Genomic DNA, 72,089 nt, shown 5'->3' with positions numbered 1-72,089 from the left:
TAACATAGTGTTATTCATTTTAGTCGCGTTCGGAATTTATATTTTTCACAGTTTTCATGTGTAATTCGACTATAGAAAAACTGTAAAAACCTTATTTCAAACCGTAAAAACTATAATGCAAACATAGATTACATGAATAATATATTTTTAAGCGAATTCAATATTTAATGAGACCAAGAATAAATTATTAGAGACTTAATGTATCCAAATAAAAGGGAAAAAACTTAATAAACAAAAACAAAAGACATATTAGAAACCTCATGATACTTTTGCCCAAATAATTATTAAGGGTCCGTCTGTTTTACCTACTATTTGTTGTTACGGTTTTCTATTGGAAAAAACTATTTTTCCAAAAAGTAGAAAGTCATGCTTTTGTAAAAGCTACTTTTCAGGTGTAAAATGCAAACAAAATGTCATTAACCAAACAACTAAAACTCTCAAGTTAAAAAGCAAACATGAACATGAAAATGAACAACCAAACACCCCTAAATATATATAAAACATGTGAAGTTTTATAGTTACAAATAATTTATAAAAAAAATATGGTAAACATTGATAATAATAATGTTTTAAAAACTGGATCAGATTGACTGATTCAACTGTGAATTAGCCATGTAACCGGTCTGATTATACGCTTTTGGGTCAAGCAAATTTAACCTGGTCAGAATTGTGGTCATTCGGTGAAGCAATAGAAACTCAATTGACCAAGTCAACCGGTGAAGCAGTAGAAACCCGGCGAACTGCCTTGACCCTAGTTAATTGAAAAAGAAATTTAAAAGATTGAAAAAAATACGTAGAAAGGTGATGAGAATCGGATCCATGCTAAGAATGAGATTATTTTTACGAATTTTAGTCCTTTATTCGATAATCCTATGAAGCGTGCGAAGTTCAAAATGAAATAATTTAATCCATTTCGAGTTACACGAATATCAAATTGAAAATGAATCAATTAGAGTTAATTCATTTTGAATTTGAATTTTGAGGGAATTGAATTTGGATTTTAAGGAGATCTAATTAAGTTGGATAATAAGTTTTGGATGGTGGGAAATTATTTGCAATTTAAAGAATTGCACAATTTTTCTTTGGTATGGGACTACATGATGAATTATGAGGAAAACTTTTACTTTGACTTTCTAGATAATAATTTTGACTAGGTTAGTTACTTTTTTACCCTTATATTTATTATGTTTATTTTAGTTATGTAAGGGCAAAATATGTCCAACATGATTTAATTTTAGTCTTTAAATATTTTCAATTTTCTAAGTTTGTAACAAGTTTCATCTTAATAAAAATATTACTCTTAAAGAGTTGTGAGTGGTTTCTCTTGTGTTCTTTGGGCACTACTTTGAACAGTTCGGGATTAAATCATTAATTGTTGGAGACTGAGATTGGGTCTTTACAACCTAGTTTTGTAAGGGTTCTTTTCTGTCCGACCCTGATTCGTTAGCTTTCCTAGGGATCAAATCTAGTTGTCGGATTTTCGAGGCACTGTTCCTCGTGGGTTCGCATCAAAAGGAGGAGATAAAAAGAAGGTAAGGTTCCATTGATGATCTTCGATTGATCACATATCTTGTGTTGTTATACTTTTTTTTCTTCTCTTCTTCTCCGCATCTCTCTATAGATGCTTCTTCACATCTAGGTTGAGATTATCAGAATTCTTCAAATACGGTTGAGGTGACTAGGTGTGATTAGGACATTTTATGCATACTCTTTGAAATTACACGTGTCAAAAATTGAATGGGAGACAGAAAAGTGGACAGGGAATTCGGGACAGAAGATTTTTTTCCGCTTTAGAGTATCTCCAAGGAATTTTAGGGACAATAAAGGTTTTTTTTTTTTTTTTGTGATTAATGGGTCAAATGACTAAATAGGCATGCCAAGATAGAAAGCCCATCGAATTAGGGGGCCCAACTTGATTTATAGAAAAATGATTTTTTTGGGTCTTTTTACATAAAGATCAGAAATGATAAAAATATTTATATTTTAATCAAATTAATAATTTTATTAGTATTATATTAGATATATCATTTTTTATTTTAAAACTGTTAAATATTTTTAAATTTCTATCATCTTTTAACATTCTCTAACCATTTCTAACCAATCATTTATTGATAACTTCCTAATTGACAAAATGCAAAATATGATTTGCTATAACTGTAAATTACTTTTAATAAAGGCTTTTCTGTATAATTTTCCCCTTTTTTTTCAATTCTTATTATATTTTTACATTTTTATTTTAAAATAAATTGTATTTTTTGTAATAGAAATGCTAAATATCCCTAAAATATATATATATAACATCGTCCAGTTCTCCGAATCATGAACCAATTGACCCTTGATCCAATTATTGTTATTTCGGTTCAACTTCCAGTCTGATTTTTAAACATTAGATATTAATGCTAATTACTAGCTATGTAGTTAGCTACTTGCTTATTAACAATTAATATATGATTAAACTATAATTAATTATTGTTGTTTAAAGATAAAATAACTCATAAATATATAAATAAATTAAACAATAAAAATATAATATCAATTTTAAGAAAACCTATTAAAATACATATATTATTTAAAAAAATGCCCAGAAAAAAATAATATATATTATTGATAATATGAACTAATATTTCTTTTTCTAGTTACAACTTTAATTAAAATAATATAATTACAGTAAAGCAGAAATATTTTTTGAACCAATCCTAGAAATATTTCCCAAATATTTTCCTCATATTACAAAACCATAGTATAATTTCTGTCTACTAACATACACAAAGTCACATTAAAAAAAAAAAACAAAAAATAATATGTATCTTTGTCCACACAAGCACCACAAGGTCCAAAATATACTCAGTTTTAATGCCATTCCATCAAAAAAGGGAAAGGACTAAGACACATGTATGAACAAACAAAACAGAGTTTAAACTTGTCAAACCTAAACATGGACGAAACAAACTATCATCCTACTAACTAATCACCTTCTTGTGCATCATGACAAATGCACACACACTCACACTCATGTTAATATAATATCTACAAAATGTACGCCGGCCAACCGGACGGACTTACCGGCTGGTCAGCTCGTCGAGTTGACGATCGATGATTGATGAGATGGATTCGAGGAATGCTTCCTCGCTACTTCCAGGAAGCATGGCATCTTGAGCTTCTTGAACAATTCGCTCGATAGTTGATTCTTTTTTCAGCGTCTCCCTGCACATCATGCTTCCGATTTGAAAGGGCGTAAGCGCTCTTTCGACTCCTTTTTTCAGTAGCATGGTGGAAATGCGGAAAGTGCGGGCGGACTTGAGGGGCATGTCCCATCCACAGAGTTTGAGAAGAGTAATGTCCTCTTCAGCATCTAGTTTTTTAACATAGTCAATAATGTCTTGGGAATAAGGTTGCTTAGCTTGAGGCCAGTAAAGCCAGTCAAAAGTGCAATCTTCAAACTGCAGGAAAGGGAGGAACAAATGAAAAAGATTAGAAAACATATCTATCTCCGTGTCAAATGAGTCACGATGTTTCTAAACGAGAAGATTGGAGCTGCGAATTTTCAAATGCGAAAGTGGACAAGTAACACAAAGTAAGAACATTACTGTTGAGCGTCATTACCTGGTTCATTTTCTATAATTAAAACAAATAAAAGCTCAAGGTTGCATAATAACCAATCCGTGACATATAGTTCAAGTAAACGGGGATAAAATACGAGACCAAATAAAGACATTTAGAATGCTTTCCATATTATGCACGTGTCTGTGTGTGTATAAAGCAAAAACATTCATCATTATAGTACCATTATACAGTTCATTTTCCATAGGAACAAAGAAATCAAGTTCAAGTATATAGCACAGACAAAATACCACACCAAATAAGAACAATTCATTCATAGCATATTTTCTTTGATCCTTTTCTAAAGAACACAAAAGTAGTTGACTTTTTGCTAATTTTTAGATGCCCTCTGATATAAAAGAAAAAAAAGTCTTTCCTATGCAATGCAAATGAGAAGCATGTCTTCTTATCTTATTAGAGAATGTTACCATATGAAATTCAACAGATCTGTTTTTTCCGCCTCTTCTTGTGAGATAACTGAAATAATCTTATGCTTCTGCGTGTTTCATGTACCATTTCACATGCCATTGTTCTTCAAGTTCATATAATTTATGTTTCAGGTATCTATCTATTCAGGAATACACTTCACTAGATAAGCTTAGCCCAGAAGTATTGATTGATAATGAAACAACAAGAACATAAGTTAGGCCCATAAGGCCATACCTTATGGCATCCTAAGCATCGGACAAAACAATAACATACATATGAATATAGTTAACTTAAAAGGACAAAACTTACGCTTTCAGGCAGGCAGTATCCATGATCTATTGGGATAAGAACGATCTTCCCTTCATCATCTTTTCTGATCAAAATGTTACCAGCATGTCTGTCTGCATTTGCCAACCTCATATCTAAGACAGAGATTTTGTGTACCTCGTGAACAGGGAAAGCACCAGGACCCATATCCTCACAACTTCCATTGTTTTCTATGAACCTCTGCAGTGAACCAATCTTTACATTCTTTGATGAGTGTTCATAACCCTTTGGATGATTGAAGCCTTTATGCAAGCACTTGATCATTAATGTGGGTGGAACTCCAGCAAAACCTCTATGGTTATCCCAAAATAAGCGTGGTCCACTCTTAGGGTGATCCAATAAGAATGCTGCAACTTCTCGCAATGCTCCACCTCCTACACATGTGCCTTTCTTTAATCCTTCACCATTCACTGACAAGGGTAATCCCTGAGGGTTATTCAAAGCCATTGGCTCTTCATCAATGGGCTTAAAGACGGCAACATATTTACCAGATGAATCTTGCATGAAATAAGCTCCTCCAGATCCCTCAGAAGATCGAATAGGCTCATTGCCCCTCTCTAGTCCAAGGACTGTAGAGTTTACTAACTCTTTGATCACCAACGGAAGTTCTATTTTGGAATTAACAATTACAGGCTCCAAAACAAAGTCTCTCAGTAATGGTTTCTCCTCTACAAATTCATTACCCAGAGAAAATGCCCCCTTCTGATATGCTCCTGAAACATCATCTCTCCCGTCACGCAACTCTAGTGCCTCAATTGACAATTCTAAGTCTTTCTCAATGGGTTTAGCTCTAACTTTGGCAGATTTCCGAATAAGCAAATGAATCACTGCATATTTTTCCTTGCAGATATCATTAATAAGCCTTTGGTCTTCAAGTTCCTCACCATCACAAACCAGTTCTTGGTCAATGATATCAAACTCTTTCCCCTTCTTAGCAATCTGTTGTTTCACATAGCCTACATTTCTACCCCTCCCCACATGAAACTTAAACTCTTGCCCAGACACAGTCCTAACAGTTATAACTTGGAGATCTGAAAGCCTTATAACCAAATGCAACACCTTTCCCTCAGCAACACCATAGTCCCTAGCACAAGAATTGTTCCTAGACATTTCTCTCCCTTCAAAAATCAATTTTTGCTTCTTCACAAAGAAACCTCTGTAAGCCTGAATCCTCAGCTTCACAGAAGCAATAGAATCCGACTCCATAATACGCATAGGGACCAAAGACCCCGCAACAGACAGAAAGATCAAGATCGAGTCATCCGAACATGGATTATACTTCCAGGTGAAACTGTGATTAACCTTTAGAGGCTCCTCACGCACAGAACTAAGAGCAACTTGAGCCATTGGATTCGAATCTACGCCTTTAGCGAACTCTGCACCTTCTAAAACCTAAATCCTTCCCCAAATCATCGTCCAAAACACATGGGATGCAAAATAGACCGCGTAATCCCAAGTTATCCCAACCTTGAGAAAACCGCGAGGAAGAAGCAAATTTACTGAATGCAACTAATTAGAAACTCACGCCCTGAAATACACACAAGAAAAACAAAACAATCTCAATCACATGAAATGAAACCGCATTTGATAGAAACAAGAAAACCTAAATCTGATCGGACACAATAAATTATCATTTCATTTTCAAATCAATAAATCCTACACACCAAAAACCTAATCCTTAGGCTAATTACATCAAAAGAAAACTCAATCAAACAAAACCACAACCGATTTACTCGATTCTGAAAAAGAAAATGTTACTGAGTTCCAGTTGTTCAAAGCTACATGAGAATCCCATTCCTAACGCGTTTCTTAAAGAAAAAACTAAAAATGAAAAGAACTAGGAGCAAGATCCAATGTAGATTCATAAAATCCTAAAATTACAAGTTACAATCCCAATTTCATCAAAGTAGAAGCTAAAAGAGACATTTACCTGGAGCAGAAAGAAGCGAAGGCTCCGATTTCAGATGAAATGGAAATGGTTATAGTGCTAGTTCAAACTCATTTTTTCTTTGTGATCAAGGAAATGGTTATATTGTGAGAGAGAGAGAGAGTAAAAATGGACATGAATAGTATTTGAATATGTATAGCCTAAGGATATTTTATTTATAGACTTTTAAGTTATGACTTTCGCCGGGAATTTTGGGAGTAGAGTTTGACGGAGTTATCTTTTAAACGGAGTTAAGTAGATTTCTGTTCTGATATTTCTAGAATATTATCTTCTTTCTTTGTCCTATTATAAGGAAAATAATACAATATGTACGACATGAACGCTCCTTCCTCCTACACTTGCTTAGGAAAATAAATATTTTAACTATTATTTTATTTATTTTTGTCATAATATCCATTTGCCTCCCGGAACTAAGTAAAGTCAATTAGGATTTTAAACTATCAAAATCATCAATCAAGTTCTTAAACTAATCAAAAATCATCAATTGAGTTCTCATTCTAAACAAAAATCATCAATTAAGTCTTTATCGAAAATCATTTGGTTGAAAGTTTCAGACTTTTTTCTTCAAACTCATTTTGAACCAACACACAAATTATTACAGTCTATATCAAATAGTCATAATTTCTGATTTTAAGATATGATGAGGACTCAATTGATGATTTTTGCATAGTTCAGGGATCTGATTGATGATTTTGATAGTTTAGGGTTCTAATTGATTTTGAAGGTTTAGTTTGGGGATCTAAATGGGTGTAATGTCTTTTTTTTGTGGGTATTGGGGTAGAGTAAAGAAAAAAAAAATTATGTCTGTTTTGTCGGTTTGTCAAGAAGATGACTGAGGTTTTTAGTTTTACTAGAACCAAGGATTTTAAAATTAAAATGAGCATTGACGATCACAAAATTGAAAAATTCAAAGACTTGATGATAAATTAAGCAACTTTAATTCTTCAACTTTTTAATTTTGAGGTCATTAAGGTGTTGTTTGGTGAGGAAAGAGAAGACTTCGAAAATGAAGATTTTGAAAAATAAAAAATTTGGTTTCATCGTAAATATGGTACTAAATAACTTTAATTCTTGGAATTTTCCATTTTGATATCGTTAATTGTCATTTTTATAATGTAAAAGTAAAAGATTCTCGTTTTTAGTAAAACGAAAAACTCAATTACTGTAATAAAAAAAATTCCAGGTAATAGTTGACAATACGTGAAAGCACATGAATTTTTTTTTTTTTTACTTTATCCATTTTATTATAGATAAAGTTATCTTTGTTGAGCTGCTTCCAAATTGAATCTTATATGAGATACTATATTATTAAGATGGCATTTTAAGGATTTTAGGGCTGAAATTAGAGAAATTGTAATAATACAAAGTTGTTCCTAATTATCTTAATTGTATACTTGTATAAGTTATATATATTGTGTTTATTTTGAGTTATTTGAAGTTTATTATGTTTGGCAGAGCTAAGTAGTCTGTAAGGAAACATAATAGAATCCTTTTGCATATCATATATTATATGGAGATGATATAAATATCAATTTTAGATATGTTATACCCTCATTTGTCTTGTTTACTTAGGAACAAGAATCAAACCATTTGGATTAGTATGAAGAGAGTTAAGGTAGAAAATGTACAGCTAGGTCATAGAAGGGTCTAAGACGAAATAATTAGATTAAGTGAAGAATATGAAGTTAGAGTCTTTTAAGTCTCACTAAACACGAATGAGCTTACATTTTCATTGAGTTTGTTTGGATCTAATTGTACAAATGTTTCTTATGCTAGGGAGGGCAAGGATCAAGTGAAAGCATTCGACTGTGTAGAATAAATCAAGTCGCATGTAATAGTAAGCATATATTACTTATATATGTGTGTGTATATGTATCGTGGTTTGTGAATTGTTAGAGCATGGGTGTGATTGAATCTGATGTGACATATATTGGGAATACTTGTGATATATTGTGATAATAAGAAAGTTATGAGATGAACTAAGTTGCAACATTATGAGTTGAAATGTGGTTTGTTGAACCTTTGCACGTGCTTGAACTGAATAATAGTTGGATAAGAAACGAAAATTTCTCAAGTGATCGTTGCTATTTGATATCAAATTCAGCACGAGGTATGACATTGCCACCCTCTTCTAGTGTTCGAACATTTCTTAATCTCTAAGTGAACTGATAAGTCCAAATGAGCAATAACTCTGACTTCCTCATTCGAATGTGGCCACACCCTTCTCAACTTCACTAATTAAGTGACCAATGATACCTTCTCTTTCATTAACAATCCTCGCACTTCACTCGTGACTCTTAAGTATGATTTTTGAGATACACAACTAAACTCATGCTTGACATCCAGTCACGAGCCTTTTAAGTGAATGATTTAAGGGCAACATGAAGTCGTTTAAGGTAAAGATCTCGAGTTCAAGTTCAAGTCCTATTGTATGTAGAAAATTTTAATTGAGAGAGGATCCACCGAAAAAGTGTTTTATAAGTTTCGAACAGAGTAATCAGATAAATAATAAAAATAGATAAGCCTCAAATTATGTTATGTAAAAATATAATACTTAATTAAAAAATCCAGTCTCAAATTATGTTAACAAAGAAAATAATACTTAATTAAAAAATAGGGTAAAGTAAAAAAAAAGTCTTGTGCTTTCACGTATTGTTAAACTTGTATCTGAAAAAACTTTTGTCCAAATGATGATTGAGCTTTTTCGCTTTGCTAAAGGAAATGATCGAGGTTTTTCGTTTTACTAAAAACAAGAATATTAAAATTAAGGGTAAAGTACGAAAAAAATGCTCGTGGTTTGCCTTGTTTGCAAATAGAGGTACATGGTTCAAAAGTTTGCAAATATAGGTATGCGGTATACTTTTTTTACAAAACAAAGTATTTAAAATTAAACTTTTAAGTAATTGATAACAATAAGAGCATTTTTTTATTTTCTTTCAATTACATTTATATATTGACAAAATACAGATCACAAAATCAAATTGCAACCGTGTAAAATGAACTTAAATATCAATTTAGTTCATAAACTGTCAGATTAGTAAAAAAACGTAAAATTTCACCATATTATTTATTGTTTCGATTTTGAAAGTTGTTTTTTTTCAGGGATTGTGTTTTGCTGATATGTAAGAATAATTTTTTTTAGATAAAAACGTCTTTGGTTGTAATAAGAACTTAAATGTGTAATTGTAATACTTTGTTTTGTAAATAAAATATACTACAGACCTTTATTTGTAAACTTTTAAACCACATGCCTCTGTTTGCAAATTGGGCAAACCACAAACATCCCTAAAATTAAAATGAGCATTTATGAACTCAAAATTGAAAAATCCAAAGATTTGATGATATTTTAAATAATTTTAATTCTTTAACTTTTTAATTTTGATGTCATTTAAGTGTTGTTTGGTGATGAGAGAGAAAATGAATGTTTTAAAGTGAAAAAGCTCTGAAAATAATGATTTTGAAAAATAAAAAATTTAATTCCATAGTAAATATGGTACTAAACAATTTGGAATTTTCCATTTTGAGGTCGTTAACAATAATTTTTATAGTGTTAAACTAAAAGATCACTGTTTTTAGCAAAATGAAAAAGTTCAATCACTGTTCGAACAATTTGTTGAAGTATTATTACATTACACGTGTCAAGTGTTTGTGGCATGTGTTATAGGCGGGAAAAGTTGTTATTAAGATGTGGAGGAGAGCTATCCATGTCATCTTTTGTATCCTTTGTATTCAGCTATATATAGCTGCTTGTACTGTTGTTTTTCATTAATAAGAATTGCAGAGTTTCAGTTCTTTTTTGCTTCTCATAAAATCAATATGGTATCAGAGCAATATGGAGAGATCCATTAACAAACACACAAAGATGCTTCGAAAACTCAAATGAGAAGAGGATCGAAGTCATATGCGCAAGCAGTTAGCAATCAAGAAGAGGATCGAGAAGAAGACAGAAATTCAGAAGAAGATCGAGAAGAAGATAGAAATTCAGATTCAGAGGAGAACTCGAATCAAGGATCGAGCAATAGAAATCAAGAATCGGGGAGTAGAAATCAAAATCAAAATCAGAATCAAAGTTTTGAAATCGAAGGAGATAATTTCAGCGAAGAAGGAGGTATGGATTCTAACCCTAATAATACTCAAAACAATCATGGTGATAATCCTGGATTAGTTTTGGTCAGTTCTGTGTTAAATGGAAGTAATTACATATCTTGGAAAAGATCTATGATGCTTGCTTTGAATGCGAAGAAAAAAACTAACTATATCTTGAAAGATGAAGAACCTAATGACAGAGAATCAGCGGCATATATAAAATGGAAGCAAATCGATGATTTCTTTTTTTCCTGGATATTGAATGATTATCTAGAGATCTTGCTGAGGTTTTTCTTCATGCTACATCTTCAAGGAAATTATGGAATGAAGTTTCCTTGAGATATGAAAAAAAGCAATGGTCCTTTGATCTTTAGATTGAGAAGAGATATTGCTGGCATATCACAGGGAAGTATGAGTTTAGTGGAGTTTTTCAACAAAATTAAGAAGATGTGGGATGAGTATGATGTTGTTAAGCCCACTAAAACTTGTAAATGTGAAGGGTCCAGAAAATTGGTTCAAGAACAGAAAGAAGAAGAGCAGTTAATGCAATTTCTATCTGGATTAAATTCTGAATATAATCATGTAAGGAATCAGATCCTCATAACTGATCCATTACCTACAGTTAGTAAGACATTCTCAATGCTTTTAACTATTGAAGACCAGCGCAATAATGATAGTGAAGTAACAACTGATTTTGTAAATATGTCTGTTGAAGGTGGAAATAACAGGAATTTTAGCAACAAGCATGCTAACAATTCTAACAATTCTAAGAAGTAAGTGAGTGCAGGAAACTCAGGTAGCAGCAACAATAGAAACAATTATGGTTCAGGTAAGAGCAAAGAGGAGAAATGATGTTCTCACTGCAAGAAAGGAGGTCATGAGAAAGCTGAATGTTTCCGAATCAAAGGATATCCAGATTGGTTCAAAGGAAAAAGGTTTGAAGGACCTGATAAGCAGCAAGCTAATATGATGAATGAGCAGAAAACACCGTTGGGGGAAAATTTAGATTCAGAAGATGAAAGTTCCAAACAAGACTCAATGAAGATACTTATACAGAAGGAAGTTCAAAGAATTATGCGTGGCAAAAAAGTGCAGGACAACAATTCACACCAAGAATTCTCTACATTTGCAGGAGCTTGTTCAGGTAACAATTCTACAACTTTATATTCAATCAATAATGCCTGGATAATAGACTCTGGTGCTACAACGCACATGACATACAATCTGAATTTGATGAAGAATATGACTAAATTAAAGACTCCTAAAAGAGTTTTTCTACCTAATGGAGAAGCTCAATTGGTTGCTTATCAGGGATACCTGGTTTCAAATACCACTTATTATCAGTGAGTAAATTGCTTCAAGATCAGAACATTTCAGTTTGCTTTTGGCCTAAGCACTGCATTTTGCAGGACTTGGAATGCTTTAAGACATTGGCAGTGGGGAGAATGCATAGGGGATTGTACTATCTTACTGGAGATTCATTCAACAAAGCTGTAATAGGACAATTTGAAATAAAAGATATTGCATGTTCTACAAGTGTAAAAGATAGTGTTACTACTGAATTGTGGCATAAGAGGTTAGGTCATATTTCGAAGGAGAAATTCAAGCATATGTTTAATAAGAAGTGTGTGAATGATGATGTTTTTAGTGAGTGCGATGTATGCATTCGTGCTAAACACAGCAGAAAGCCTTTTTGTAGTAGTGAAATAAGAACTAAGAAGCCTTTTGAATTGATACACATGGATTGTTGGGGGCTTTATAAGCAATGTTCTTTAACACGAGATCGTTATATGCTTACAATTGTTGATGATTATACTCGTGTGATATGGATAATGCTTTTTAAGCATAAACATCAAGTCACTCAATTAATTACAGATTTTGTTCAACTTATTCAGAATCAGTTTCAATCTAGTATAAAGGCCATTAGAACTGATAATGGCACAGAGTTTGTAAGTCAAAACACACAACTTGTCCTGAAAAAATTTGGAATTATGCACCAAAAATCTTGTACTTACACACCCCAACAGAATGGGGTTGTAGAGCGAAGGCATAGAAGTTTGATAACTGTTGCAAGGGCTATTCTAAAACAAGGACGTCTTCCTGTAAAATTTTGGGGAGAGGCCATGCTACATGCCACAATGTTATTGAACATATATCCTACAAAGGTTCTTAAGTGGAAATCTCCTTATGAATTGTTATACAATCAGAAATTCAACTATGACCAATTGAAGGTATTTGGCTGTCAAGGGTATGCTCTTAATAATGATTCTAAGAAAGGAAAGTTTGAAGATAGAGCAATTAAAAGTGTTTACTTAGGGGGATCTCCTGGTCAAAAAGGATGGAAAATGTACAGGCTTGATACACATCAGATCTATGTTTCCAGAGATGTACAATTTCAGGAACATATTTTTCCATTTTCTGACAACAGTAACACTAACATATTTAATGCAGACAATCATTCATCTGGAGTTATTCCACTTTTAGACAATTTTGCAGAAGCAGATCTTGAAGTACCATATGCATTTTCCACCCGTTGAATCCACAGGGTGTTCATCTCAGCAAGCTATGCCTTTACCAACTGCTGGTGCAGTTGAAAATCCTCTCATATCCTCAAGTCGATCTGCTCATGATAGTGCTGATTCCACTATAATTTTACGATCTCCAGCAATCATCAATGATGTGCCCACAACAAGAAGAACAACCAGGAATGTAAAGCAACCTGGATGGATGGCTGATTTTGTTATAAATCAAGCTTCAACAAGTGAAGTTGTTTTACTACACTCCTCAACATTCTGCATTTTTGGCAGCACTTGCAATTCATAAAGAACCAATAAGTTACAAAGAAGCAAAAGGAATTCCAGAGTGGGAAGAAGCTATGCATCAGGAAATCACAGCCTTGGAGAAAAACAGACTTGGGAATTAGTGTCTCTACCCATAGGCAAAAGAACAATCACTTCAAAAAGGTTGTTCAAGATTAAGCGAGCACCTGATGGAAGTGTCGCTAGGTTTAAAGCCAGACTGGTTGCTCGTGGTTATGATCAAGAATATGGCATTGACTACCATGATAGCTTCTCACCTGTTACAAAGGTAACCACTGTTAGAGTTTTCTTGGCTGTTGCCATTACCAATCAATGGCCGATACAACAAATAGATATTAATAATGCTTATTTGCATGACACCATTGAGGAGGAATTGTATATGGATCCCCCAGCAGGGTACTCTAAACCAAAGGATGGTCTGGTATGTAGGCTTAAGAAATCATTATATGGTCTTAAGCAAGCGGGCAGGCAGTGGAATAAGGCATTTACTGAGCAATTACTGAAGTTAGGCTTCAAGAAGTCTATTCATGATTATTGTCTATTCACAAAAAAGATAATTCAGGGTGATTTTATTGCTTTAATAGTTTATGTAGATGATGTCCTCATCACAGAACATCTATGAAGTTGATAGAAGAAGTCAAACAAGCTCTTGATGCAAGCTTTACAATCAAGAACCTAGGAGAAGCAAAATATTTTCTAGGCATTGAATTAGCCAGATCAGAAAGAGGATTGATGATTACTCAGTCTAAATATATCAGAGACCTGATTAGTGATGTAGGTTTGGACAATGCTCATTCAACCACTAGTCCTTTTGCTGCTGGAACCAAGTTGGATATGGAATCAGTAGAGTATGAAAAACCAGAAAGTTTCCGAAAATTGGTTGGCAAATTGCTGTATTTAGGTTTTACTCGGCCAGATATTGCTTTTGTAACTCAACAATTAAGTCAATATATGAGTAAGCCAACTCAATTGCAAATGGAGGCAGCAAAATATGTAGTGAGATATTTGAAAGGCACTAGTTCAATGGGGTTATTTTACAGCTCTCAATCTGAATTAAATTCCATGGAGGGGTTTTGTGATTCAGACTAGGGGAGGTGCAACATCATAAGAAAATCAGTAACATGGTATTGTGTCTCCATAGGGGAATGTTTAGTTTCTTGGAAATCAAAGAAGCAAGGGACAGTGAGCAAGAGCTCAGCTGAAGCTGAGTATAGAGTTATGGCTACTGCATCATGTAAGTTAAAGTGGTTGTCATTCTTGTTGAAAGAGTTTGATATTAACCCCATTTTACCAATTCCTTTAAGATGTGATAACCAGGCAGCCATTCACATTGCTGCAAACCCAGTGTTTCATGAAAAAATGAAACATGTTGAGATCGATTGCCACATTGTGCGTGAGCATTTAGAAACTGGTTTCATCAGTACTCCATATATAGCTTCATCACATCAAGTTGCAGATTTGCTTACAAAAGCATTAACCGGTTCACAAATGTCTGGGTTCTTAGACAAGATGAAAGTTGTAAATTGCTCTTCATCTTGCGGGGAGACTGTTAAGGATAGAAGAGTATGAGTTTTAGGGGAGGCTGTTGAAGTATTATTACATTACACGTGTCAAGTGTTTGTGGCATGTGTTATAGGCGGGAAAAGTTGTTATTAGGATGTGGAGGAGAGCTATCCAAGCCATCTTTTGTATCCTTTGTATTCAGCTATATATAGCTGCTTGTACTGTTGTTTTTCATTAACAAAAATTGCAGAGTTTCAGTTCTTTTTTTGCTTCTCATAAAATCAATACAATTTCTTTTTTTAGGTGCCGGTTTTACGATATGTGAAAACATAAAAGTATTTTCTTTTACCCAAAAATAATAAACAGATTATGATGGTTGTAAAGTTCTTTTTATCGATTGCACCAAATCAAATAATATTTTCCTCCAATTTATTATGTTCCTCCAATTAACAAAGTTGGCATTCTCTTGTTCTTAAAAAATTAAAGCTTTTTTCTGTTTTTATAGCAGACTATTTAAAGTTAAATATACCTTATTATTCTATAGAATTAAAGGAGAATAGGGAATTAAACAGTGAAATTGCAATCAATTATTAATTTATTAAATTACCTTTTAGAATACTCCCTGTCACGTCATTGTATTACTCCGTTAAGACGAATCCCTCACTTTGCTTCGGGTATTTACAAAATGTAATTAGAGAATAAAGATATCCACATAGAGTTTAAACGTAGTGTTTAACAAAATGTGTCGTAAATTAATTAGTTGCTTATTTTAATCCAAAATACTTTTAATCATACATGGAACAAGATCTTTCTAATCCATATGGTATGGTATGGTAGTTAAAAAAATGGATAAGTACCAAAGTATCAATTTAGCACCAATATAAGTTTACGTTTAAAAAATGTATCAATTTAATCATCTATAACAGATTGGACATGTCATTCTATTACTCTGTTAAGTTCTGATTTCTTCCTCCACGTACAATTGATAGAACTTAACGGAGTAATACAATGACGTGTCCAATCTGTTATCGATGCTTAAATTGATACATTTTTTAAACGTAAACTTATATTGATGCTAAATTGATACTTTGGTACTTATCCCTTTTTTTTTAAACTACCATACCATACCATATGGGTTAGAAAGATCTTGTTCCATGTATGATTAAAAGTATTTTGGATTAAAATAAGCAACTACACATTTTGTTAAACACTACGTTCAAACTCTATACGGATATCTTTATTCTCTAATTATATTTTGTAAATACCCGAAGCAAAGTGAGAGGTTCCTCTTAGTTTTATATTAAAAATAAATTGCAAATTTAATTATTTACAGAAAGAAGAATACACTTATATATAAGGTAAATTACACCCATGGCCACTGGACTTTACCTATTTTAACATTGTAGCCACTTATATATAACTACTGAATTTTATACATTTTAACACCGGTGGTCATTCAACTCCTCAAACACAATCGTTGACGGTATCAAAATAAAAAATTTGAAGAGTAATGATATTTGAAGAAACTTTAATTCTTGAAAATTTTCATTTTGAAGTGGATTTTTTGTTAAAAGAGATAGTGGATTTTTAGAGAGAAAATGCTCCAAAAATGTGCTTTTGAAAAAAAAAATATAATTTCATGATAAATGTCGTTTTGAACAATCTTAATTCTTGAATATTTTCAGTTTGAGGTTGTTGATGGTCATTTTGAAGGGTTAGTTAAAGTTAAGTGGCTTAAAAGGTGTAAAGTTCAATGATCATATAGTTGTTAAGAATTAATGTTTAGTTGCCATAAATGTAAAATGGGTAAAGTGCAATGGCTATGGGTGTAATTTACCCAATATATATATATAGCCAAATGTAAAGGGCGGGAATGATCCAGTGTACTTTTTGCTTTACCAAATCCATCTTCATCTTCACCATCTTTTTCCTCTCCTTTTCCCAGCTGTGGTTTGGGATTTTTGGATTATTCTGCTAGGATGCTCCAGCTCTCAGCTCATTATTGCTGTTGGATAGAGAATTATTTGGGAGGTGAAGGCAGGGAGATGCTTAAATCTGATTAGAGCTCACTCTATGCCGGTTACATCACTGCATTTTCCTTGATTTTTTCTACAATTTCGCCAATGGCTCGTTGCTAGATCTGGATAGCACTCGTGTAAGTTATCTTCTTCTTTTATTTGTTTGTTCTTTTTGATTCAGTTTGAATTGTTTGTGGATCATAACTACTACTCCTAAATCAATTTCAATTTCCTAAGAGTGAATATATGTCATATTGAATTTCGGCACCATAACCAGGAAATGTAGAGTCACGAAGAGGCGAAGCCGCAACACAAATGCGGGCAATGTTGTTTTTAGCCATGTTTGGAGTTCTAAAATTAGTAGTGAAGATAGAACGGACTGCAATTTGAAGGACTCTGTGAGGTTTTCTTCAAGTAGATGAGGAAGCTTTGGCGTTACTTACTCTTGAAGATCTCAAAGAGATAGGTGTGTTTGCTGTCACTTGCTAAAGTTTCTAAACTACAATCAGCAACTTGATTTTGCAGCTAAGGCTTAGTTTATCTAAACTGAACTGAAACCATATTCCCAAATCTTCATAAAGATTTTGACAAACATAGCATGTTCTCTAAGTGAAACTTAAAATTACAGAAGCGATGGTGATCAAATTGAAAAAAAATGAAAGTAGAATGATTGTGATTGAATTGAACAATTAAAAGTTCATCAAATAGTTGATGTTATTAAACCAAGCATTCAGTGAGGAGGCAAGTTACGAATTCAATATCTGCAACCTGATATATGCTTTCTTGCCCACAAGTGAAGTGATTACTGCTTTTTCTGGTTATTGAACTTAGCTTTGTAGATGCAACATTCCTTTGCTTTAGTATAATTCAACCAAATTTGGTTTCATAGGTAGTAGGATGAGAAGGAATGCTCAATTTCCTTTTTCCCTCTTTTCTACTCCCTATCAATTAGGACCTTGTTCAGTCATTTAGATCACCTGTTTGTTTCTCATGGTTTATTGACTTATGGAAGTGGAATTTGTAAATAAGACCTTCACAGTGGCTTCAGAAATGGTATGATTGGGTAAAAGTTTATCTATATAACGATTATGAGAAGAACATAATGTCCATATCCTTAATTCAAATTATCAAAGACTTCTTATTTGTGGATTAATGTCAAAACAGTTTTTTTTGGTTCCTTTACTTGGTGTCATGGAACCGATTGAACTAAAAGCTCGAGCTCGTAGTTAAGGCCCAATCATATATCTTATATTAATCTCCGACATACCCCCACACGCAAATGCCAATTGGGCTTGCAGCGTGCACAACACAGGCCCATCCCGCCATGTGTTTAAATATTGAGAATGGAAGCAATATATTTATTTATCCTTTGAGGTACCTTTTGGGGTGAGTTAGGCCTTTGTTCACATGGTATCAGAGCCATGGTTCAATGTTGAGGCTCCCGCTAATATTAGCGTCACGCACCAAATGAATTGGGCGTGAGGGGGGCGTGTTAAACATCCCACATTGCTAAATGAGGAAGCTATATGGCTCCTTATATATGTGAGACAATCCTCACCCTTTGAGGTACCTTTTAGGGTGAGTTAGACATTTGTTTACACTTGGGAGAATTTTGAATTATCCTAAACTTTGATTTGATGAGATTTAGCTCATACCTATAATTACTTGTGCATATTTGGACAAAGAATTAACATCTATTCTATTGTTAAGTATAGAATAGATGTTAATTCTTTGATTTCAATCACCAATCGTTGTTAATATTTATATTTCAATAAAATTTATAAAATTGAGGGAGTTTCTTTGTGGAATGGAATTGATTGGTCTGTGTTAAATACATATGATTTTCTGTTTGTGGTTCTACCGAAACTCTGTTTGAATTTCAGGTTAGCACTGGTTGAAACATTCAAAATTTCCAGCCTCTTGTTATGCAGTCACTGGTCCAAGCTCTTCAATTTCTGCGTACTGCAGTTGATGCTTAAGGTATCTTTTCAGCACTTGTTATTTTGTTTTCCTGCAATTAATGGAAGTTCAAACTTTTCTTAATCAGTTTGTGTACTTGCCTAATTCTCTTAGAGTCAGTTTTGTGTACTTGCCTAATTGGTTGCAATCCAATTGATTCTATCATGTGAGAGCCAGCTAATTGCTTATTGGATAACCATGTCTTAATCATCCCATCTATCTTTGGTTTAGGCATAAATCTTTTATTTTTTTTCATATCTGGATCCAAGTTTCAATTTAAGAAGAGACCATGTATAGGAGCTACGATCAGGACCTATGCCACTCATTCCATATCTTAAAGACATTATCAAACTGTGACATAGTTTATTAAGACCTTATGCATAAAATAGTGAAAATTTAGGGAATGAATATGCTAAAAACAATTGATCAATAGCATCATAGATAAAACAATAAAAATTCAGAGACAAATAATTCATGAGAAGCCTTATACATGATAGTAGAAGTTCAACAGGGTCTTATTAAGATTTAAATTAGAGTGCTGAAATACAAATTAAAAGATGCAGTAATATCAAAATTAGATTTAAAAATGATAAACAAACTTCTAATATTAAGATTTAGGAACCTTTAAAATCTGCAAACATGCTAAAAAATGTTTTCCTTTTTCCGAAATTACAGTAAAATTGAAGAGAACAAAAGCCCACAGAAAATAAAATCTAGAAATCTAAAACAAAACAGACCAGAGTAAAGAAAAACAACACAAGCAGGATAACTAATGTAGAACTAACACTATAATAAGGGTACTGCCGATCTCTTCTCATTTTCCTCATCGACTTCTTATTGGAAAACTCATTCTTCAAACCACAGAGCTCGAAATCCGATCTAAACGGAAAAACTGCTTCATGCATAGAGAGGTTATCCAATCTCACTTTTTGAACACCATTTCCGTTGTTAAACTTGAACCACAAGAAGCTATAATATTCTGGATAACAAGTCTGCTCCTGCCCTTCTTGGACACTAACTCTCACCCTTTTCCTCCATTCTTTTTCTTATAAATATCCATTACCCACACCTCCATGAAATTACCATCTTTGCCTATTACACCAAGCTTCCCCTCATATTCTGTCAGCTGAACATGTTTATAATCGTTACTGAAAGGAAGTGAAAACAGATCGTACTTTTCATCATCAATGTCAAATGTGAAAACTTTATTTGCAGATGTTAGGCAGTAAAATTTCCCGCAGACAGAAATAACTGGAATCCAATTATAAAAGTGCTCGTCACGTGGCAATTTTACTTGCTCAATCTGCCTCCATTTACCGACCATTGAATCAAAAATCTCACATTGAAGACAGTTGTATTTTCCGAAGATATGTTGCCTTGGTTGCGATAATCTCACTATCTTGTAGTGCAAAGGCTTTGATTTTAAAACCTTAATTGCTATGGACTCAGTGAAATATTTAGTCTTGGGTTTTGGAATACATTGCCATTCTTTAGTGGTAGGCTTACAGACATAGTATCGAGGATTCCTCTTATCCTCAATACAAACCAAAATCCCTTGTACACACGAAGCGTTGATCGTTACAGAAGAAGAAGAGGGTAAAAAATCGAGAGAGATGTTATGATTTGGATTTCCATCAGAGAAAAAAGAAGCAAAAGTTTGATTACATGTCATGGTTTGTAAGAAAAAACCGGATAAATCGTTGGTTCTTCGAGAATGGAGATTTAAGAACGAAGAATCATGAGTAAGACGATTGCAGTCTTTAGAAAGGAGTCTGCAAGTTGCTAGAGTGTCGAATGTTGAACGAGATAAAATCTCCAACAACATATCAGAAGTAACTTGAACTTGGGTAGGAGTAGAATCCATTGAACAGGGTAGAAAACAGTTGATTGAGTAGTGGTTTTCGGAATAGGGTCGTAGTTGTAGTATATATAGTATTTTGAAACTTGGGAACAAAGAATCCTAAAACAACTACACTAGAGTTAGGATCGGAGTTAGGTTTGTCATGTCCGACTTCTATTAGGCTTAACTGTACAAACTTGGGGATAAAGATTTCTTAAAGAACTTGGATTTCTATTGCTGTAAAATTTGCGTTTTTAAATAAAATTAACATTGCTGAAAACACTACACTAGAGTTAGGTTTGTCATGTCCGACTTCTATTAGGATTATTTTTTTTTAAAGGACTTCTATTAGGATTCGAAAATGTTTACTTATATTACTTTTATTTTAGCCTATTAAGTAACTAGGCTGTAATTAAATTTGTTCGTGGGTCGGGTTGGACCGTTTTTATTAGGCTGGGTAAGTTCGTACTATTTTTACAATATCCAAGTCTGCCCTAGATATATACGGGCTTTTGGGGGTCCGTTTCTACTCGGTCTATTAGACGCTTGCCTAGACGGGCCGGATGGGTATCCGGACCCGTGAATAAGTCTCACTGCAAACCGGAATAAACAAACAAATTATCATAGAGAAATTATACTATGCGACTCCGTACATCATGTTATCCATGCAATAGACCAATAATTTATATCATATCATATATTTTAGAATTTGGTATTTATTAAATTAGGTTTTAGAGTTTATATTTTAGGGTTAAATTTTTAGATAAATAATTAACTAAAAATATATAAATTAATTAATTAGTTACACAATGTTAATATGGTGTAACATGACATTAAATTATTCATTTGGCACACGAATGACTTGATGCGCCAAGCAAATAGTAAAATCTTTTATTATCAAAATGTTTTATTGTAGGGCATCAGTGGGATAAGATCAATTTTACCTTTAAAGTTATTGAGAAAGTTCAATTTTATCCCTATCATAAAAAATAGTTCAGTTTTATTCTCATGGTAGCTATCCTAACTCAATTTTACAAAAGAGAAATATGTTCCTAATTTTCGCTATAAAGTTTATAACATAGAGCACGTAAAACTGGACTATTTTGTATAATACCGATAAAATTATTGAACTTTACCAATAATTTCAAGGGTAAATGCCTCTTATCTTTTTTTTTTTAGATAGATATATTGTTTTGTTTTCAAATTAATAAAGAATGATTTTTTGATAAAACTATAGGATTAATTTAGTATTATATTATATTATCTTGTATTAATTTGATATAATAATATTGGATTTCTATAATTGCAGTGTCAATACTTATACGTTTTACGCAAATAATTAATTACAGTAAAACCTCTATATAGGAATACACTTGGGACCGGACTATTTGTATAACAATTGGGAGGTTATTCCTATATAGAGGTTGGTATAACAAAGACTCTCAGCACTTGGGACCAAACTTTTGTATAACAATTGGGAGGTTATTCTAATATAGAGTATTCTTGTATAGATGTTCTACTGTACTAAACTTGGGTAGAAAGAATCCTTTAACTATAATTAGATTTGTTAATCAATCGGATTAAACTGTGTTTTTATATGATTCAGCAGGCGTTTGCGAAAGTTGCTTCGCCCAGACATAGTCTAGCACAATTATTTTAGACGGAATGTATTCGAGCTTAAAAATCAAATCACAAGCGAATCCAAAATAAGTTTATTTAAAAAAGGATACCGTGCAAAAATATTTCTAACGTTTACAGTTTGGAGCAATTTTATCATGATTCAATTTTATTCCTAATATTTTGCAGTCAAAGAGTAATTTTGCCTCTAACGTTGGCAAAATAGGTCAATTTTAGGCATCATTATAACACATTTTGTTCCTTATTTTGCATCAATTGTATATCCGTTGCTTCTAAAAAAAGATTTCATATTTTTTGCAATTTAATAATAGAATTGTAGATTAATATTTTTAAATTTGACGAAAATATTTGAATATTTTTTGTCCAATTCCTACAAAATAAAGTATATTTTAAATTTTTTTTCCGCAACTAGTCATGCGTTTGTGATCTGTTACTAATGAGTGATAAAATAACGTACATGTGAAGATGACAAGATTCATGACCGAGAAGACAGTTTAATCGATTATATCTCAAATTAACCTAACTTGTTGATGTCAGGAGTAAAATTGTTATTGGCTGCCAACTTCTTTTGGGTTAAAATTTTAGGGTAAAATTGCACCATTTTAGACATTAGGGTAAAATTGCTTCTGGTTGTAAACGTTAGGGGTATTTTTGCACATCATCTCATCTAAATCAACCCTGTACTAGATATAGGCGGGCTTCATCGGGCACGAGTTAGGTGGTTTTGAAGTAACAATGCAAGCGGGGGCGGGATTCCCCGTCCCCATTGGTGACCCGCCCTGATGTGGATGGGGAATCACCGATAAGAATTTCCATGGGACGGGGATGTAGATAATTTTATCCCCCGCGACGGGGATGGAGCGGGGATGAGGAATGGTATCCCCGTCCAATGGAGAGTCCCTGACGGATCCTCAAGTATTCCCCATTACAATTAAAATTATTTTCAAATAAAAGCTTAAATGGGATAAATAAAATATTAGCGAATGACTAAATGAATATTTTTTCTAACCTAAACTAAACTAAAAGCATAACATCTCTGTCATTAATTCGAACAAAACCTAAAATTAGAAACAAGAAGAGAAAGAATATATACTGATTTTTAAAAAATATAAATAGTGATTCCCCGAGGGGACGGGGATGTGGAATAGGGAAAAAGTGTTTTTAAACGGGCGTGGGGGACAGATCTGTCCCCGTCTAACTCGTATGGATGGGGACGGGCAATCCCCAACTAGTCGGGGATGGAGATGGGAAATGCATTCCCCGCTCTGCCCCATTTGCATCCTTATCCTGAAGTCATTTTCATTGTCCAAGCTCGGCACAGTGGATGCGGGTCTAGACGGGCCAGATAGATACCCAGACCCTTGAACATATCATATTGTAACCGAAATAAAAATATATCATGGAGAAATTATATCGCAACTTAGTGCACCACGTCATTTGTGCATCGGGCCAATATTTAATATCATGTCATTTTTTTTTTAGAATTTGGTGTTTATAAATTAGATTTTAGAGTTTATCTTTTAGTGTTTAGAGTTTATATTTTAGGCTTTAAATTTTTAGATAAATAATTAATTAAAAATATATAAATTAATTAATTACACAATGTTAGTATTTTTTATTGAGGTGTAACATGATATTAAATTGATTTTCCTTGAAAATATTAGAGTTAAATAACAGTCAAACCAGTCTTTTCAAATTTTCAATAGTGTAGGGTTAAAATTGATTTTCCTTAACATTAGAGTTAAATTTGCACAATTTCATAGGGCTAAATTTACTTTGCTTGAAAAGTCAGAGGTTAAATTTGGTCATTGTCCCATTTTGTTTTATTAAGAGTCCATTTTCTCTTATTTCGTCTAAGACTCATAAAAGGCCAGGACCGATCCTGATCGTGTTTAGTAGGGCTCAACGGGTTTTTGTAAAAATTTCTTAGCTCAGGCCTAGTCCAACAACTATTATTTTAGACGGGTTAGGTTCGAGCTTAAAAATTAAATCACAAGTCAATCTAAATGAACCCATCTATATTTAATAAATAATATTTAATTTATACTTAAAAATAAATAAGAAATATAAAAAATTTAAATTTAATAATTAATATTAATAGAACGGGCTAGGCTGGGTCAGCGCGTACTATTTTTATGTAGCCTATTATCATAAAAGAACAATAAAAATTTAGAAACTAAAATAATTTATTAGAAGCTTTATCTAAACCAGAGAAAATTCAAGTAGCCTTAAAATGTGTTTTTGTTACAACTTAATCTCCAATTATCTATTACATATTTTATTAAAACCTTATGCATAAAATACTGAAAATTTAGGGACTGGATATGCTAAAAATAATTGGTCAAGAGTATCATAGATAAAACAATAAAAATATAAATTAAAAGATTCAGTAAACTAATTTTTGGTGTAATATCAAAAATAGAATTGAAGATGATAAACATACCACCAATTCTAATTAGCATCACTAGAATAACTGTGAACATCATTCATATACTCATCTCTTCAGTCTCCGCCTTGCTTCTGCTTAGTCATTCTTTAAATCACAGAGTTCGAAATCTGATTGAAACGAAAAAACTTTTTGATACCTAGAAAGGTTGTCCAATCTCACTTTCTGAACACTGTTTCCATTGTTAAACTTTAACCAAAAGAAGCTATAATATTTCGGAACCAAATCAACATTAGCATTACAAAAACTAACTGGATAATAAGTCTGCTTCTGGCATTCTTCGACACTAACTCTCATCATTTTTCCCCATTCCTTTTTCTTATAAATCTCCATTATCCACACCTCCATAAAATTACCTTCTCTGCCTATTGCACCAAGTTTCTCCTCATATTTTGTCAACTGAACATGTTTATAATCGTCACTGAAAGGAAGTGAAAACACATCGTACTTTTCATCATCAACGTCAAATGCCAAAACCTTTTTTGCGGATGTCAGCCAGTGAAATCTGCCACACACAGAAATAGCTGAAATCCAACTAAAAAAGTGCTCATCACATGGCAATTTTACCTGCTTAATCTGCCTCCATTTACCCACCATTGAATCAAAAATCTCACATCGAAGACAGTTGTATTTTCCGAAGTAACGTTGCGTTGGTTGCGATAATCTCACTATCTTGTAGTGTAAAGGCTTTGATTTTAAAACCTTAGTGGCTATGGACTTAGTGAAATATTTAGTCTTGGGGTTTGGAATACATTGCCATTCTTTAGTGAGAGGCTTGCAGACATAGTATCGAGGAATCCTCTCGTTCTCAATACAAACCAAAATCCCTTGTAAGGATGAAGCTATAATCTCTACAGAAGGAGAGGGTAAAAAATCGAGAGAGATGTTACGATTTGAATTTCCATCAGAGAAAAAAGAAACATAAGTTTGATCATATCTTATGGTCTGTAAGAAAAAACCGGATAAATTGTTGGTTCTTTGAGAATGGAGGTTTAAGAATAAGGACTCATAAGCGAGACGATTACAGTCTTTAGAAAGGAGTCTACAAGTTGCTAGAGTTTTGAATGAAGAACGAGATAAAATCTCGAACAAGATATCAGAAGTTACATGAAACTGGATAGGAGTAGAGTCCATTGAGTTGGATAGAAAAGAGTGAGAATCGGAGTTGTTGTATATATAGTATTTTGCAACTTGGGAATAGAGAATCCTTAAACAGCTAGGCTTAGGCACTGTTCTTTTTGACTGAAATTAAATTAAATTAAATTAAATTAACTTAACTTAACTTAACTTAACTTAACTGAACTGAATACTACTGAACTTAATTTAACTTAACTTAACTTAACTACACCAAATAATTAATTGAACTGAACTGAACTGAACTGAATGTTGTTGAACTGAACTTAACTGAACTTAACTTAACTGAACTGAACTGAACTTACTTATGCTGAAATTAAGTCAAAAAGAACAGGGCCTTAGGCTTCTATTAGTATTTATTTGGAATTCTAAACATGTTGCTGTAGAAATTAAATTATACACTTCTATTAGGATTTGAATTGGACTGCAATTAAATTCTAAACGTGTAGCTGTAGTAATATCTTCTATTAGGATTTGTAAGTAACTGAACTGTAATTAAATATAGTTTTAATAAATAATATTTAATTCTCACCAAAAATAATTTAATGTGTTACTTAAAAATAAATATTTAACATAAAAATATATGACTTTAATAATTAATAGGGAAGGTTAGACTAGGTCAGCTCGTCCTACTTTTATAAAACTTAAGCCTCCTATATATATACGAGCTTTACCCGGCCTGAGTTGGGCCGATCCTAAAGTCCTTTTTCCTTGTCCAAACTTGGCCGTGGACTTAGACGGCCGGACGTGTACCCAGACCCATGAATAGTTTTGCAGCGGTTCATGTTCTAATTTGAAAATTCATTTTTTCCTTTTTTTTTCCTATATTATTTTTTATGACAAGCTATAATATTTTGGAGTATTAATACGTCAAAATATTAGTCTGGGATAAAATTGCCATTCCACTAGTTTAAAAATATTTATCATTTCTTTATTAAATAACTTTCTTTTTTACATTTATCTAAATAACTTTATCTTTTTCCCACTAATATTCGTTTTCTTTTCTTGAAAGAAAAGAAGCAAATTCATTAAAAGGTCAAACGTTTATTAAATGGGATAATTACAAAATTAGTCCTATTATATAATCCATTTACATTTTTAGCCTAGTGCTTCAATCTTTTACAAATCTAGGCAGTTTTAGTGTATTTGTACAAATTTGCCCGTATCTTTCCCATTCTCTGTTATACGCCCTAAACATATCGAACGATGGAGGAGGAGGGGGAGCGAACCATAAGCGAGCGGCGAGAAGAACAGGGATAGGAAGCGAACGGCGGCGAAGCGGCGGTGATAGGAAGAGAAGGAAGAAGTCGAACGATCGAGGAGGAGGGGGAGCGAACCATAAGCGAACGGCGAGGAGAACAGGGATAGGAAGCGAACGGCGGCGAAGCTAACAGGAGGAGAAGCGGCGGTGATAGGAAGAGAAGGAAGAAGTCGAACGGTGAGAGGAAGAGGCGGAAGAAGGCAAACGGTGAGAGGCGGAGGAGGAAGAAGGCAAACCTCTTTCCGACAATCTCGTTCCACCATGGGTAAGGGTAAAAAGCAATCCCGTAGCAAACGAAAGGTAAACAATCTTAAATTTTTCATTTCTTTTCAACTTTTAAGATTCATGATAGGCACAATCTTAGGGTTGGATTTTGAATTGATGATTCTGCCCACCAATATCAAATTTGTCAGCCATCGGTCAATTTCTACAACATGGTGGAATGAGCAGCAAAGCCACCTCCGTCACGACAACAACCTTCATTCTGGGTGATGATATGCTTCGATTCCTCTCATTTCTTAAGCCCAGAAAGTACCATATCAGACAGGTTAGTTCTCTCTTTTCTCACTTCTCGATTAGGCCGCACTTCTTTTGCACTGCTTCTTCCAGTGATCCAATCAGTACCATAAACTGCATTGCTATTTCCCAATCTATTTTATCCAAATTCCCTAATTTCTTTGAAAGCCAAGGGCAGAAATTTGCTAAGGATACTTCTTTCAAGGAACTTCTTTTAGACATTTCTGATATAATACCTGATGTGGCGCGTAGATTTAGAAGGGTTTCCAGGTTGGAACCTGAAGATGTACTTGAAATACTGCTGGATTTTCAATCTGAATGTCAAAAAATTGAAATTAATGGTAAGAAGGTCGAGTCTTGTGGGGGGTTTTCAATTGGGCTAGTGCTCAGAATAAGGGTTTTAATCATCTTCTTCACTCATGTGAGGTTATGGCATCAGTGCTTATTCGGTATGGAATGCTTAGAGAGGTTCAGTTACTTCTTTTGGCAATGGAGAGACAAGGAATTTCGTTGGATAACAATGACATCTTTTCTAAGTGATATAGAAAGAGCTGTGCTAGTGTACGATCGAATTAGGGAGCAAGGTTTCATACCATCGTTGTCTTGTTATACTGTATTTATTGATCTGTTGGTGAGAATGAGAAGAACCCCACTGGCATCTAGAGCTTGTTTGGATATGGTACAAATTGGGATTGATTTGAAGCAGAAGGACATGGCAGGATATTGCAAAGCTAGACAATTTAATGAAGTGAAGAAGTCTCTTACAATTTTCTTGTGTATGGATTTTCAAAGAGTAAAGATGTGTCTCGTTGTGTACAATATCTCTCCACTATGATCTCAAAGGGATTTCAGCCAAGCTATCGCAGCTTACAAACAGTAGTAACCTGCCTCTGCGATATTGGAGAACTCAGTGAAGCCATGAAGATGATATAAATAGGCAGATTTAGAGCATATTTCAGTTGCATGACTATTTAAGCATATGTTGATTTATTACATAACAGTTTTGGATAAATTTTCATGTAAAATATTGGCATGAGTAATTTCTGATTGCAGTCTACTTAATAATGCATCATAACAAGTATATTTGGAATTCGTATATTACATTACTATGTCTGCATTTGGAATTCTTATCAATGATATTTGACATATGTTTGTCGATACTTTGTGGCTCTTTTTATACGGTCATATTTTAAAAAATACGACAGGCTATATAATCTGTCTCCTGTCGCATTTTAAAAAATACGACAAGTACGACAGACTATATAATCTGTCGCCTGTCGCATTTTTTTTAAAATACGACAGGTACGACAGCCTATAGATTATGTTATTTGACGTATATTTTCTATTATGTTCTCTGTATTTATCTGATTATTTGTCTTATTTGCAGCATGATCAAAGGGTATCACAACCGAACAAAAGGAGAAAAAAGGCATTACTTGGGATTCAATTTTTCACGTTCACTTCTTAATTCCTCACTATGACTTAAGCTTTGACAGTTATGTTGCATTGGATTTAATGAATCCGAGTTAGATGCAGGTGAATGCTATTGTATGCTTTCTTTTGTGTTACATACACTACTGTCATAGCCCTTTACCTCTGTGAATATACTGCATAATAGGAAAGAACAAGACGTTATAGTTGAGTGCAGAGGCTATGATGCTGCTCGCTTCTAGAACATTGAATATGTTCATGGGTAAGCATTTCTTACTTTTCGCCGATTCTCAAACTGTTTTCCTTGGTAATTCTTATGTTCAATTGCAGCTGTAATAATTCCTTTCAGATATGTATCAGCAGAAATATATTGATAGGATTTTGTTCTCAATAATTAGTTTGTATACTTTGTATTTGTTTCCTACTTCGGTTTTATTTTAATCTAACTTCAATTTCACATGAACGATTTCTTGTTAAGATGGAGATGCAGCTAAGACTTTCAGTCTGAGATAATTGTTACACTTGGTGATTATGTGCGAAAAATTTATCATGTGCCTACTAGCAATTGTAATCTAGAGCCCAGCTTTTTATTTTGGCCTTCGAGCTAGCAAAATTACCCATCTCATATTCTGTCTCTTGTCTTGTAGCTGGGAAATGGATGGTGTAGCAAGGGCAGAAAAAGATATCTGTTTCATTTGCATGTGAGATATTGAAATCTGATAAAGCTGCAAAAGAGCATATAAGGAAGTTCATGCCCAAATTATTTGGGCTAGATGCTGTTGGTAAGTGTCCATCCATCATTTTGTGAAGAAAAACCATGTTCGTAAACAGTTTCACTCCTTGCTGTCTTGGTTTCACTTCAAGTCATTCTCATTTACGTGATCCACCATGAAGAATTGTGATCCAATGCCTGTACTCATTTTCTTTTTTCATTTTCTATATTTATACTTTGAAGATCATCATTCAATTAACTTATGTATTTTATGTTGCAGGGACCAAATGGATGGAAGAAAACCTGCAAAGAATGGGCATAATAAGTCATGAGATTCAAGGTTTAGGTTTTTAGGCTTCTTATATAGTAAAATGTTAGCTTTGTAATGACAAACTTTTGGTTAGAATTGTGATCTTCACATATGTACAAGTTTATTGTTATATATAAAAGTTATTTGCACATTATTTATAAGAAACTTTGGTTATTTATAAAAGAGGTATAAAAAAAACAATGACAAAATTCTTATAAGAAAATGTGATACTATTTACGTTCCAACAACATGATTTAATACAAATTGTTGTACATTTGTTGTACAGATATGTAATATGTTATTTGGTACATTGATGTTAAAACTAGTATGTAGTTTAGTACATTGATGTTAAAACTAGTATGTAGTTTAGTACATTGATGTTTAAAATACGACAGGTGCGACATGGGTAGTAGATTTAGTACATGAAAATACGACAGGTACAACACAATATATAATCTGTTGCTTGTCGTATTTTAAAAAATACGACAGGTACGACACAATATATAATCTGTTGTTTGTCGTATTTTAAAAAATACGACAGGTACGACAGGCAAAGGGGGAATAAGGAAGACAAGGGTAGTTTTGTCCAAATACAATGAAACTGCCTAGATTTGTAAAAAGCTACAGAACTAGGTTAAAAACGTAAATGGGTTTTAAAATAGGGCTAATTTTGTAATTGTCCCTTTATTAAATTATCAAGTAATAGAGGTCATATAGAAGGACTCTCGTGCTAATAAAAAGGACTAGTATGTAAGTAAGTCTCTTAGATTTGAATTTTTCTATTAAGCATTCGGTCTTCCATATCATTCGGAGGACTCTTAATTCACAATTGGACACGTGTAGTGTGACCCCACATAATAATTAAAATAGTAGAACCTCTTATAATATATGTGGATCCGTGTTACACCGTTACACGTATCAAAATATGTATGGGAGGTCCTTTATTTGACATGGAGAATCGAGTGTTTCTAATAATTTACCATTGAATAGCTTGACGCAAAATATAAGATAATTGGAACCCCACCCCTTATTTAAAATAACCCTAAAACTATGCACCACCGAATCGATGTTTGAAACGAATCGATATTTGAAAAATCTGCACCACCGAATCCATGTTGTAACAATGAGTTTAGGGGTTGAATCATTTATTAGAAGATGACTGAGGTTTTTCGTTTTGTTGGTATTGGGGTAAAGTAAATAAAAAAAAATTATGTCGGTATCTGAAAAAAAAAACGGTGATTGAGCTTTTTCGTTTTGTCAAGAAGATGACAGAGGTTTTTCGTTTTACTAAAACCAGAGATTTTAAAATTAAAATGAGCATTGACGATCACAAAATTGAAAAATTTAAAAACTTGATGATAAATTAAGCAACTTTAATTCTTCAATTTTTTAATTTTGAGGTCATTTAGGTATTGTTTGGTGATGAGGCGGAAAATGGATGTTTTAGAGAGAGAATACTTTGAAAATGAAGATTTTGAAAAATAAAAAATTTTGTTCTATCGTTAATGTGGTACTAAACAATTTTAATTTTTGAAATTTTTCATTTTGAGATCGTTAACTGTCACTTTAATTTGGTTCCATTATTAATGTAGTACTAAACAACTTTAATTCTTGGAATTTTTCATTTTGAGGTCGTTAAGTGTCATTTTATAGTGCTAAATTAAAAGATCATCATTTTTAGCAAAACAAAAAAAGCTCGGTTGTCGTAATAAATTTTTTGTAGACACCAATTTGACAATACGTGAAAGCACATAATTCTTTTTTTTTACTTTATCCATTTTATTATATATAAAGTTATCTTTGTTGAAGAATGACGGGTTGGAAATTGAATCTTATGTGAGATATCTATATTGAGATGACATTTTAAGGATTTTAGGGTTGAAATTAGAGAAATCGTAATAATACAAAGTTGTTCCTAATTATCTTAATTTTATACTTGTATAAGCTATATATTGTGTTTATTTTAGTTATTTGAAGTTTATTATGTTTGGTAGAGCTAAGTAGTCTGTAAAGATATATAATAGAATCCTTTTGCGTACCATATATTACGTGGAGATGATATAAATGTCAATTTTAGATATGTTATACCCTCGTATGTCTTGTTTATGCAGGAACAAGAATCAAAGCATTTGGATTAGTATGGAAAGAGTTAAGGTAGAAGGTGTACAACTAGGTCATACAAGGGTCTAAGACGAAATAATTAGATTAAGTGAAGAATATGAAGTTAGAGTCTTTTAAGACTCACTAAACACGAATGAGCGTACATTTTCATTGAGTTTGTTTGGATCTAATTGTACAAATGTTTCTTATGTTAGGGAGGGCAAGGATCAAGTGAAAGAGCACCCGACTGTGTAAAATAAATCAAGTCGCGTGTAATAGTAAGCATATATTACTTATATATATGTGATGTATTGGTTTGTGAATTGTTAGAGTATGGAATGTGATTGAATTTGATGTGACAAATGTTGGAAATACTTGTGATATGTTGTGATAATATGAAAGTTATGAGATGAACTAAGTTGCAACATTATGAGTTGAAATGTGGTATGTTGCACGTGCTTGAAAATAATAGTTGGATAAGAAACGAATGTGAGTTTGTTTAGATGGATTTGTGGAATGGTCCTAGTTGAGAGTGATATCCAAATTAAGTGGCCGATGATACCTCCTCTTCCATAGGGAGTAATGTTGAGCGATTTCCGCAAGTGTACGGTTTCGCTTGTAGTAATAAAAAGATATCGATCCCACAAGGAACGTTTTTTTAACGAAAACTTATTTTAAATTTTACCCAAAATAAAATCACAAGCCAATCCAAATGAGTTTATCTAAAAAAGGATGCCGTGCAAAAATACATCTAACATTTACAGTTTAGAGTAATTTTATCATGATGCAATTTTATTTCTAATGTTTGCCGTCAAAAGCAATTTTACCCCTAACATTGGCAAAATATGTCAATTTCAGACATCATTATAAACATATATTTTGTTCCTTATTCTGCACCAATTGTATATCCCTTGTTTCTAAAAAGATTTCATATTTTTTTTGTGACTTAATAATAGAATTGGAGATTAATATTTTAAATTTGGCGAAAATATTTCAATATTTTTTTCCACCCCGTACAAAATAAAATATATTTTTAAATTTTTTTGGAACAATGATATGACAAGCACGTTGGAAATGATTGATTTTTATGTATGACATGATAGTCAGATAAAAAAAAGAATAAAAATTATATTTATTATGTACTTAAATTAACTCTTTGAAATTGTCACGTGACATACACATGGTTGTTTCGGGACTGTTATGTTATAGGTAGCCGAGTTCTTTCCAACGTATTTGCCATGTCACTATTCTACTTATTGTTTTTATCAAAACAAAATAAAAGTTTAATTATTGAAATTCAACGACCTTTTTGAAACTGATTTGAAAGTTCAGCGACTATTGGTGCAATTTATCCCTCATTTGCTCAATAAATCCATGTGTCAAAAATAAAGAAAGATTTGAGAAAACTAAAACATATATCATTTTTAAGTAAGTTCAAAAGATCATTAAATCATTTTAAGTAAGTATAAGAATCTAAGTATATTAAGTACATAATGATCCTATGGAAACAGCTTCTTTTTTAAAAGTAGGAATTAGCAAAAAAAAAAAAAAAAAAAAAAATCTAACCAAACACTTAAAACTCTCATTTTGATCGTGAAAAGGCAAATATGAAGAGAGAAGGGAGTAACCAAACACTCCCTTAAAGTGAAAAACAATGCAATAACTTTTCACATAACCTAATACATCGGTAGTCATTTAAAACTTGTCCAAAAAAGTCTAATGACTCTCTAATTTTGAAAACGATTGATTAGCATCTTGAAATTACTTAAAGTGACATTATTAACCTTCTAAATCTTACCAAGGAGAGGTTTGGACAATTTAAAACACGATATTCCTTAAACATTAAGAGTTCAATAGATCACTTTAAGCAAATTTAAAGAGTTAGTCAGTTGTTTGAGGAGCAATCGACTTTTATGACCAATTTGAAAGTGTTGTGTATACATTAAGTCTTTTAGATATAGCGTAATTTTATGCTTCATTTTCCGTTATTAAGGTCTCATATTGTATTGTATCAACAACGTTGGCTTTAAGGATGTAAATGGAGTGGGGATTTCCCGTTTCTGTTGGTGACCCACCCTGAAGGGGACAGAGAATCTCCGATACATAGGACGGGGATGAGGATAATTTTGTTCCGCATGGTGGGGATGGGGATAATTTTGTTCCTCGTGGTGGGGATGGGGATCCTTAGCGGATTCTCAATTATTCCCGTTATAATTGTTTTTTTTTTATGATTTAAGTATATTTTAAAAAAGTGATTGGTTGTTTGCAATTTTTAGTTTTTTTTATGGTTTTGAAAATTCGGTTTGATTCTCCTCAGAGAATGGGGCTAAAGTTTTTGGAACATCTGTAAATTGAAAATGGGGATCCCCGTGGGAACGGAGATTCCCCACGGGATGGGGTAGGGACAAATCTATCCCAGTCTAACTTACGGGATGGGTACGGGGAATGGGGAACAGGGATGGGAAATGCATTCCCACCCTACCCGTCCTGTTTGCATCCCTAATTGCTTTAATGTTCCACTGTTTTTCACGTTAGGAACTCGATCTCCCCCGGTAACCTGAAATTCATTTTTAGCCCTTAATCTTTTATTATATAATCAAACTAACAAACATTAACTTATTTATTAAAATGTGACATTGATTTATTTATTTAATTTATTCAGTTGCAACTATTGGGTTGTCTAGCTGGAGTGGAGATGATACTAAGGGATGTGGGTTACCCAGTTAAGCTTGGAAGTGGAGTAGCGGCTGCAAGTACTTTCCTCCAAAACGCCACTCCTCTTATTCCTTCTAGGATTTAATAATTCATATATCAACTCAACTCTTGTAAAATATGCAATATTTCCTTATTTTCCCTGTCTACTCTTTCATGTCTTCAAACTCTATTGATTTGTACATCTTTGCTTCTTAATTACTTATCTTTCTACTTCCAATTAGGGCTGAGCACAAATCTTAAAAATACTTTTAACTAGACCGTATGCAAAGATCTTAAATTAAAGGATAAGGTATCAAAATAGGTTTATAGTTTTTGGAAAAGTATCAATTTAGGCTCCACGTACAAAATAATACATATATAGACTTAAAGTTTAAAAAAGGTACCAATTTAGACCTCGATAACGGCACGTGACACGTCATTTATATTACTCCGTTAAGTTTTATCACTTGTACGTGGAGAGGGGGTTAAATGCACCATTGGTGACTGAACTTATATGGTTATCTCAAAATGGTCACCCAACTTAAATTTGTCTCAATAAAATCACTCAACTTTGAGTTTTGTCTCAAGTAGGTCACTATGACGAATTCAGTGATTAAAAAGCATCAAAATGATGACATAAGTGATACTTCAATATGAGATAACTCATGTTTCTAACCGAAATAACACATGACATCCAAATATGCACTACCTGGCTATCATGTGTCGATTATTTTTATATAAAAAATTAAAATTTAGTTTTTTTCATAAAAATACCCGGCATATAACTGTCACATTTCGTGTCGGTCAAAGATTTGAGTTGACTCATGTTGAGGTGTCACATATGTCATTATTTCGATACGCTTTGACCACTAAAATTGACAAAGTGACCTAAATGAGACAAAACTCAAAGTTAAATGATTTTATTGAGAGAAATTGAAGTTGAGTGACCATTTTGAGAGAACTATGTAATTTCGGTGACCAATGATGCATTTAACCCGTGGAGAGGGAAATCAAAACTTAATGGAGTAATATGAATGACATGTCACGTTCCGCTATCTCGAGGCCTAAGTTGGTACCTTTTTTTTAAACGTTAAGCCTATATTGGTGTTATTTTATACGTGGAACCTAAATTGATACTTCCCAAAAACCAATTTTGATACCTTATCCCAAAATTAAATTAAGAAAAAAGTATAAAAGTAAACCTCGTGGTTTGGCTGATTTGCAAAGATAGTCTCGTGGTTTAAAAGTTTGTAAACAAGATACGTGATTTGTGCAGTCAGACATTCTGTGTTAAACAGCGTACGCGATCTATAATTAAAGGGTTAATTATAAAAATGGGTCAAATGTGAGGTCCATTTACATATTTAACCCATTTACTCAACCTACTACATATCTAGACTGATTTTGTGTGACTTTTCCATAATACCCTCAATATTTAAGCGCGTCTCGCCCCCTCCCGTCTGACTTCGCAGATTCGATATTATGCGAAGCCTACGAAGCTAATGTTTGAGTTTACTTGATGAATTTAATTAGCATATGCGAAGCCTGTGAAGCTAATATTTGGTTTACTCCATGAATTTCATTAGCATATGCGAAGCCTGCGAAGCTAATGTTTGATTTACTTGATGAATTTCATTAGCATATGCGAAGCCTGGATGTGTTTTGAAGCTAATTCGCGAAGTGGTATATAACAAAAAAAAATGTCAAACAACAACGGATTCTAACATTAAAATCATAACATTATCAAAATTTACAACAAGATTGCCACAATAAACTCCTAACAAATCACTTCAAAGTGAACCTAACTAATCCGGTACCAATTTTGAAGCGGATGAGTAATTTCTCTCTCTATAGGAAGTCCAGACCTTTTGGGATGAGAAATGGAAGTCCAAACCTTTTGGGATGGACGTGTCCCATAGTGCACACTAAGATTGGCACAATCTCTCTTAACCAACAATTTCAGGAGTGAATGTGCCAATCTTCAGGCAAATTTCTCCCTGTACAGGAAGAAAAGTTATCTCCCCTGCATCCGAGGACGCCGCCTTCTAGAAAGGGATGTTATGTAATCAACCACCTTCAGAAAAAATTAATCGTGTTAGGCAGAAAAAAATACGATATTGGCTTCGCGAAATGAGGATTAGCGAAGCATGCGAATGTAATGCGCATGGAAAGAGGTGATTTTACTTCGCTAATGGATGTTTTCGCAAGGTATGCGAGGTCTGAAACGTGACGATCGTGAAGTCTGCGAGGGAAAACTGAACTTTCTACTCGCAGACTTCGCGAACTGATCGATTCACGAAGTAGATCGTCACGTTTCAGGCTCTTTCTCTTCGCAGATCTTCGCGAAATCATCGACTACGCGAAGTGAATTCATGAAAAAGCAGAAAAAACAGCAAATACTTACATTTTTCGTGCCTTTCACCCTTAAAAGCGACAATAACAATGTGATAAACTGGAAAAAATGATGGAAATAACGTAGAATAACCATTTTTTTGATGGTAACAAGAAAAAAGAAACCAAGTAACGAGCAGGAACATGAAGATGAAGAACCATGGCTTCGTTTTCTAGGATTAGAAAGTTGCAGAATCAAGAGATGAAGAGAGGAAAAAGAGAAATTCATTGTGATTTGGCGAAATGGTGCAGATTTCGTGCAATTTAAAGGAAGATAGGAAGATCAAAAGTCTTCAAATCATTAATGGAGGAGCCAACTTTTTGCGTAACCAAGGAGAAGGGGGGGGGGGGGGCGTTCACGTTGTGGGAAGTGGGAAGGTTAGTCACACAAAATCAGTCTAGATATGTAGTAGGTTGAGTAAATGGGTTAAATATGTAAATGGGCCTCCCATTTGACCTAGTTTTGTAATTTTCCCATAATTAAATTAAAAGAAAAGTATAAAAATAAACTTTGTAATTTGACCGGTTTGTAAAAATAGTATCGTGCAGTGATGGATTCGGGACTCACCGAGAGGGGATGTTTATTGTGATTTATGGATGCTAAATTGATATATTTTTAAATATTTTTACATAAAAAAATTAAAGTATTGTTCTCGGTTTCCCTTGATTTTTGACGCTTTTCAGCGACCTATGAGTGCTCAACCCTAAGCTAACTCCTCTAGATCCGTCCCTGAGCTCGTGGTTTAAAAGTTTGCAAATAGGAGTATGCGCTTTGTACAGTTTGTAAAGTCAGACATTGCGTTAAAAATTATTATCGTTCTATTTACTCTAAAAGAGAATGATTTGGAGCAGACTTTGCGAATTACCTTATACAGTAAAACCTCTATAAATTAATAATGTTGGGACCATGGAATTTTATTAATTTATAGAGATATTAATTAATCGATAAATTAATAATTATTAATTTATAGAGTGATTTTAAATTTTTTTAAAAATAAATTACTAATTACTAATTGTTTCAAACATTGCAAAATTCGTACATAGGATGAATCTATCACAACAAATTTAGAGGAAGCAATCACTGAAGAAGACATTCATGAACTTGAGGGAATGATAGGTCAGCTTGGTTACCGCAATCAAATATTAGATTATCCAGGTGAAAACAATGAATGCTCACAAGTCCATAGTTTAGATGAAATTGTGTCGAGCGTTATGCAAAATTCAATTGAGGATGAAGCTGATGATGATTCGGTACCTTTGAAACCAGTCACAAAAAATGAAACAATTATAACATCATCAACTCTTTACAATTTTTTGTTACAATTTGACAAGGATACACCGGAACTTTTGAATGCATTGAGAATAGTTAGAGATGAAATTCAACTAGATTTAAATTTCAAAAAAAATAAAATAATATAGATTCATATTTTGCTAAATTATCCCAAATATGTATATCTATATATATTTCACATATGTATTTGAGAAATTATTAATTTATAGAGGTAATAATACAATGTATTTATAAAGAGTTGTTCCAGAAAATTATTATCTTATTAATTTATTAAAATTGATCATTTTTTAAACTGGTCCAAGTCGGGACCAGAAGAAATTATTATTTTAAAGAGTTTATTAATTTATCGAGTATTAATTTATAAAGGTTTTACTATATATAAGGTTTGACTTTACAAATTAACTAAACCGGAATTATTTTTTGATCTGAAATTTGGCTTAAAGATCATTTAACTGTAAATTTAACAAATCTTAGAACACTGTTTACAAACTTTTAAACCACGAGACTATCTTTGCAAATCGGCGGGGTGGGAAAAAAATCCGACCAAACTGTTTCCCAAACCAGAAACCAAAAATCCGAACCAAAAAAATCGATTAACCGAACGGATGGACACAATTTAGGTTTGTATATGTTGACTATAAATGTTAACGGTTTAGGTTTTGTATTTTCAAAAGCCGACACTTTCGGTTGATGTAACCGTTTATATTATTGTTTGATTCAATTAATTTATGTGTAGAGATTAAATATTTAGATTAAAAAATACGATTAATTGTTATTTTGGTAAACCATTATATTTAGGTTTAGATAAAATTAGATTTGTCCACGGACTCGGATACCCGTCCGGCCTAGACCCGCTAAAGCCCGTCTATTTTTTGGACAGGTTTAGGATTAATAAAAATAACACGGACCGGTCCAGCCCGGTCTGCCTATTAATATAAATGTATATAGTTCTATATTAAATATTTATTTTTAAGTATAATCTTTATTTTTTATAATTACTAATTATATATATATATATGAGGTTGTTTTCAATGGTGAGCACTAAATTATCTCCATGGGTGGTGAGTGATTAATATCCATTGAATCATGTTCTAATGGTCCATAATTTAAGTTGACATTTAATATTAAAAAATGGCTACCTTATGACATGTCAATCAATTATAATTTAATTAAGCAATTAAAAAACCAAATTAAATTGAAAATCGTTTCATTTTCAAGAACATTAACTTCACTTTAATAAATAAATAAATAAAACACTCCTCTCTCTTCATCAAACTCGACGAGCTGTGAGAAGATAACATGCTTTGAAAAAAAAGAAAAAAAATAGACAAACGGATTGTAAAAAATAAAATACTATTACTATGTGATCTTTGACTTTATTGAACTACATCCTCCATACCTATAATTTTAACAATTGTGTGATCTTTGACTTTAGTTGAACTACATCCTCCATACCTATCATGGTAAATAATTCTTTGGTATTAAAAAATCATCAACCTCTATTAAGTTAAAGGATGCTCATAGCTTAAATTCATTATGATTTTTTTAAAATAAAAATTTACAAAAAAACATCTAAAAATTAATTAAATTAAATTAACACAATAATATACTTATCAAAACATTAATTAATCTAATTAATTTCACTAGTATAACCTACCTAGGCTTTAGGGTAACATAACGTAACGTCATGTTATCGAACGTAACTTAATCTTACATAACTTAACATGACGTAACGTAACATAACGTAACGTAACTTAGAATAACGTAGTGTAATGTAATATAACCTAACGTAGCGTAACTTAGAATAATATAACGTAATGTAACATAATGTAACGTAATATAACGTAATATTACCCAAGGTAACGTAACATAACGTAATAATTATAAGCTCAATTTATAAAAATTCATTGAGCTTACAATCCCTAACGTAACGTAACGTGACGTAAGTTAACCTAACGTAACGAAATATAAATAAAGTAACGTAACATAACGTAATAATTATAAGCTCAGTTTATAAATTCTTAGGATTGTAAGTTCAATTTATAAATCCTCGTGATTATAATCTCAATTTAAAATCCTTAGCTTTTGTTATTTCTTTAAGCTTTTATTTACTTATAAACAGTCATTGAGCTTACGATCCCCAATCTAACATAACGTAACTTAGTGTAACATAACATAACATTACATGATGTGACGTGATGTGACGTAACGTAACGTAATATGACGTAAAATTACATAACTTAACGTAACATAATATAACACACATAACATAACGTAACGTAATGTAACGTACCGTAACATAATGTCATATTATCGAGCGTAACTTAATCTTACGTAACTGAACGTGCCATAACGTAACGTAATATAACTTAAACGTAACGTAACGTAACGTAACGTAACGTAACGTAACGTAACGCAACGTAACGTTACGTTACGTTACGTTACGTTACGTTACGTTACGTAAATATCACTGAATCGAAACATCAGTAAATCGAAATATCACTGGACTAAAATATCACTGAAGCGAAACATCACTGAACTGAAATATCACTTAACTGAAACATCATTGAACTGAAATATTACTAAACTGAAACCTCACTGAACTGAAATGTTACCTAATTAAAATATTATTAAACTAAAATATTATTAAACTGAAGGGAGAGGGTTGTTAAAGAGAGGGTTGAGAGTAGTGTGGGGATTTCTGGAGGGAACCAGGGGAACGAAGGGAACTTTTGTCCCTGGATGGTGGCAAAGAGGCCCGCTAAACGTAGGAATCAACCTTCAGTGGTTCACAATCGTCCTCCTGATATCAACACAAATTCTAAGTCCATTTCTTCTAAAGCTACTGTTATTCCAAATGTCAAGGAGAAGCCGGTCCTCAAAGCTAGGGAGGAGGTTGGGGGTTCTTCAGTAGTCTTGCCTGGTTCCAGATTTGGGGCCCTGATGATTGAGGAGGTTCAAGAGTCGGACCAAGATGAGAATCATTTGGATCAGAGTATGCCAGGATTGGAGTCTGTAGATCCAGTCGAGAAGGTGGTTGAATCTGTGAACCCACTATTTGTCTCTAAAGATGAAGCTCAGGGGGGGACCCTGACCCTTGCAGCTAGAAGGATGAAGAAATCAAATGAGGTTAGTATTCCTGTTCCTGGTATTGATCCTGGGATTGGGAAATCTATGGGAGTTAACAAAACTAATATGAAAAAGCTTAAAGGAAAACAAAAAAGTGGCCTTAACACTTTGGCTTTTCCAGATAAGAGGGGGCCTGGGGTTACCTCGGTAAGGCTCTCAGGAGCCCCTAGTAAATACCTGGCTTAGGGTAGGGGTGTGGTCAGCTGTCCTCCTTTCTATGGATTTGTTATGTTGGAATGTTAGGGGTGCGGCTAGCAAGGCTACCCGTATCCATATTAATGATCTTATTAAGCAGTTTAATCCATCTTGTTTTGCTCTTTTGGAAACTAAGATTAGTGGTGAGAAAGCACATGAGGTGGTTAAGAAGTTTAAGAACTGGCACTGTGTTAGATTAGAGGAAACTGGCCGGGCTGGGGGGATTTGGCTTTTTTGGAGGCCAGATCGGATTCATTTTGATGTTCTTAGCATGGATAAGCAGTTCATTCATTGTAAAGTGAGTATTTCTGGCAATACTTCCTTTTTGATTACCCTTGTGTATGCTGACCCTATCTTGTCTAATCGAAAATGGCTCTGGGAGATTCTCTATTCTATGAGTGTAAGCATTTCGGAGCCCTGGTTTATGGCGGGTGACTTTAATGACATCGCCTTTATGAGTGATCAGAGAGGGGGATCCAATCATTATGTTAATCGCTGTCTGCATCACAAGAATAGTATGGATTTATGTGGGCTTTCCGATCTGGGGGCTTCTGGTCATAAATTCACTTGGAAGCGCAATAATACTTTTGTTCGATTGGACAAAGTCTACGCTAATGTTTTAGCTTTGACTTCCTTCCCCGAGTGCTCTGTGTTGAACCTCCCGTTCCGTCATTCGGATCATTGTCATATTTTGTTTAGACTTTTGAGAGGTAAGCATCCTAGGGGTAAGAGACCGTTCCGGTATCAGTTGGCTTGGGAGTCCCATCCTAAGTTTAAAGAGTTCGTTCATGAGAGTTGGAGACCTCATTCGAATGTTCTGCAAGCTGCTGAAGGGTTCAGGAATAAGGTGCAGGGGTGGAATAGGAATGTGTTTGGGCATATTATCAGAAGGAAGAACAAGTTATTAAAGAGGATGGAGGGCATTCAACGCAGGTTGGAGGGGAGGTTTGATCATAGCCTTGAGGGCCTCCTCAGAACCCTTCAGAAGGAGCTGGAGGCTGTTCTTAGGCAGGAGGAGTTCCTTTGGTTCCAGAAGTCTTGGAAGTCCTAGATTAGAGATGGGGATCGTAATACCAAATACTTCCATCTTTCTACCCTGATCAGAAGGCAGAGAAATAGAATTGAGGCCATTAAGGATTCTAATGGTGAATGGGTTTATGAAGATGAGCTTATTCGGAATTTAGCCCTGGATTTCTATAAAGATCTGTTCAAAGAGGAACCTGTTCTTTTGGAGAGGGCTCACTCTATTGCTACATTTCCTTTAATCAGTGAGGATTGTAGTCAGGAGGCCTTTCAATCTATTTCCCGAAAAGAGATTGACCAAGCTATCTTCAGCATTGGGGCTTCTAAAGCTCCTGGGATTGAGGGTCTTCCGGCGGGCTTTTACCATAAGCATTGGGATGTCGTGATGGAAGGCATCTATAATTTTATCTTGGGGGTGTTCAATGGTTCGAAGGATATTGAGCTGGTTAATAGAACCCTCCTGGTTTTGATTCCTAAGATTAATAAGCCTTCTTCCTTTTTGCATATGAGACCTATCAGTCTTTGTAATGTTCTTTACAAAACTGTTACAAAGATTGTGGCTAATAGAATCCATGGCATTCTTCCTGCGATCATTTGTCAGAATCAGGGTAGCTTTGTGCCTGGTAGAAAAATGATGGATAATATGGTGATCGCCCAAGAGATGGTCCACACGATGAAGATTAGGAAGGGGAAGAAAGGCATTGTGGCTCTGAAGCTGGATTTAGAGAAGGCCTATGATCGAATTAATTGGGATTTCTTGATGGAGAGCCTTGAGAGAGCTAGAATCTCGGACAACTGGAGAAGTTTAATTAAGGTATGTATTTCTTCTCCTGTGTTTCAAGTTATGGTCAATGGGGATATGTCGGAGGAATTTTCCCCGGGCAGAGGAATCCGTCAGGGGGATCCTATGAGCCCTTTCCTTTTTGTTATTGCTATGGAGAGGCTTTCTCACCTGATTCAGGATGCGATTGATAATGGGAGTTTCCACCCTGTGGCGATCAACAACTTCTGTCCCCAGGTGACTCACTTATTCTTTGCAGACGATGTCCTTATCTTTCTTGAGGGCAATGAGGAGCAGTTGAGAGTCATTATGGATATTCTGGATTGTTTTTGTTCGGCCTCTGGGTAGAAGCTTAATATCCAGAAATCTAGGATGATGTGCTCTAAGAATATGAATCAGAGAGTCTGTAAGAGATTAAGTGATCTCTCAGGTATTCCTCTTACTGATTCTCTTGGGAAGTATCTGGGCGTTCCCCTCCACAGTGAGCGTGTGTCTAAAGGCTCCTTCAAAGAAACTTTGGATAAAACTAATTCAAAGTGTGCCACTTAGAAAGCCAAGACTCTGTCTCTCGCTGGCCGCCTCACGTTAATTCAATCTGTTAATTGTGCTGCTCCGAATCACATCATGCAGGCTTGTAAGCTTTCGGATCCTGTGCTTAATGATCTTGACAAGATTAACCGTAGGTTCCTGTGGGGGGAAGCTGCGGAGGGCAGGAAGATCCATCTTGTTCCTTGGAGTGAGGTTTTCCAGCCTAAAGATTCGGGGGGTCTGGGTATTAGGAAAGCAAAGGACAATAATAAAGTTTTAGTAATGAAACTCCTTTGGCGTATGTGGCAAAACCCCTCCTCTCTTTGGGTCCGCCTCCTTTGTGGTAAGTATCGGAAATACAAAATCTTCGGGGGCCCGAAAGAGAGAGTTGCTAATTGTTCCTTCCTCTGGAAATGACTTAGCGCTGTGTTTGATGAGTTCTGCTCGGGAGTTGGCCTGGAGGTGGGGAATGGTAAGTCCATTAGTTTCTGGTTTGATAACTGGATTGGGGATAAACCGTTAATTGAGGTGTGTTCTTCCCCCCCCCCCCCCCCCCCCCCCGCCTAGTGATATCCGCAACTGGAGGATTGCCGATGTGGTTGACTCGGAAGGGGACTGGATCTGGTCAAAGTTTGATAATTTCTTTAGCCTTGAGACTCTCCTTAGAATGCGGGGAGTGAAGGTGAGTAATCAAGAGGAAGATTTGGATAGGCACTGCTGGGCGCTGACTAACAATGGAGTTTATTCTTGCAAATCGGCCTTTGAAGCTTTCTCTCTCAATAGATCTGATCCTCCCTCGGATGTGTGGAAGTCGATTTGGACCCTTAAAGTTCCTTAGCGTATTAGGAGCTTCCTGTGGCTGGGCGTTAAGGACATGCTTCTTACTAATTCAGATAGGCACAGAAGACACTTGGCTGATTCTGGAGCTTGCAGTAGATGCAGAGGCCATGTTGAGACTTTGTGCCATGCTCTTAGAGATTGCTCTAATAGTAAAGAGGTTTGGAGGACAATTCTCCCACACCATATCTTCTCTTCCTTCATGGCCCATTCTGAGGCCGACTAGTTCTCTAACGGTATTAGTGGCAAGTTGTTTCCATACATGGAGCATGGTGACATTTTCTTTGCTATTATCTGTCACCAAGTTTGGAAATGGAGAAACGAGGAGATTTTTGGAGATAAAACTGTTTTTAGGACAAACTTAGCTGATTTCTTCTCGAAGAAACTTTTCTCTATTATCGATAGTTTCAAAGGAGAGTCCCTGGCCAGATCCTCTCAGTGTTGTGATGTCCATCTCGTCGGTTGGAGCAGGCCAATAGAGGGGGTTGTGAAGCTGAATAGCGATGGTTCCTGTCTCAGTAATGGTAGGATTGCGGCTGGAGATGCAGGGGGCGCCTGGCTTTCTGGGTTTTCCCAGAATTTAGGGTTGGGCTCTTCCTTTTCTGCGGAGCTCTGGGCTATTTTTACTGGAATCAATCTTGCTAAAAGGCTGGGTGTTAAGAGGCTCTCTGTGGAGTCTGATAATTTGGAAGCAATCAAAATGATTTCTGAGAATCATTCTATGGGTCTTAACAGTCGCAACCTCATCAAAGCTATTAAAAGGTTGTGCTCCGCCTTTGAGTTCGTAGAGTTCAGTGACATTTTTAGAGAGCAGAATCGTGTTGCTGATCGCTTGGCAGCGGCAGACCATGAAGGGACATTCGGCGTTACTACCCTTTCTGTTTCCCCTAGTTTTATCTCTCCTCTTCTTTTAGACGATAGGATTGAGGTTAGCTTCCCTAGGCTAATTCCTGGGTAGTTTGTTGTTGTTTGTTTTTCTGTTCCTTTTCTACTAAAAAAAAACTGAAATATTACTGAACTGAAATATATCGAGCGTAACTTAATCTTACGTAACTGAACGTGCCGTAACGTAACATAATATAACTTAACTTAGAATAACGTAACGTAATGTAACATAACTTAGAATAATATAACGTAATGTAACATAACTTAGGATAACGTAACGTAACGTAACGTAACGTAACGTAACGTAACGTAACGTAACGTAACGTAACGTAACGTAACGTAACGTAACGTAACATAACGTAACGTAACGTAACGTAACGTAACGTAACGTTACGTGACATTACGTTACGTAAATATCACTGAATCGAAACATCAGTAAATCGAAATATCACTGGACTAAAATATCACTGAACCGAAACATCACTGAACTGAAACATCACTTAACTGAAACATCATTGAACTGAAATATTACTAAACTGAAACCTTACTCAATTGAAACAATACTAAACTGAAACCTCACTGAACTGAAATATTACCTAATTAAAACATTATTAAACTAAAACATTATTAAACTGAAACATTACTGAACTGAAATATTACTGAACTCAAACATCACTGAACGGAAACATCACCGAACTGAAACATCATTGAACTGAAACATCACTAAACTGAAACATTACTGATCTCAAAGATTACTAAACTCAAACATTACTAAACTCAAACATTAATATACTGAAACATCACTCAACTGAAACATTACTGAACTGAAACATCACTGAACTGAAATATTACTAAACTCGAACATCACTGAACTGAAACATCACTGAACTGAAATATTAGTAAACTGAATATCACTAAATCAAAACATCATTGAACCGAAATATCACTGAACTGAAATATCACTGAACCGAAACATGACTGAACTGAAATATCACTGAATCGAAACATCACTGAACTGAAACGTCACTTAACTGAAACTTCTCTAAACTGAAACCCTACTCATATAAAACATTACTAAACTAAAATATCAATGAATTGAAACATTACCGAATTGAAACATTACTAAACTGAAACATTAGTGAACTGAAATATTACTAAACTAAAATATCAATGAACTGAAATATTACTGAACTAAAACATCATTAAACTAAACATCATTAAATCGAAACATCACTAAATTGTAACACTACTGAACTGAAATATCCCTGAACCGAAATATCACCGAACTGAAATATTACTGAACTTAAACATTACTAAACTGAAATATTACTGAACTGAAATATTACTAAACTGGAACATTACTAAATTGAAACATCACTAAACTGAAACATTACTTAACTGAATATCACTAAACCAAAACATCACTGAACCGAAATATCACTAAACTGAAACATCATTGAACTGAAATATCACTAAACCGAAACATCACTAAACTGAAACATCACTGAACTGAAATATTACTTAACTGAAACATCACTAAACTGAAACATTACTCAACTGAAATATTACTGAACTAAAACATTACTGAACTGAAACATTACCAAATTGAAACATTACTGGACTGACGTGACGTGACGTGACGTGGCGTGACGTGATATAACATAACGTAACGTAATGTAACATCATGTTATCAAATGTAATTTAATCTTACATAACTTGCATGATGTAATGTAATGTAACATAACTTAGAATAATATAACGTAACGTAACTTAGAATAACGTAATGTAACTTAGAATAACGTAATATAACATGACGTGACGTAACGTAACGTAACGTAACGTAACGTAACGTAACATAACGTAACGTAACGTAACGTAACGTAACGTAACATAACGTAGAGTAACACAATGCAACACAATGTAACGTAACGTAACATAACATAACGTAACTTAGATTAACTTAATGTAACGTAACGGAACTTAGATTAACATAACGTAACTTAAGATAATGTAACGTAACGTAATGTAACACAACGTAATGTAACGTGACGTGTCGTAACGTAACATGACGTGACGTGACATAACGTAACATAACGTAATATAACGTAACGTAACATAACATAACGTAACGTGACAAGATTAGATTCCTAACTTTATGTAAGAATACATGATTGAATTTTGACAAATTGAAATTTACCACTTTACGCAAGTTCAGAAGATCAATAGGACAATAAGTCATTTAAAAAAAATTAATATTATTATATTAAGAGGTTACGTTAAGTAAATTCAAAAAGCTAACGAGACACTCTATACATTCAGAGGATCAGTCAACTTTTTACGCCAAGTTGAATGAGTTGCTAATGTATTAAGTCTTAATAAGTCATATGAATTTAGGGATAAAGTGCAAAATACCCCTAACATTGGTAGCTAAAAGCAATTTTATCCTAACGTTGGTAATTTGGATCAATTTCATATATTATTATAAAACATAGATATCTTGTTCCTTATTTTGGACCAATTGCATATCAATTAGTTCTAAAAAAAATTTCATGTTTTTTTTTATGATTTAATAATAGAATTGAAGATTAATATTTATTTTTATTTTTTTCACATCATATATGTTTGTGATTTGTTACTATTGAGTGATAAAATGACGCATGTATAAAGTATATGACAAGATTCATGATCGAGAAGATAATTTTATGAATTATTTCTTAAATTGACTCAACCTATCAATATTAGGGGTAAAATTGCTCTTGGCTACCAACGTTAGGAGTAAAATTACATCATTTTAGACATTAGGGATAAAATTGCTCCTAATCCAAAATATTAGAAGTATTTTATACTTCAACCCTATAAATTTAACTTCAAAAGAAATTATATATTACTTTTTCTAATTAACTAACTAAATGTAATATATGCATCCAAATATTATTGAAAGATTTTAATTCTAAGTGTCTCCATAAAAAGTTTGGGAGTAACAGGAGTGGGATTGGAGAAACCATTTGATATTTGTTTTATTTTTTCAAACGAAATTCCATATGGGTTTACTTTTTTTGAATCAAAATGGTTTAGTTTTTTAATAGTCAACCACGATTTTAGTTTTTTTTTAATGATTTTAAATAGTTTAATGTAGCAATCAATGAATTTATTATGGAGAGAGAGTATTTTTAAAAAAAATATGGACAATCATTTATTATAAAGAGAGAAATATGATTTTAGATAACCTGATAACCTCTTAGTAACCTACTATAGCAGGTCATTTATTCAGAATATACTCCATGGATGGAGACTCACCATTGAGAACTCTTCCATATATATATATATTTTTTTTTTTTTTGAAATAAGGTAAGATTTAATAACTAAGATCAGAAGCGAGAATGTCAAAAATAATCGGTGGTGGATATGCCCACACACCACGAACAGATCTAGATGTAACAGCCTTAGCTAAGCTATGAGCTGCTAAATTCGCTGAACATTTTACATAGGAGACTGAACATGAGTTCAAGGCTCTTAACAAATCACAACAATCATTCACTACATCCGATAAATAAGATAATTGACGTTTTTGCTGATGTATGGAACTAATAACCACGAGACAATCTGATTGGACCTCCACATGGATGAGGTTGAAATCCTTAATCCAGGACATAGCTTCTGTTATCGCCATTGCCTCTGCCAACGGGGGATCCGTGACATCCGCAAGGTGCCCCATTTTAGCAGCAAAACATCTACCCTGATGATCCCTCAGCAGACACCCATAGGAGCTGAATTTATTCTGGTCATCCACACATGCGTCAATATTGCACACATAGCTTCCTTCCGACGGTTTCTTCCATTTTGCGATTACGACCGACTGTGGCTGGGGGTGATTTAGATTGACGATTTGAGCTTCTCTCCAGACACGTAATTCCGATAAGGCCATACGGTGGATTTCCTCTGGTGTCTATTCCCTGTTATTCCAAACCTTATCGTTCCGCGCTTTCCAAATACTCCAGCAAAGCATCGCTACTTCATTTCCCGTCCCTGACGCCCCTCCGATGCAATTTGAAAGCCAGAAGATGAGATTTGTGACCGTCGATACCCTATTATCCTGAAAGAAGATTTGCCACACTCGGTAGGCTCGCGGACAACTGATAAACACATGAAGATCGTCTTCCCCATAAGCATTTCATATTGGACAACAATTTGGGAGGGAGATCGCCGGGATGCCAGGTTACTCATAGTCGGTAAGCAGCTTGTGCAGATCCTACATAAACAGTTTTTAACTTTTGGGGCCACCTATAAATTCCAGATTAAGTTTCAGTTAATCATAGAGAGATTTGCCGTGTTAGAAGGGCGGGATCCAAGTGCTTTGAGATAACCACTCTTTACTGAGTAATTACCGGACTTTTCATCAGGCCAGAACCAGTCATCCTCACGCTGCCTCCTTCGCGCCGGAATTGAACAGATCAATTGGACATCCCTACTATTAAAGATTCTACTGATGAGATCAAGGTTCCCAGTGCCATTTTCATTTAGTAGATCCTTCACCAGACCAGTAGGCAGTGTGGTATCAAGAGGGCTGGTAGGGAGAGGGAGGGAATCATCAAGAAGCCACGGGGAGCTCCAGATTGCGCTGGTTTCACCATTCCCAATTTTCCTTCGGAGACCCATCACAAGCAATTCACGTCCCGCCAGGATGCTCCTCCACAGAAAGGAAGGGTTATGACCCAAAGGAGCCTGCAAAAAATCAGAGTTAGGAAAATACCGAACCTTAAGTATTTGAGTCACCAGCGAATCCAGATTCTGCAATATCCTCCAACTTTGTTTTGCAAGTAAGGCAAGGTTGAATAGGTGGGTATTTCTGAACCCGAGTCCTCTGCTTGATTTAGGCCAGCAAAGGTTCTCCTAAGATTTCCAATGAAGCCCAGACGATGATGATCCTGATGAGTTCCACCAAAACCTGTTCAACATTTTATTGAAGTCGTCACAGAATTCCTTTGGCATGAGGAAGATGCTCATCAGATATGTTGGGATCGATTGAAGCACAGATTTGATGAGGAATTTCTTTCCGGCACGTGACATGTATTTCTCTTTCCAATTATTAATGCGTTTCCATGCTCTATCTTTTAAGAAGCCAAATGTTTGCATTTTGCTTCTTCCTACTACAATCGGTGCTCCTAGATAAAAGACCATGTCATTGACTTCAGAGACTCCAAGTTCATTACACACCGCTGATCTAGCATCAATCTTCGTATTGCCACTAAAAAATACGGAGGATTTCTGAAAGTTGACACACTGACCTGATGCATGTTCGTAACATTGTAGACATGCTTGAACCTCCTTTGCCTCATTCGTATTAGCCCGGAAGAATAAATAGCTATTATCGACGAAGAAGAGGTGTGACAACTTAGGAGCATTACGTGATACCTGAGAGCTGTTAATTCGACCTGCTTGCTCCTAGTAGTGCCGAAAGCCCCTCAGCACAAATCAGAAATAGGAATGGGGAGATGGGATCTCCTTGTCTCAGACCTCTCTTTGGAATTATCGGGCCAATTTCTCTACCATCTTGAACTACCATATAGGACACAATAGACACCAACAACATTATCCATTGAATCCATTTGTCTCTGAATCCTAATTTCCGTAACATATTCTCTAGAAAGCCCTATTCGATTCTATCGTAGGCTTTACTCATATCTAGTTTTAGGGCAGCCGTACCATGTTTACCATATCTTAGTCCGCGGAGTTTATGAATTGTCTCATAGGCCACAATAATGTTATCGGAAATCAATCTTCCTTTAATAAACGCACTTTGTGTACTTGAGATAATGGATGGAAGGATTGCTTTGAGACGATTCGCCAACATTTTTGAGAGGATTTTGAGTAGGACATTGCATAGTGCTATAGGCCGTAAATCTGAAACTTGTTCAGGATTACTAATCTTCGGAATAAGAACGATCAGGGTATCATTCAACTTTTGTGGGAGTTTTCCAGTCCCGAGAATAGAGAAACATACCTCGCACACATCATCCCCTACTATGTTCCAAAAATGTTGATAAAAAGCCGGATTCAGCCCGTCAGGACCCGGACTTTTATCCGGATGCATGGAAAAACAAGCCTTTTTTACTTTCTCCTTAGAAAACCTTTGAGATAGCTGATCATTCTACTCTCTTGTTACTCTTACTTGTATAAATGGGAGCAGAGCTGCATCATTGTTTCCCTGGCTTGTAAAAATATCGCTGCAATAATCTACTAACAGATCGTCCAGCCCGTTGCCCTTCGTTCGCCAATTTCCATCCGAATCTCTAAGTTGTGAGAAACTGTTCTTTTTCCTCCTATCCGTAGCATATGCGTGGAAATATTTAGAATTAAAATCTCCATCTTGTAACCACAACAATTTGGCCCGTTGTTTCCAGAAGTCCTCCTGCTTCCTTAGTGTCTCAGCATATGCTCTTGCAGCTTGTTTGAACCTATCCACACCATAAGCATCACGTCTCCCCTTAACCTCTTGCATCTGAACTCGAAAGGTATTTAATAACCGACTGAAATTCAATTCTAAGGTCGAGCTCCACTTCTTGAGAGCCTCTGAACACACAGCGAATTTTTTTTGTAATATTTCCATCTGGGGCCGACTTCCACGCTTCGTTCAAAATTGTCGCACAAGCTTGCTCCCGTAACCAAGTGTTTTCGAATCTAAAGCGTTTAATACTAGAGCCTTGTATCCAAACCTTACATTCCAAGAGGATTGCCGAGTGATCCGACGAGACAGTAACAAGATTCCTCGAATTAGTTTCCGCGAAGGTCTCTTTCCACCTGATATTAACAAAAGCCCGATTTAGTCTTTCTTCAATCCACCTGTCTGAACCTCGCCTGACCTCCCAAGTGAATGGACCAATCATACTAACTGTAGTTAGGCCAGAGTCATCCATGACTTCTTTAAAACCTTCCATTAACCAGTTGGGTTGGGGTCTCTCTCTCCCCCCCGCGCTTTTCTCGTGAACAAAGGATATCATTAAAGTCCCCGATGCAACACCAGGCGAGATCATCTTGGTCCTTGAGGGATCGCAGCAACTCCCAAGAATCTCTCCACCGTTGCCTTTCGGGGAAGCCATAAAAATCAGTTAACTTGAATTTAGGACCGTTTGGTAGTGTTATTAAAGCACTAATATGATTGATCGAAGAAGATTGAATGGAAACTGACAGATTGTCTTTCAAGAATAATGCTAATCCACCCCCGTGACCTTGTCCGTTAACCATAAAAGACCCTCCATACCCAATTTTCCTGCCAACCGCTCTCATCTTGTCTTCTTTGATCATAGTTTCTATTAAAAACATAACCATAGGCCTATGGATCCTTACAAGATCCTTCAATACGCTAACTGTGTGTGGGTTGCCAAGCCCACGACAGTTCCAACTCAGGACACTCGTTAATAGAACTACGAAAAAACTTCTCAGAAGAGAAGACCTAAAACCACTCCAACAGGAGAGACTCTTATTTTTATACTTAACCCAACTGATCGAATAAAAAACCACAGCTATGAACTATATTCAAATTTCATTTTATTTGAATAGACAATAGCAGCTCTATTTGTCACCTCAACAAAAAATCTCATTAAATCAAAGTGGAGAGTAGCAAGGATTGTAATGAGATTCGGAACCTTATAGATCGAACAAAAAACCACAGCTATGAACTATATTCCTTCCGAATCCAATTTAACAAATCCAGCCTAAAATACTTATCGACGTACTAAATCAAAACTACTCACAAATTCGGTTCATATACCGAATCTTTAGTACCACCAGAAATCCCAACAGAATAGAATATTGATTAAGAAAAGAAAATGCGTGAAATAAAGTATTTACCCAATCCTCCATCTGATGAACTGGAATATGGGTTGTTGCGGCTCGTCTAGTGGTAGTCCCAAACCTTAGCAGCCATTAGGATTTAAATTCTGATAATCTTGTTTAATTATATATATATATATAGAGGTAGACTTATATGGATTGAGTTTGGGATTTGATTTTTAAGCTCGAGCCCAGCCCGTCTAAATTAATAGTGGATTGGGCTGGACTGGGCTTGGACTAAGCATTTTTACATAAAAACTCGATAGGTCCGGCCCGAACCCGGCCCATGGACAAGTTTAGATAAAATAAGGTTAATCGTTTTGGTAACCTTTATATTTAGGTTTGGATAAAAAAAAATAGTTAGCCGTTTTGTTGGGTAAACCATTGAGATAATAGTAACAATCGTTAACCGAAAAATCTAATCGATATATTTAGACTAGTTTAGGGTTTAATGTCTTAAAAACTGATAGAATTAGTTAAGTTCAAATATTTTGATGGAACGATTAATCGAACCGTGCCAATCCCTACAAATCGGTCAAACTACAAAGTTTAAATTTTTTTTTATTAAATTTCCTTAAATTAATCCATCGATTTTTTCTTTAGGACCGAATCGAATTGCAACGGTGATTTTCATTAGGCATAATTATAAAAAAAATTTATGGTTTAAGACTCATTTTGGAGATTCCGAAACAAGATTAGAATATCTAAAAAAACGATTTAGAATTGGATTGAATCGTTGATTTTTTTTATAATGATGTTAATAAAACCTCAAGTATAGACTATGTCTAATACATGATCCACTAATGCAATAAAATAACTACAAAAAGCAGAAAAAGCCATTAAAGGTACAACTAACATAAACAACAGATAAATTATATATTTCTTGAAACTTCAAGTTCGCAGAAAAGAAGCTGTATTCCAATCTCCAACATTAGAACCATTCTGAATCTTCGGATTTGAGTCATTTCTTTTGCAATCCCATAAATCTAGTAATTTACAAATAAAATCTACATTTTCCGCGCTTGCTAAATCAGAAAATGTTACAAATGAAAGGATTAAGAACAACAAATGCAGTTCAAACGGGTAAGGAGATCCAATAAAATATATAAAATTCAAATTTCTTTTGCAATCCGATAAATCTAGTAATTTACGAATAAAATCTACATTTTCCGCTCTTGCTAAATCAGAAAATGTTACAAATGAAAGGATTAAGAACAACAGGTTAGGAAATCCGGTAAAATATATAAAATTCAACTAGACTAAACTTAACAAAACAAACAAACAAAAAAAAAAAAAAACTAGAAGAAACATAAATGTGGGAGGAGGAAGAAGACAAGTTTCCTTCCTCCTCCTCAAAGGTTTAGGAGTAAAAGGATTTACAAAGTGTCACCGATTTCACTAAACACTGTTGTGTATCTAAAAATCTGTTCCCGTAGTAAGAATATATCAGAGACGTTTCAAATTAGTATTTTATTGCGTCACAGTTTCACTCTCCTAAGTTCTTGACCCGTCAAACGTGAGCAGATCATTTAAATCTGGATACTCTGAATGATGGATTTGCACAAATAAATCATCATTACAGATTGATGCCGTATGATTAGGGCATTATGTAGACTATAATGTATCAAGATTAAGTTATACACCAATAATTATTATCTGATTTATATTTCAACAAATTGAAATATTTGAATGTGGCCACACACTTCTCAACTTCACTAATTAAGTGGCTGATGATACCTCATCTTCAATAGGAGAGTAACAATCCTCACACTTCACTCATGACTCTGAAGTATGATTTTTGAGATACACAACTAAACTCATACTTGACATCCAGTCACGGACCCTCTAAAGGAATGATTTAAGGTAAAGATCTCGAGTTCAAATTCAAGTCCTACTGTATATGCTTTCTTGCCCACAAGTGAAGTGATTACTGCTTTTTCTGGTTATTGAACTTAGCTTTGTAGATGCAACATTGCTTTGCTTTAGTATAATTCAACCAAATCTCATTTGTGTTTCATAGGTAGTAGGATGAGAAGGAATGCTCAATTTCCATTTTCCCTCTTTTCTACTCCTTGTCAATTAGGACCTTGTTCAGTCATTTAGATCACCTGTTTGTTTCTCATGGTTTATTGACTTATGGAAGTGGAATTTGTAACTAGGACCTTCACAGTGGCTTCAGAAATGGTATGATTGGGTAAAAGTTTATCTATACAACGATTATGAGAAGAACATAATGTCCATATCCTTAATTCAAATTATCAGAGACTTCTTATTTGTGGATTAATGTCAAAACAGTTTTTTTACTTGGGAGAATTTTGAATTATCCTAAACTTTGATTTTATGAGATTTGGCGCATATCTATAATTACTTGTGCATATTTGGACAAAGAATTAACATCTATTCTATTGTTAAGTATAGAATAGATGTTAATTCTTTGATTTCAATCACCAATGGTTGTTAATATTTATATTTCAATAAAATTTATAAAATTGAGGGAGTTTCTTTGTGGAATGAAATTGATTGGTCTGTGTTAAATACATATGATTTTCTGTTTGTGGTTCTACCGCAACTCTGTTTGAATTTCAGGTTAGCACAGGTCGAAACATTCAAAATTTCCAGCCTCTTGTTATGCAGTCACTGGTCCAAGCTCTTCAATATCTGCGTACTGCAGTTGATGCTTAAGGTATCTTTTCAGCACTTGTTATTTTGTTTTCCTGCTCAGCACTTGTTATTTTGTTTTCCTGCAATTAATGGAAGTTCAAACTTTTCTGGTGATTAATTCTCTTAGAGTCAGCTTGTTTAGCTTGCCTAATTGGTTGCAATCCAATTGATTCTATCATGTGAGAGCCAGCTAATTGCTTATTGGATAACCATGTCTTAATCATCTCATCTATCTTTGGTTCAGGTATAAATCTTTTATTTTTTTTCATATCTGGATCCAAGTTTCAATTTAAGAAGAGACCATGTATAGGAGCTACGATCAGGACCTATGCCACTCATTCCATATCTTAAAGACATTATCAAACTGTGACATAGTTTATTAAGATCTTATGCATAAAATAGTGAAAATTTAGGGACTGGATATGCTAAAAATAATTGATCAATAGCATCATAGATAAAGCAATAAAAATTCAGAGACAAATAATTCATGAGAAGCCTTATACATGATAGTTGAAGTTCAAGAGTGCCTTATTAAGATTTAAATTAGAGTGCTTAAATACAAATTAAAAGATGCAGTAATATCAAAATTAGATTTAAAAATGATAAACAAACATCTAATATTAAGATTTAGGAACCTTTAAAATCTGCAAACATGTTCAAAAATGTTTTCCTTTTTCCGAAATTACAGTAAAATTGAAGAGAACAAAAGCCCAAAGAAAATAATATCTAGAAATCTATAACAAAAAACAGATCAGAGTAAAGAAAAACAACAGGATAACTAATGTAGAACTAACACTATAATAAGGGTACTGCCGATCTCTTCTCATTTTCCTCCTCGACTTCTTATTGGAAAACTCATTCTTCAAATCACAGAGCTCGAAATCCGATCTAAACGGAAAAACTGCTTCATGCATAGAGAGGTTATCCAATCTCACTTTTTGAACACCGTTTCCGTTGTTAAACTTGAACCACAAGAAGCTATAATATTCTGGATAACAAGTGTGCTCCTCCCCTTCTTGGACACTAATTCTCACCCTTTTCCTCCAGTCTTTTTTCTTATAAATCTCCATTACCCACACCTCCATGAAATTACCATCTTTGCCTATTACACCAAGCTTCCCCTCATATTCTGTCAGCTGAACATGTTTATAATTGTTACTGAAAGGAAGTGAAAACAGATCGTACTTTTCATCATCAATGTCAAATGAGAAAACTTTATTTGCAGATGTTAGGCAGTGAAATTTCCCACTGACAGAAATAGCTGGAATCCAACTATAAAAGTGCTCGTCACGTGGCAATTTTACTTGCTCAATCTGCCTCCATTTACCGACCATTGAATCAAAAATCTCACATTGAAGACAGTTGTATTTTCCGAAGATTCGTTGCCTTGGTTGCGATAATCTCACTATCTTGTAGTGCAAAGGCTTTGATTTTAAAACCTTAATGGCTATACACTGAGTGAAATATTTAGTCTTGGGTTTTGGAATACATTGCCATTCTTTAGTGGTAGGCTTGCAAACATAGTATCGAGGATTCCTCTTATCCTCAATACAAACCAAGATCCCTTGTACACAGGAAGCTGTAATCGTTACAGAAGGAGAGGGTAAAAAATCGAGAGAGATGTTATGATTTGGATTTCCATCAGAGAAAAAAGAAGCAGAAGTTTGATTACATGTCATGGTTTGTAAGAAAAAACCCGATAAATCGTTGGTTCTTCGAGAATGGAGATTTAAAAACGAAGAATCATAAGTAAGACGATTGCAGTCTTTAGAAAGGAGTCTGCAAGTTGCTAGAGTGTCGAATGATGAACGAGGTAAAATCTCGAACAACATATCAGAAGTAACTTGAACTTGGATAGGAGTAGAATCCATTGAGTAGGGTAGAAATAGTGGTTTTGGGAATAGGATCGTAGTTGTAGTATATATAGTATTTTGAAACTTGGGAACAAAGAATCCTAAAACAACTACACTAGAGTTAGGATTAGGATCGGAGTTAGGTTTTGTCATGTCCGACTTCTATTAGGCTTAACTGTACAAACTTGGGGATAAAGATTCCTTAAAGAAGTTGGATTTCTATTGCTGTAAATTTGCGTTTTTAAATAAAATTAACATTGCTGAAAACACTACACTAGAGTTAGGTTTCTTATGTCCGACTTCTATTAGGATTATTTTTTTGGGTTAAGGTGCAAAAATACCCCTAATGTTTTGGGCTAGGAGCAATTTTACCCCTAACGTCTAAAATGATGCAATTTTACCCCTAACGTTGGAAGCCAAGATCAATTTTACCCCTAACGTTAATAAATTGGGTCAATTTGAGAAATAATTCATCAAACTGTCTTCTCGGTCATGAATCTTGTTATCTACACTTAATATGTGTATCATTTTATCAGTAACAAATCACAAACATTCGTTGGGATGTGAAAAAAAATAAAAAATATACTGTCTTTTTGTACGGATAAGATAAAAAAAATTCAAAAAATCCAACGAATTTATAAATATTAATCTCAAATTCTATTATTAAATTATAAAAAACATGAAATCCTTTTTTTAGAACGAATTATTATGCAATTGGTGCAGAATAATGAACAAAAATATCTGTGTTTTATAATAGTGTCTGAAATTGATCTAATTTATCAACGTTAGGGGTAAAATTGCTCTTGGCTTCCAACGTTGGGGGTAAAATTGCACTATTTTAGACGTTAAGGGTAAAATTGCTCCTGACCCAAAACGTTAGGGGTATTTTTGCACCTTAACCCTATTTTTTTTAAAGGACTTCTATTAGGATTCGAAAATGTTTATTTATATTACTTTTATTTTAGACTATTAAGTAACTAGGCTGTAATTAAATTTGCTCGTGGGTCGGGTTGGACCGTCTTTATTAGGGCTCAGCAGGTTTTTGCAAAAATTTCTTAGCTCAGGCATAGTCCAGCAACTATTATTTTAGGCGGGTTAGGTTCGAACTTAAAAATTAAGTCACAAGTCAATCCAAATAAGTCCATCCAAAATATATATGTGTATATAGTTTTAATAAATAATATTTAATTTATACTTAAATATAAATAAGAAAAAAAATTAAATTTAATAATTAATATTAATAGAATGGACTAGGCTGGGTAAGTTCGTACTATTTTTACAATATCCAAGTTTGCCTTAGATATATACGGGCTTTTGGGGGTCTGTTTCTACTCGGCCTATTAGACGCTAGCCTAGACGGGGCGGATGGGTATCCGTACCTGTGAATAAGTCTCACTGCAACTAGAATAATCAAACAAATTATCATAGAGAAATTATACTATGCGACTCCGTACATCATGTTATTCGTGCAACAGACCAATCATTTAATATCATACCATATATTTTAGAATTTGGTATTTATTAAATTAGGTGTTAGAGTTTATATTTTAGCCTAGGGTTTAAATTTTTAGATAAATAATTAACTAAAAATATATTAATTCATAAATTAATTAATTATACAATGTTAATATTACCTTTGTTGAGGTGTAACATGACATTAAATTATTCATTTGGCTTGATGAGCGAAGGAAATAGTAAAATCTTTTTATTATCAAAATGTTTTATCGTAGGGCATCAGTGTGGGATAAGATCAATTTTACCTTTATTATTCAATTTTATTCTCATGGTAGCTATCCTAACTCAATTTTACCCTCTTTTGAGTGAAATATGTTCCTAATTTTCGCTATAAAGTTTATAACATAGGGCTAAAACTGGACTATTTTGTATAATTACGATTAAATTTAACTTTCCAAATAATTTCAGGTAAATGCCTCTTATCTTTTTTTTTGAATAGATATATAGTTTTGTTTTCAAATTAATAAAGAATGATTTTTTGATAAAACTATAGGATTAATTTAGTATTATATTATATTATCTTGTATTAATTTGATATTTTAATATTGGAATTCTATAATTGCAGTGTCAATACTTATAAGTTTTACGCAAATAATTAATTACTAAACTTGGGTAGAAAGAATCCTTAAACAGGTCTAGGTAACTATAATTAGATTTGTTAATCAATCGGATTAAACTGTGTTTTTATATGATTCAGCAGGCGTTTGCGAAAGTTGCTTCGCCCAGACATAGTCTAGCACGATTATTTTAGACGGGATGTATTCGAGCTTAAAAATCAAATCACAAGCGAATCCAAAATAAGCTTATCTAAAAAAGGATACCGTGCAAAAATATTTCTAACGTTTACAGTTTGGAGCAATTTTATCATGATTCAATTTTATTCCTAATATTTTGCAGTCAAGAGTAATTTTACTTCTAACGTTGGCAAAATAGGTCAATTTTAGGCATCATTATAAAATACATATTTTGTTCCTTATTTTGCATCAATTGTATATCCGTTGCTTCTAGAAAAAGATTTCATATTTTTTTGTAATTTAATAATAGAATTGTAGATTAATATTTTTAAATTTGACGAAAATATTTGAATATTTTTTGTCCAATTCCTACAAAATAAAGTATATTTTTAAATTTTTTTCCGCAACTAGTCATGCGTTTGTGATCTGTTACTAATGAGTGATAAAATAACGTATATGTGAAGTGTAGATGACAAGATTCATGACCGAGAAGACAGTTTGATCGATTATATGTCAAATTATCCTAACTTGTCGACGTCAGGAGTAAAATTGTTATTAGCTGCCAACTTTTGGGTTAAAATTGCACAATTTTAGACGTTAAGGGTAAAATTGTTCTTGGCTGCCAACCTTAGAGGTAAAATTGCACCATTTTAGACATTAAGGTAAAATTGCTTCTGGTTGTAAACGTTAAGGGTATTTTTGCACATCATCTCATCTAAATCAACCCTGTACTAGATATAGGCGGGCTTCATTGGGCACGAGTTAGGTGGTTCTGAAGTAACTATGCAAGTGGGGGCGGGGATTCCACGTCCCCGTTGGTGACCCGCCCTGATGTGGACGGGGAATCACCGATAAGAATTCCCATGGGACGGGAATGTAGATAATTTTATCCCCCGTGACGGGGATGGAGCGGGGATGAGGAATGGTATCCCGTCCAGTGGAGATCCCCGCCCCCGCCCCGTTAATCCCCGATGGAGAATCCCTGACGGATCCTCAAGTATTCCCCATTACAATTAAAATTATATTTTAAATATTATAATTTATAACATTTAACTTAAATTAAATTGAATTATTTTCAAATAAAAGCTTAAATGGGATAAATAAAATATTAGCGAATGATTAAATGGATATTTTTTCTAACCTAAACTAAACTAAAAGCATAGCATCTCTATCATTAATTCGAACAAAACCTAAAATTAGAAACAAGAAGAGAAGGAATATATACTGATTTTTTAAAAATATAAATGGTGATTCCCCGAGGGGACGGGGATGTGGAATATGGAAAAAGTGTTTTTAAACGGAGGTGGGGGACAGATCTGTCCCTGTCTAACTCGCATGGATGGGGACGGGCAATCCCCAACTAGTCGGGGATGGAGATGGGAAATGCATTCCCCGCCCTGCTCCGTTTGCATCCTTATCCTGAAGTCATTTTCATTGTCCAAGCTCGGCACAGTGGATGCTGGTCTAGACGGGCCAGATAGATACCTAGACCCTTGAACATATCATATTGTAACCGAAATAAAAAAAAATATCATAGAGAAATTATATCGCAACTTAGTGCACCACGTCATTTGTGCATCAGGCCAATATTTAATATCATGTCATTTTTTTTTTAGAATTTGGTGTTTATAAATTAGATTTTAGAGTTTATCTTTTAGTGTTTAGAGTTTATATTTTAGGCTTTAAATTTTTAGATAAATAATTAATTAAAAATATATAAATTAATTAATTACACAATGTTAGTATTTTTTTATTGAGGTGTAACATGATATTAAATTGATTTTCCTTGAAAATATTAGAATTAAATAACAGTCAAACCAGTCTTTTCAAATTTTCAATAGCATAGGGTTAAAATTGATTTTCCTTTAAATTTGCACAATTTCATATGACTAAATTTACTTTGTTTGAAAAGTCAGAGGTTAAATTTGGTCATTGTCCCATTTTGTTTTATTAAGGGTCCCTTTTCTCTTATTTCGTCTAAGACTCATAAAAGGCCAGGACCGATCCTGGTCGTGTTTAGTAGGGCTCAACGGGTTTTTGTAAAAATTTCTTAGCTCAGGCCTAGTCCAACAACTATTATTTTAGACGGGTTAGGTTCGAGCTTAAAAATTAAATCACAAGTCAATCTAAATGAACCCATTTATATTTAATAAATAATATTTAATTTATACTTAAAAATAAATAAGAAATATAAAAAATTTAAATTTAATAATTAATATTAATAGAACGGGCTAGGCTGGGTCAGCGCGTACTATTTTTATAAAATTCAAGTTTGCCCTAGATATATACAGGCTTTAGCGGGCCTAGGTTTGCTCGGCCTATTAGACGTGGGCCTAGACAGACCGGATGGATACCTGAAGCTGTAAATAAGTCTCATCGTAATCGGAATAAACAAACAAAGTATCATGGAGAAATTATAGTATGCGACTCGGCGTACCACTTTATCCGTGCATTATTGATATCATGTCATATATTTTTTGGATTTGGTGTTTATAGATTAGATTTTCGAGTTTATATTTTAGGGTGTAAATTTATAGATAAATAATTAACTAAAAATATATAAATTAATTAATTACACATTGTTAATATTACCTTTAATGAGGTGTAACATAACATTGAATTATTCATTTAACACACGAATAACGTGGTGCACCAAGTAAATACTAAAATCTTTTATTATCAAAACGTTTTACTACCTGTCTATAGGGACCAATGGGAGTATTCTAATTTTTTTCGGGATAAATCAATTTTGCCTCTAAAATTATTGAGAAAGTTCATGTTTACCCTTATCGTAAGAAATAACTCAATTTTACTCTTATGGTAGAAATTTTAACTCAATTTTACTCTTTTCGAATGGAATATGTTCCTAATTTTCGCTATAAATTTTATAACATAGGGATATGAACTGGACTACAAAATATAAAGATAAAATTTAACTTAGTGAATTTGATTTTTTAATAGTTGGTATATATAATTTCCTTTTCAAATTAATAATGATTCTACTATTAAACAAAACAAAATTGTTAAAAATTTATGTAGCCTATTATCATAAAAGAACAATAAAAATTTAGAAACTAAAATAATTTATTAGAAGCTTTATCTAAACCAGAGAAAATTCAAGTAGCCTTAAAATGTGTTTTTGTTACAACTTAATCTCCAATTATCTCTTACATATTTTATTAAAACCTTATGCATAAAATACTGAAAATTTAGGGACTGGATATGCTAAAAATAATTGGTCAAAAGTATCATAGATAAAACAATAAAAATATAAATTAAAAGATTCAGTAAACTAATTTTTGGTGTAATATCAAAAATAGAATTGAAGATGATAAACATACCACCAATTCTAATTAGCATCACTAGAATAACTGTGAACATCATTCATATACTCATCTCTTCAGTCTCCGCCTTGCTTCTGCTTAGTCATTCTTTAAATCACAGAGTTCGAAATCTGATTGAAACGAAAAAACTTTTTGATACCTAGAAAGGTTGTCCAATCTCACTTTCTGAACACTGTTTCCATTGTTAAACTTTAACCAAAAGAAGCTATAATATTTCGGAACCAAATCAACATTAGCATTACAAAAACTAACTGGATAATAAGTCTGCTTCTGGCATTCTTGGACACTAACTCTCATCATTTTCCCCCATTCTTTTTTCTTATAAATCTCCATTATCCACACCTCCATAAAATTACCTTCTCTGCCTATTGCACCAAGTTTCCCCTCATATTCTGTCAATTGAACATGTTTATAATCGTCACTGAAAGGAAGTGAAAACACATCGTACTTTTCATCATCAACGTCAATAGCTGAAATCCAACTAAAAAAGTGCTCATCACATGGCAATTTTACCTGCTCAATCTGCCTCCATTTACCCACCATTGAATCAAAAATCTCACATCGAAGACAGTTGTATTTTCCGAAGTAACGTTGCGTTGGTTGCGATAATATCACTATCTTGTAGTGTAAAGGCTTTGATTTTAAAACCTTAATGGCTATGGACTTAGTGAAATATTTAGTCTTGGGGTTTGGAATACATTGCCATTCTTTAGTGAGAGGCTTGCAGACATAGTATCGAGGAATCCTCTCGTTCTCAATACAAACCAAAATCCCTTGTAAGGATGAAGCTATAATCTCTACAGAAGGAGAGGGTAAAAAATCGAGAGAGATGTTACGATTTGAATTTCCATCAGAGAAAAAAGAAGCATAAGTTTGATCATATCTTATGGTCTGTAAGAAAAAACCGGATAAATTGTTGGTTTTTTGAGAATGGAGGTTTAAGAATAAGGACTCGTAAGTGAGACGATTGCAGTCTTTAGAAAGGAGTCTACAAGTTGCTAGAGTTTTGAATGAAGAACGAGATAAAATCTCGAACAAGATATCAGAAGTTACATGAAACTGGATAGGAGTAGAGTCCATTGAGTTGGATAGAAAAGAGTGAGAATCGGAGTTGTTGTATATATAGTATTTTGCAACTTGGGAATAGAGAATCCTTAAACAGCTAGGCTTAGGCCCTGTTCTTTTTGACTGAAATTAAATTAAATTAACTTAACTTAACTGAACTGAACTGAATACTACTGAACTTAACTTAACTTAACTTAACTACACCAAATAATTAATTGAACTGAACTGAACTGAAATGAATGTTGTTGAACTGAACTTAACTGAACTGAACTGAACTTACTTATGATCAAATTAAGTCAAAAAGAACAGGGCCTTAGGCTTCTATTAGTATTTATTTGGAATTCTAAACATGTTGCTGTAGAAATTAAATTATACACTTCTATTAGGATTTGAATTGGACTGCAATTAAATTCTAAACGTGTAGCTGTAGTAATATCTTCTATTAGGATTTGTAAGTAACTGAACTGTAATTAAATATAGTTTTAATAAATAATATTTAATTCTCACCAAAAATAATTTAATGTGTTACTTAAAAATAAATATTTAACATAAAAATATATGATTTTAATAATTAATATTAATAGGGAAGGTTAGAATAGGTCAGCTCGTACTACTTTTATAAAACTTAAGCCTCCTATGTATATATATATATATATATATATATATATACGAGCTTTACCCGGCCTGGGTTGGGCCGATCCTAAAGTCCTTTTTCCTTGTCCAAACTTGGCCGTGGACTTAGACGGGCCGGACGTGTACCCAGAAACTAGAACAAAAAAACAAATTATTATAGAGAAATTATATTATGCGACTCGGTGCACCACGTCATCCATATACTAACCAATAATATTATATCATGTCATATATAGCTTAATGGGTGTTTGTTTCAGATTTTCGGAGGAGCATTTAGCGTTTCACTCCAAACCGCAGAAAATATAGCGTTTTGGAGCTTTTCATAAACAGATGTTTGTAGTTATTTGTTACTGACAAAATTAGCCTTCATATTTCCATAAAATTAAAATATGTTTATTCTTTAAATTGCTTATATTTCTACAACATAATTACCGGAAGAATAAGGTTTTGTTGCATTCAATAATTTTATTTTTTGTTTTTTGTATAAATTATTTTTATTAATTTGTGTAACATATTTTTTTTTATTTGATAATAGGATAAGGTGCAAAAATACCCCTAACGTTTATAGCTATATGAGCAATTTTATCGTTGACGTCTAAAATGGTGCAATTATACCCCTAACATTGACAAGTTGAGTCAATTTGAGAAATAATTCATCAAACTGTCTTCTTAGTCATGAATATTGTCATCTACATTTCACATGTACATCATTTTATCATCATTAACAACAAATCACAAAATATAATTTTTTTATTGATTAATTTAAAACATGTCCATATTAGAATTTTAAATCCGAACAACAACAGTTCAATATAATTTACCAAATACTAATAACTAAACAACTAATAACAAACAGCTAACAACTTACTACAATTGCAAACAGTTAATAGCAACTGCAACCGCAACAGCTATTAGTTAACAGCTGAATCAAACAAGTCCAAAAATAATAATTAATTAATTATGTAAAGCTCATACGTATTGAAGTTTATTTTACAGCCAAATCTATTGAAACCGGCATTTTCTTGGAAATTAATATTTTTATTTTCTATGGTTTTTTTTTTAAATATTTTCTATGGTTTTTAGTTTTGCAGCGGTTCATGTTCTAATTTGAAAATTCATTTTTTCCTTTTTTTTTCCTATATTATTTTTTATGACAAGCTATAATATTTTGGAGTATTAATACGTCAAAATATTAATCTGGGATAAAATTACCATTCCACTAGTTTAAAAATATTTATCATTTCTTTATTAAATAACTTTCTTTTTTACATTTATCTAAATAACTTTATTTTTTTCCCACTAATATTCGTTTTCTTTTCTTGAAAGAAAAGAAGCAAATTCATTAAAAGGTCAAACGTTTATTAAATTATCAAGTAAGAGAGGTCATATAGAAGGACTCTCGTGCTAATAAAAAGGACTAGTATGTACGTAAGTGTCTTGATTTGAATTTTTCTATTAAGCATTCGGTCTTCCATATCATTCGGAGGACTCCTATTTCACAATTGGACACGTGTAGTGTGACCCCACATAATAATTAAAATAGTAGAACCTCTTATAATATATGTGGATCCGTGTTACACCGTTACACGTATCAAAATATGTATGGGACGTCCTTTATTTGACATGGAGAATCGAGTGTTTCTAATAATTTACCATTGAATAGCTTGACGCCAAATATAAGATAATTGGAACCCCACCCCTTATTTAAAATAACCCTAAAACTATGCACCACCGAATCGATGTTTGAAACGAATCGATATTTGAAAAATCTGCACCACCGAATCCATGTTGTAACAATGAGTTTAGGGGTTGAATCATTTATTAGAAGATGACTGAGGTTTTTTGTTTTGTTGGTATTGGGGTAAAGTAAATAAAAAAAAATTATGTCGGTATCTGAAAAAAAATAAACGGTGATTGAGCTTTTTCGTTTTGTCAAGAAGATGACAGAGGTTTTTCGTTTTACTAAAACCAGGGATTTTAAAATTAAAATGAGCATTGACGATCACAAAATTGAAAATTTTAAAAACTTGATGATAAATTAAGCAACTTTAATTCTTCAACTTTTTAATTTTGAGGTCATTTAGGTATTGTTTGGTGATGAGACGGAAAATGGATGTTTTAGAGAGAGAATACTTTGAAAAATAAAAAATTTTGTTCTATCGTTAATGTGGTACTAAACAATTTTAATTTTTGAAATTTTTCATTTTGAGGTCGTTAACTGTTATTTTATAGTGCTAAATTAAAAGATCATCATTTTTAGCAAAACAAAAAAAGCTCGGTTGTCTTAATAAATTTTTTCTAGACACCAATTTGACAATACGTGAAAGCACATAATTCTTTTTTTTACGTTATCCATTTTATTATATATAAAGTTATCTTTGTTGAAGAATGACTGGTTCGAAATTGAATCTTATGTGAGATAACTATATTGAGATGACACTTTAAGGATTTTAGGGTTGGAATTAGAGAAATTGTAATAATACAAAGTTGTTCCTAATTATCTTAATTTTATACTTGTATAAGCTATATATTGTGTTTATTTTAGTTATTTGAAGTTTATTATGTTTGGTAGTGTTGGCCCAAAATAAAATAAATTTTATTTTTATGTATATAGAAAGCTTATGTTTAATTTAGGGTATAGTTTCTATTTTTGTCTAGAAAATAATGAAAAATACACGTGTAAGCTAACCTTCAACCCATGAGAGAGTCCGGCACCACGCGGGGCGTGTCCTCAATACGCAGCGCGTAAACAAGGCGTCCGAAGAAATCAACGTGGACGTACTTGCCAATACGTCACGCGTAAGACACATCCGCAGAGTGTTCCAAGATCAGAAGCTCCAATACGCAGGGCGTATCCACCAACACGCAGTGCGTACTCCTTCACGCGGGACGTGACACCAGAGACGCCACGCGTATGCACCATCAACAAAACGCGCCAACTCTAGAAGCTGCACTACGCGGGGCGTAGTCGGACATACGCGGGGCGTAAACTCTCTTTCGGCAGCAGTTGAAATTGGTCAATGGAAGTTAATGGAAGTTGAGGTAGTGGGATGATGTGGCATTGGTAGTTGGAGGAAGTTAAGGAGTTAGTTAAGTTAGTTGGTGACTAATTACCAAAATACCACTCAAAAATTACCAAAATGCCACTCCAAAATACTATAAATAGACCCCCTCCCCTTCAAAAAAAATCACACTCAACATAAACACAATCCCCTTCCTAAGGTCCCTTTCAATTCTCTCTAGTTTCTAGTTCTTAGTTTTCAAGTTCTTAGCTCCTAAGTTCTTTAATTTCTTCAAGTTCTTCAAGTTTTTCCTTTTCGTTCTTCGCTTTTTCTTAGCTTTGATCCTTTTTTTAAGCTCTCTTTAGCTCCAATTCAAGTTCCAATAGTATTTCTTTTAAGTTTCTCAATTCAATTTATCATTCCTAAGCTGTTACTCTGCTCAATTTTCAATTAGAATTTCATTTCCGAATTAATTTTTCAGATTCATCCAATTGTTTTCAAAGCCCGATTCCGTCCATTTTAAATCATTATTTGCTTTCAATCCCTTCGACAAAGTTGTTCCTAACGTCCTGAATTTCAATCTAGTGTGTTTAATTTCCCAATTTCGTACACAGAAACTATAGTTACAAGCTGATCTTTCCAGCCCAAATTCTTTTAGCTATTCTGCCCAGATTTTTCCAGATTCGTCCAGTCATTTTCAATCCTCAATTACGTCTATTTAAATTCCGTTTTAGCCTTCGATCTCTTATACAAAGTTGTTCCTGACATTCTGAAGTTCAATTTACACTATTTACTCGTCCAATTCCGCGTTCTTAAGCACCCAAACGAACCTCCCGAAGTTAAGGTCTAAATCTGCCCCATTTGCCTACCAACGTTTTGCCATTGCACCAAGCACATACTGTACGGGCCCGACCGATTGCAGCTCTCCAAGGACCTCACGCCGACGCCAAAATTCAACATCAATCCGAGATAGCTATTGTGGCTCCGAGTTTGTTGTTGAATTCTAATTTATTTTAATTGCATTTCAATTCCTTGTATTTGATTTGTTATTCCATTTCAATTGAATCAGCTATATGTTTAGTATAGAAGTTTTTCAATTGTAATTCATTTCCAATTTCATGTTTCAAACACTTATTCAATCAATAAAATACCATTTTTCACCAAATCTTGTGTCAATTTCGCACTTTAAATTCCTTTATTTTCTCGTCTTCAATTTACCCGCATTAGCTTAAATAAAACAATTTATCTAGCAAAGTTTCTATAACGGCGCTAGAGACCCAAGAGGGACTTTTTCAATCCTTGCGTCCCTCGCCAATCGCTTCGTTTAAGATTTCAAGTTTTGGCGCGTAATTCCATAAACTTAACCGTCTTTAATATTTTGAGAAATAATTTCTCTGGCACGCCCGCACCCTAACCACACGTGACAAGGTTGAAATTAGCATATTCGCAAAATATCGCTAACAGGTAGAGCTAAGTAGTCTATAAAGATATATAATAGAATCCTTTTGCATACCATATATTACGTGGAGATGATATAAATGTCAATTTTAGATATGTTATACCCCCGCATGTCTTGTTTATGCAGGAACAAGAATCAAAGCATTTGGATTAGTATGGAAAGAGTTAAGGTAGAAGGTGTACAACTAGGTCATACAAGGGTCTAAGACGAAATAATTAGATTAAGTGAAGAATATGAAGTTAGAGTCTTTTAAGTCTCACTAAACACGAATGAGCGTACATTTTCATTGAGTTTGTTTGGATCTAATTGTACAAATGTTTCTTATGTTAGGGAGGGCAATGATCAAGTGAAAGAGCACCCGACTGTGTAGAATAAATCAAGTCGCGTGTAATGGTAAGCATATATTACTTATATATATGTGATGTATTGGTTTGTGAATTGTTAGCGTATGGAATGTGATTGAATTTGATGTGACAGATGTTGGAAATACTTGTGATATGTTGTGATAATATGAAAGTTATGAGATGAACTAAGTTGCAACATTATGAGTTGAAATGTGGTATGTTGTACGTGCTTGAAAATAATAGTTGGATAAGAAACGAATGTGAGTTTGTTTAGATGGATTTGTGCAATGGTCCTAGTTGAGAGTGATATCCAAATTAAGTGGCCGATGATACCTCCTCTTCCATAGGGAGTAATGTTGAGCGATTTCCACAAGTGTACGGTTTCGCTTGTAGTAATGAAAAGATATCGATCCCACAAGGAACATTTTTTTAATGAAAACTTATTTTAAATTGGTTTGATTTACTTTTAAGGTTTATAATATGTAAAATCGTTTAATTGGATTTGGTTTTGAAATTGATAGAATAAGAATTAGATTAGAATATGTAGAATGTTAGAAATCAATTCTGTTTCGAGTATGAATTTACAAAACAGAAACGTTTAGTGCTTTAGAAAATGGAATAAATGTATTCGTTTGCATTAAGCAAAGAAAACAACTTTAAACTTTGTATAAATTATGTAAATGTAATAACGTAAACTCCTTCAATTAAAAGGCTTTGAACGCAACAATCCCCTAATCTGGTTAGATTGCTTCCTTAACCAAATTAATACTTTATCCAAGATATCAATTTGCCTAAGTGTTCAACAAAGTTTCCTTGTAAAGATTTTGAATTCAACTACGTTTTAATGAAAACACCAGAACTCACTTCGGATCAATTACAGAAGTGCTACATAAAAATCTATTGAATTGAATAAACTTTATTAGATGAATTATGAATTTGATACAAGTTTACAGAGAAAAAGAAGCATGGAAGCTTTCAATGACTTTCAAGCGAACGGTTTGTCAATCCATTCCTTGAACCTCATTTAGAGTTTGTCAGGCTCCTGGGGCAAATCCTCTACTAAATCTTCTCGCTGAATCTTCAGAATAGTGACGGTTCATTCGACTACCAAAATGTAAACTAATATGAACAAATCTTAATCTAAATCTAAACGCTACTATGTTTGTAATTATTTGATAAACAATGTGTGTACATCATATTCCTTTTTACAAAATCGAACTTCTAATTCTGAATTGCTTGACTCAGAATTTCTGCATTAATTCTGTACTAAGTCTTCTCTTCTATATTCATCATCAACTCTGAAATCAACTCTTTATTTATAGATGTTGAAGAGTCGGGTTTAAGGAACGTATCTGCTGCGAAGAGGCGTTCTTATCCAATCGAACGGACGCGTTTCGTCGAAAACGAACATGTGCAATTTATGCTTCCTGGAAATCTGAACTTACTGAGAATGTAAATTCTCGGCCGAGAATGGGGGAACAGATTTTTAGTCTTCGAAATGGTAAGGGGGAGAGCTGGCCGATGCGTGTCGCGATCGAGAATAGAGGATCCTCGGTCGCGACATAGAGTGTTTTTCTCCGTCTCTGACTTCGTCCTTGTCCTTGTTTCGGCGCGTTTGATTTTCGTCGTTTTTTACTCCGTTTTGAGATACACAACTAAACTCATACTTGACATTCAGTCACAGACCCTTTAAGCGAATGATTTAAGGGCAACATGAAGTCATTTAAGGTAGAGATCTCGAGTTCAAGTTCAAGTCCAAGTCCATACTCTATAAATAAAACTTTAATTGAGAGAGGATCTACTGAAATAGTGTTTTAT

The 72,089-nt window shown here is 33.9% G+C and overlaps 1 protein-coding gene and 1 long non-coding RNA gene across 4 annotated transcripts; one reads left to right on the top strand and one right to left on the bottom strand.

The window, feature by feature from the left end:
• Window positions 1–2,584: 2,584 nt before the first annotated feature.
• Window positions 2,585–6,442, bottom strand: LOC136232863 (phosphatidylinositol 4-kinase gamma 4-like). Its single transcript, XM_066022313.1, has 3 exons — window positions 6,287–6,442; window positions 4,339–5,884; window positions 2,585–3,440 (listed from the first exon to the last, which is right to left on the bottom strand). The coding sequence occupies exons 2-3, from the start codon at window positions 5,701–5,703 to the stop codon at window positions 3,060–3,062; spliced, it is 1,746 nt and encodes a 581-aa protein (XP_065878385.1). The 5' UTR covers window positions 5,704–5,884; window positions 6,287–6,442; the 3' UTR covers window positions 2,585–3,059.
• Window positions 6,443–16,631: 10,189 nt separating this feature from the next.
• LOC136232120 (uncharacterized) lies at window positions 16,632–30,149 on the top strand. 3 transcript variants are annotated; one of them, XR_010690314.1, is made up of 8 exons: window positions 16,632–16,867; window positions 17,008–17,196; window positions 18,614–18,710; window positions 26,963–27,308; window positions 27,422–27,555; window positions 28,912–29,217; window positions 29,603–29,737; window positions 29,948–30,149. It is a non-coding gene; the product is annotated as an uncharacterized lncRNA (long non-coding RNA). The 3 variants fall into 3 exon arrangements; XR_010690315.1 differs by lacking the exons at window positions 16,632–16,867; window positions 17,008–17,196; window positions 18,614–18,710 and having other exon boundaries at window positions 26,680–27,308; window positions 28,912–29,060; window positions 29,143–29,217; XR_010690313.1 differs by lacking the exons at window positions 16,632–16,867; window positions 17,008–17,196; window positions 18,614–18,710 and having other exon boundaries at window positions 26,670–27,308.
• Window positions 30,150–72,089: the final 41,940 nt, after the last annotated feature.

This window comes from Euphorbia lathyris, chromosome 6, assembly GCF_963576675.1.
Source record: "Euphorbia lathyris chromosome 6, ddEupLath1.1, whole genome shotgun sequence".
NCBI classification, from domain to species: domain Eukaryota; kingdom Viridiplantae; phylum Streptophyta; class Magnoliopsida; order Malpighiales; family Euphorbiaceae; genus Euphorbia; species Euphorbia lathyris.
The sequence above is the reverse complement of the archived record's forward strand: the minus strand, read 5'-3'. Positions and strand labels throughout refer to the sequence as shown.

What these genes read in the sequence shown, in the direction of transcription:
- LOC136232863 (XM_066022313.1), bottom strand. Translation starts at nt 5,703, where the DNA reads ATGGCTCAAGTTGCTCTTAGTTCTGTGCGTGAGGAGCCTCTAAAGGTT. An exon ending in GATACTGCCTGCCTGAAAGC is followed by an intron (nt 3,441 to 4,338) that starts GTAAGTTTTGTC and finishes CCTTTCCTGCAG; the next exon opens with TTTGAAGATTGCACTTTTGA.